Source organism: Falco cherrug, chromosome Z (assembly GCF_023634085.1).
Source record: "Falco cherrug isolate bFalChe1 chromosome Z, bFalChe1.pri, whole genome shotgun sequence".
Lineage (NCBI taxonomy): Eukaryota > Metazoa > Chordata > Aves > Falconiformes > Falconidae > Falco > Falco cherrug.
The window spans coordinates 44,888,456-44,959,423 of record NC_073720.1 but is presented as its reverse complement, the minus strand read 5'-3'; the positions used below and the strand labels follow the sequence as shown (position 1 = coordinate 44,959,423).

The 70,968-nt window shown below is 42.7% G+C and overlaps 3 protein-coding genes and 1 long non-coding RNA gene across 5 annotated transcripts; 2 read left to right on the top strand and 2 right to left on the bottom strand.

Annotated features, from left to right (window-relative positions):
* Positions 1-643: 643 nt before the first annotated feature.
* LOC102056498 (fructose-1,6-bisphosphatase 1) lies at positions 644-12,311 on the top strand. Its single transcript, XM_055699562.1, has 7 exons — positions 644-865; positions 3,388-3,550; positions 5,111-5,203; positions 6,183-6,326; positions 9,102-9,239; positions 10,231-10,350; positions 11,345-12,311. The coding sequence occupies exons 1-7, from the start codon at positions 696-698 to the stop codon at positions 11,534-11,536; spliced, it is 1,020 nt and encodes a 339-aa protein (XP_055555537.1). The 5' UTR covers positions 644-695; the 3' UTR covers positions 11,537-12,311.
* Positions 12,312-17,233: 4,922 nt separating this feature from the next.
* On the top strand, positions 17,234-37,556 carry LOC102053764 (fructose-1,6-bisphosphatase isozyme 2). The gene is made up of 7 exons (XM_005441377.3): positions 17,234-17,653; positions 20,315-20,477; positions 21,383-21,475; positions 27,106-27,246; positions 28,447-28,584; positions 34,705-34,824; positions 37,365-37,556. The coding sequence occupies exons 1-7, from the start codon at positions 17,481-17,483 to the stop codon at positions 37,554-37,556; spliced, it is 1,020 nt and encodes a 339-aa protein (XP_005441434.1). The 5' UTR covers positions 17,234-17,480.
* On the bottom strand, positions 36,377-40,215 carry LOC129734763 (uncharacterized). Of its 2 annotated transcripts, none has more exons than XR_008730368.1 (2): positions 38,824-40,215; positions 36,377-37,997 (listed from the first exon to the last, which is right to left on the bottom strand). It is a non-coding gene; the product is annotated as an uncharacterized LOC129734763 (long non-coding RNA). The 2 variants fall into 2 exon arrangements; XR_008730367.1 differs by having other exon boundaries at positions 36,377-37,662.
* An 8,267-nt stretch (positions 40,216-48,482) lies between these two features.
* CTSL (cathepsin L) lies at positions 48,483-53,602 on the bottom strand. The gene is made up of 7 exons (XM_005441376.4): positions 53,099-53,602; positions 52,643-52,765; positions 52,406-52,561; positions 51,845-52,069; positions 50,134-50,302; positions 49,677-49,794; positions 48,483-48,875 (listed from the first exon to the last, which is right to left on the bottom strand). Exons 1-7 carry the CDS (start codon positions 53,585-53,587, stop codon positions 48,776-48,778), a joined length of 1,380 nt encoding a protein of 459 aa, XP_005441433.3. The 5' UTR covers positions 53,588-53,602; the 3' UTR covers positions 48,483-48,775.
* Positions 53,603-70,968: the final 17,366 nt, after the last annotated feature.

Sequence of the window (70,968 nt, the reverse complement as noted above, 5' to 3'; positions counted from 1 at the left end):
GAGAGTTTGTTATAAAAGTCTTGTTAGGTCCAGCTGCCAGGGGCTGTTCCTTTGGTGATTTTTTGTGGTGTTGGGTACGTTGGTGCACGTGTGGTCAGCATGGTCTCTTTAAAGAGAAGTAGTTAATACTTCACAGAATCGGTTACTAAATGTCTGTTTTTCTTGTACTGCTGAGTCAGGATGAGAGAGCTCCTGCGAGGCAGAATATTCTAACCTTGCTCTGTAGGTTGTGTGCAGTTCACCACAACCCACACGCCACAGTCAGAGTTTTGCAATGTAGTGGTGAAACGAAGCTGACTTCTGAAGTTTTGGGTGCGCTATCAGCAGCAGGAGCACTGATGTGAGACACCAAGAGCTACCAGGGCCCGTGGCCCGGTTCACTTCCCGTGCCATTCACATGCCAGATGCCCCCAGCACTGGCTCCCCCCCAGGGCACGGGAATGAGCTGCGCTTTGCGCTTTGGTAAAAACACACCAAGGGTACTTGCGAGGCTTCCCCGCCGCGGATATTTCGGGGGGCCCGGGGGAACGTGGGTCGGGCTCCCCCCCTCCTCCTCACCCCATCCCCAACTTCCTCCAGCCCGGGCACAGGCGGGGCCAGCAGGGCGGAGGCCACGCCCCCGCCCCCCGGCACGCCCCCGGGGCTAGTGGCGGCGGCGGCGGCGGCGGCGGTCCCACTCTGCCGGAGCCGCCACCATGACGGACCGTTCCGCCTTCGACACCAATGTCATCACCATGACCCGCTTCGTGATGGAGGAAGGCAGGCGGGCGAAAGGCACCGGGGAGTTCACACAGCTCCTCAACTCTCTCTGCACAGCCATCAAAGCCATCTCCACCGCCGTCCGCAAAGCGGGCATCGCCAACCTGTGAGTGCCGGCGTGTCGGCGGGAGGTGGCGCGCCGGTAGCATCCCGCATCCCTCCCCGCATCCCCGCGAGTGCAGAGGATCCTGCCGCCTCCGGGGTGGTGGGGATGGGGATGGTGGGGGTCATCCGACAGGCGTGCGAAGGGGGTTGCATCCGCCCACCCACTTGCATTGAGCTGTAACTAACTCGTTTAGCATCTTGGACTCTTGATTTACTCAAGTGAAATGGGTCCTGTGACTTTTTAATAATATAAGGCATGCAGTCTTTGACAGATGTCTGCTGCTAACAGACCTTCATGCAAACCTTCGGCAGGTTTTGTCGTTGACCAAACGAACAGACTAAAAGACAAAGTCTGTCAGCGTGTGGGTGATTTTTTTGCTCATTGTAGTCAGTAGCTTAATATCAAAGCGACATTTTATGCTATGAGGCATTTACTCAAATTCAGTGGTGGTTTTTGTTTTTTTTTTCATATTGCATCATAGCAACTTGAGTTTCTCTATGAAGGTTTGGTTGTCTTAGGTATTTAGAAAAAGCATTGGTTAGGAACAGTAGTGTCTGTAGTCAGCCAGTCAGAGGGGAGTTGCTCTGGAGATGCATCAGAGGGAAATTAGAGCTCTTGAAATGTTAAGTGACTGCAACTGGTCTTAGGTAACTAACCCCCCCTATGTATTTCACATATGATAAGCCTAATTGTATGCTGATCAGGGCTTTAGACATGGGTTGTTTCATTATTGAATGGAAAATGTAGTACAGAAAAAATGAATTTGCCTCTACAAACCGTGTAGTGGAAAATGTAAGTGAAAGGTATCTGGCAACACAAAGTAATATTTATTACAAAATGTATCAAAAAGCTGAAAAAAATGATGACTGAAGTTAGTAATATGGAAGTAATTGTAAGAGAGAATAAAAATCCTCCCTTTATGTATGTTTGAACTATTTTTCACTGTTTTGACTTCAGACTTTATACAACGGTGGTATTTTTTTAATCATTATGTGCTAGCCTTTTCATGTCCCTCCTACGTCTCTCAGTAAAGACCAGGATTTCCCATCTGTGACCAGATTTGTAACAGTCCCAAGTTCCCATTCTTTATGCATCCTGCGTGTGTGTTTGTTGCCAGCTACCACAGGTTCGATACCTGTGCTGATAGCCTTGCCCTGTGATCCCACACACTGGATTTACCTCTCCACCAGTGCTGGGGTAGCCAGCTTCAGGCTTGCGAGGTTCCCTGAGCAGTACATCTCCCACTGTGAGGCTGTGTTTTATAGCTTGTGGTGGAATTTTGCATGGCTGTTAGGGAATGTGAACAAGCAGGGATTGATGGGGCCCGGTTCTTTGGATTGTCCTCAGTTTCAGCTGTATTCGCAGTGTTGCTCAGCAGTGGAGGTGCAGAAAGCTGGGGAAGCCACAGTCCCTTCCCAGCTTCAGGCTCCATGCAGGACACCCTGCTGATCCCTCCCAGAAGTCCCCAACAGATGATGTGTGAGAGCTGTAGCTGATGGCTGTGTGGAGTTTTTGCTCTGAGGATGAGGATCTGTGCCTCCATTCACAAGCATAGTGTTCAAAGTACATGTTTTCTAAAAGCATTTTCACACTTGCAGAAAAATGCTCAAGCCACTGTAGCAGAGAAGCAGAGAATCATGCCAGGCATTTTTCTTTGTCTCATGCCGTAAGCTGAAGAAATGCAGTACATTCCTAAAGTAGTGTTCAATGTTATTACAAAACCCCTGAAATACCAGTATTCAGCCTTGTAACTGAAGTATGTAAGACTCATCTGAATGTGTGCAAAGCTGGCTCTTGTTTTTCTCTTCTAAGAGCTAAAATTCTGTTTTGTATGCTTTTGAAATCACCTATCGCAAGTTCTCCTGGTACTTCCTGATGCCAGATGGTTTGATTCTGATTAGCTCGCAGGATTTGTATTTCACATTTGTATTTCACAGTTTTGTTCTCCAGGAAATGTTTCTATGTAAAATCAAAACTGAAAACATTGAACCATAAAAATCTTGATTTATCTGTGAGCAAAGTGTTTCTACTGCAATTTGTACATCATATGGCTAACTAGGAGCAAATTACACACAGAAGTTATAGCGTAACTGGTGTTGTCACATTCATTGTTACTTTTTAGGTGTAAGTTTTCTAATGAAGTTTTAGTGTTTAGCATATGCAGCTATATCAGAGCCTAGGATTCAGGGACAGTATTTAGGTCTTAAAGTCAAGAGACTGTTAAATAACACAATTATTTTAATTCACCCTTCACAGCCGGAGTTTGTCATAGTTTACAGACTGTTGAAAGATTATTCCCTGTTTTGTGTTCCTCACAGTGTCTTCTAGATTTGCCGCCACAGCTAAGGTTAGCAGGTCTCAGCAGGGATCCACCACACATTAAATAAAAAACAGGCTTAGAGAACTGAGATATTATCCAAAAGTGCTGTTTGTTTTACAAGCATAAAGTTGCCAGAAACAGGGCACTTTGGAAGACGTAGTGTCCTGTTCTCACAAAATGCTCTCTCTTGCCATTGCTCTAGCTATGGAATTGCTGGGTCTACCAACGTGACAGGAGATCAAGTAAAGAAGATGGACATCCTTTCCAATGACCTGGTGATTAACATGCTCAAGTCATCCTTCAGTACGTGTGTTATTGTGTCAGAAGAAAACAAAGATGCTGTGATAGTGGAAACTGAAAAACGGGTTAGTAGCTTTAAAGGTTTAAAGCTTTAAGGTTTCTGTTATTTCTGCTCTCAAGATTGATGTTTGTTGTTTTAAATGTTTTTCTCTGTTGTTCCTCCCCACCTTTTTTTTCCCCCCACTTTTTCCTAATTGTGGAGGAAACATTTCTTGTTTGTCCCATCTGATCTCTGGAACTATGCTCTGAGTCAGTGAAGCCCTTTTGTAAAGTAGCTTTGTCAGCAGGACACTGAGGAGCTGTTCTGTACAGGTCAAATCTCAAGTTCTTTAATTCATGTAAATTCTCTTTGAAGCCTGTGAAAGACTTAACATCAATGAAACAAAAATAATTTTTAATTACTTATTATTTATTATAATTTCTATTCACAAGTCTGCATGCACTTGTTGAGTGATAATTCCTTTTTCCTGCCTAGTACTTTCGTGTGATATTGTAAAAATCTGAGTAAAAATTTAGTGAAAGCAAACAGCTAAAATGTGATTTGGAAAGTATAATAATGTTTGCTTTGTCAAAGCAGTTTTCTCTCTCCATGTTGAGAAATCTTCAAAATTGATTTTATAGGCATTGGATGAACAAAGGTTGTTGTAGATCTGAATATGATTTTAGATCCTCAAAAGTCACTGAGGGAGGCTCAGCATTAATGCTTTTCTAAATTAAATGTGAGCTAATATGGTGTTTTTATCAGAATTCCTACCCAGAATTCCCACCTCCAGAGCAGAGCTTTGCTGGACTTAAATAAGATTCTGGCACGCAGGGTAAAATCAAAGAAAGAGCAGAGAAACACTTAGTATTGTTAACACATGATTATTAAAATGACTTTGGATAAAATAAGGGGAAAACAAGCTATTTGAAAGGTACAGTTGATTCAGCTGTTTTCCTTGTGTTGGCAATTTCCTGTACCTACAGGAATTTTTAATACAATAAGAGGCAGGAGCCATTCTTTGTTTGCAGGGGGAACCCCTAAAAAAGCAGGATAGGACCACAGACTGGTTAAGGTAATTTCTGCCTACCTATTCATTCAGAGCACAGATAAAGTGAAATGTATAGTTTATAAATGTCACGTGTTAAAGGCCTTTTTAATGTCCCTGATTATTGTTCTATGTGAAAAAGGCTGATCTTCATTTGTCTTCTTCCTTGTAATTCAGAAAGCCATTTTGTTAGAGACAAGAAATTGTAGCCTAAATGGTAGCTATTACCAGACCTCTGATCAAAATAGTTTGGCATTAATTAGATAGATGAAGCTAAACTGATCATTAAAAAAAATATTATTTTTTTAATATTAAAAATTGTGTAGGAATACTTCGCCTTCCCTGTGTCATCATCTGTTACTTGCTTTGAAGATTTTGCAGCTTCTGCTGTGGGACAAATCGCACAGTTGTAATCAAGAATGAAATCTGGGCCAAATGATTTTTAACATTTTAATTCAGTTCCTTCATAATATATAAAAGCCTTTCAGTTTATATTGCTTAGAAAGTCTCTAGAAAATTTACTTACTGATGTACTTTTATTTAGGGGAAGTGGGTAAATACTGTCACTAATGTAGTTCTCTCTTTTGTGTTTTCTAGGGTAAATACATAGTCTGCATAGACCCTCTAGATGGCTCATCGAACATTGACTGTCTTGTTTCCATTGGGACCATCTTTGCCATCTATAGAAAGGTAAAATGCTTTCATGTGGGATAGGAAATTGTGTACCTTTTGATGAAATATAATTGCATGTGAAAACTTGAAATCTAATTAAACTTGCTCGTGAAAGAGACTCTCAAGACCAGCTTTAAGTTACATCTGCTGTTTTACAGACACTTGTATAAAACATTTGTGAGGGATTTGCATTAGTCTCTTAAAAAATGAGGTATCTGTATGTACATAGAAGCCTGGCTGATATTTAATTCCTGCCAAAGGAATTACCACTTACAAACAAATCAGGTGTTAGTGTTGAGACAAATGTCATCTGGTTGTCATCCACTTAAGGAATGCACTTTCAGGTTTTCTTGTTCTCTGTACTAATAGTCCTGTTAGCCTGAGGACAGGCTTCAAACACAAACCAGAGCTGAAACATGGCATGTGCATTTGAAGTGTCTAATTCACTCTGAAAGGCAGAAACCTTGTCTGAAGGAGCTTGAAATGCTGGACTTGGATGTCACAAGAGGAGGGGAAAAGTCAGATAAACCACACCCAACTGTCCATTTTAATCATCTTTTGTATGATGTCATACATCCCAAAGCAACTATTTTCAACTTCATTTTTGTGTGAAACAAAAGAAAACAAAAAAATCCCAAGTACTTTGATCAGCTGTGAACTCCATGAGTCATGTTTCATTGCTTGCTTTGCAACTGTGCCTCGGGGTTTTCCTTCCAACTGTGTTCATCATCACCTACAAGTCTATATTATCTCCTTAATCCTTTCCTGTTTCCTGCATTCCAACTAGGTTTATACATGAGCATTTCCAGATCAATTTGTTTGTCTTCTCTGTATGATTTGTATTAGTGCATCCAGTAGGAATCTCAGTTGTGGATTGTGGAAGCATTTGTGTTACTTTATGCATGGACATGGAGAAGACCCTCCCTACCCTGGACAGTCCAGTTATGTACCAGCTATAAAAATGAAGTAAAGTTGACTATGCTCCTTCTTATTCTAGGTGTCCCCTGATGAACCATCTGGGAAGGATGCTTTACAACCTGGGCGTAATCTTGTGGCAGCTGGTTATGCTGTCTATGGGAGTGCCACAATGCTGGTACTGGCCACTTCTGCTGGAGGTGTCAACTGTTTCATGCTGGATCCGGTGAGAATATCTATCATTTTTTTTTCCTTATTAGGAATAACAAGGTATTGTATATAAAAACTGTTCCCCCCCACAAAAAAAAAAAAACCAAAAAACAAAAGGGAACAAGGAAGCATTTTTCAAGCTAATGTAGAGAAACCAAGTAGACAATAACAGACCAGCAGTCATGTCAAGAGATTTTTGCATTCTGCCTGCCCGCTGCAGCGGTGCTATGTGTGATTCAACAATGGAAGACAGCCAAGTCAGTGAAGCAAATATACCGCATGTGCCAGATCATGTGATATTTAAAATGATCTGTTTTCTGCAATGCAGAATGCCCTTTAAGACTTATTTCAAAGAGTCACAGAATGGTCAGGATTGGAAAGGACCTCTGGAGATCATCTAGTCTGACCCCCTGCTAAAGCAGGTTCACCTAGAGCAGACTGCACAGGATCACATCCAGGTGCATTTTGACTGTCTCCAGAGAAGAAGACTCCACAACCCCTCTGGACAGCCTGTCCCAGTGCTCTGTCACCCTCAAAGTGAAGATTCTTTCCTCATATTCGGATGGAGCTTCCTGTGTTTGTGCCCATTTCCCCTTGTCCTGTTGCTGGGCACGACTGGAAAGAGCCTGGCCCTGTCTTCTTGGCATTCACCCTGAAGATATTTCCATGCATTAACAAGATCCCCTCTCAGTCTTCCCCAGCTCTTTCCCAGGCTGCACAGGCCCAGCTCTCTCGGCCTTCCCTCGTGAGGGAGATGCTCCAGCCCCCTCACCCCCTTGGCAGCCCCCCGCTGGCCCCTCTCCAGTCGCTCCCTGTCTCTCCTGAACTGGGGAGCCCAGCGCTGGGCACAGCACTCCAGGTGCGGCCTCAGCAGGGCAGAGCAGAGGGGCAGGACACCCCCTGCACCCGCTGGCCACGCTCCTCCTGATGCAGCCCGCGCTGGCAGCGGCCTTCTTGCCCACCAGGGCACACTGCTGGCCCACGGGCCACTCGGTGTCCTCCAGGCCTCCCAGGCCCTTCCCCGCAGAGCTGCCTGCCAGCAGGTCAGCCCCAGCCTGTGCTGGTGCGTGGGGTCGCTCCCCCCCGGCGCAGGACCCTACCCCTGCCTTTGCTGAGCTTCATGACGCCCCCCCTGCCCCACTGCCCAGCCTGCCCGGGCCCCGCCGAACGGCAGCGCAGCCCCTGGGGTATCAGCCGCCCTCCCAGCGCTGTACCACCAGCAAACTCGCTGCGGGCACGCTCTGCCCCTTCACCCAGGGCGCTGGGGGGTGGGCTGAGCAGGACGGGACCCGGTGCTGAGCCCCGGGGCACAGCGCTGGCTGCGGGCCCCCAGCTGGGCTGCGCCGCTGGTCACAGCCCTCTGGGCTCTGCCATCAGCCAGGTCTCAGCCCACCTCCCTGCCCACGCGCCCAGCCCACCCGGCCTGCGCTCACCTGGGGCGGCTGTGGGAGACAGGGTTGAAAGCCTTGCTGAGTCAAGGTAGTCAACATCCACCACTGTCCTCTCATCTACCCAGCCAGTCATTCCATCATAGAAAGCTATCAGGTTGGTCAGGCATGATTTCCCCTTGGCAAATCCATGTTAACTACTCCTGATAACCTTCTTTTCCTCCACATGCTTAGAGATGAGCTCCAGGATGAGCTGTTCCCTCACCTTCCAAGGGTGGGGGTGAAGCTGACTGGCCTGTAGTTGCCTGGGTCCTCCTTCTTGCTCCTTTTGAAGACTGGAGTGACATTGGCTCTCCTCCAGTCCTCAGGCATCTCTCCTGGCCTCCATGACCTTTCAAAGATGATGGAGAGTGGCTTAGTGATAACATCTGCCAGCTCCCTCAGCAATTGGGGGACATCCCATCGGGGCCCATGGATTTGTGTTTTCCTTAATGCTAGAACCATAGTAAGCCAGAGAAGCAGAAATATTTAACCTTCTTCTGTATTTTCAGATCCCACCATGATGTGTAAAACAGTAAGTAATGTGTGTGCATGCATTTGACATTCTAGCACACATTGACTGTATGAGTTTTAAAGTAAAAGTCATATTGATCATAGCAGAAAGTTTGCTTTAATGACCCTTTTTTTGTAATAAGTTAGTCAGGTGCTGCCACGTGCCGGTATTAATTTTTTAGAACCTACCAGTGGTCAGGCAGCAGGAAATAAAACTTGGTGCTCCCTGTTAACTAACAGCTTAGGTAGCTCCATGTATTTTTGTCTATATTTGGATAGCAGATTTGACTTTGAGCATGCTTGCATGTTATTTTGGTTATTTTTAGCACTTGGAAATGTATTTTAGTGAAAACTAAACACAGCAGCCCTCAGCCCTCAGCTACTCAGATTGGCTCTCTTCACTCCATGCTTCCAGTTAGCTCCAGCTAAGATCAACTGGAATTTATTAATATCTACATTTATTTGAAGTGTTTGTGCATTGCTTCAATTGGCACTCTCAGTTTCCAAACTCCTCAGAGCTGTACTTTTGTTGTAAGTCTAGAAAAAGAATGAAGTGCTAAATAGATTTACAGGCAACAGCATCTTTTGGCACAGAAAAGTGAGAGAGCTGGGAATGGTAGTATGAAGAAGCTTGCCTGACCCCAGGATTCATGGTCTGTCTGTGTTTTATGGATCAATGGAACATTTCACATCTGGACTGCAAATATGACTTTTCATAGGTACTGAATTATTAAAGAAAGTGGCAGCAGTAGTTAATTTTTCATACATCATGTGTATGTTTGGGGTTTGCCTTAGTTTATAAATAAATGAGCAATTAATGTTAACAAATTGTTTTTCTTTCATACTGTTAGGCAATTGGAGAATTCATTTTGGTGGATAGGGATGTGAAAATCAAAAAGAAGGGAAATATCTACAGTCTCAATGAAGGCTATGCTAAATACTTTGATCCTGCAGTCACAGAGTATCTCAAGAAGAAGAAGTTCCCTGAGGTAAACGATCCTGTTTCAGGAAACTTTCTGATGACAAACAACATTCATAATTTCCAACTTCATGATCAATCACTGTCTCATGCACTGTTCAAAGCTTGTTTACTGGGCATTTGGTAGTCCAACTAGAGAGAAGGTCTCATCTGGTAATCAACCTGTATGTGTCTGAGTAGATGGAGACCTGAGTGCGGATGGCAGTGGATCCTTGCTAGGTGGTAACACAAGCTGGGTCCTGGAGGGGCCTCTCACTTGAAAATTTAGTGTAGTCTCGCTTTGTGGTCATGCAGCTTCCTGATGTCAGGAGGCCTAAAGCTGTAAGGAGTGCCTGTAAAAATGATGTCTGTTCTCATGCCTTGCACCTGTCGTCACTGGAGTTATTATGTTGACAATGAAGTGTAAACATTTACTATTGTTAAGTGTTCATGCCCTTTCTTGACTTCCTGCAAAGACTGGTATTTTCATCTGGCATCTTGCCAGGCTTAAGGTGTTGTATATTTAGATATTAAGATGCACTCTCTGCAGTATAATAAGGAAATCATATCAGTAGTCAGCTATTAACTTTTTCTTACCCAAAAAGTTGTAGAAGCTGGCAAAAATGGGTAGAAGTAGGAAAGACTGCTTCTTTCGCTCCTTGATAATTTTTTCTGCTACAAAGAAAGAAACCCAACATCAATTCCTAGCACGTGATCTTTTTGCTACTAGAAATGCAGTATTTTCCAAGGGTTAGAGCACTGATGGAGTGCTGGGATGCATTTCCTGTTGGCACCATCACTCATCTATTCTGAAATCTTCTGACAGTCCTTTTCCTTGGATTTTCCCGATTAGAAAATTCAGAGGAAACGGAAATTTTCTCCAAAACTACTTGGAATATTTTCAATGAAGCACCATATGGAGGAATTAGATGGTGAGACCACTAAGAGAGGGAAGGGGGGGGAAATACATATATTAACCTGATGTGGTGGAAAGTTACATGTATTTAAATGTCTTTTTGTAGGATGGCAGTTCACCATATGGTGGGAGGTACATAGGATCTATGGTGGCTGATGTGCATCGCACGCTGGTGTATGGAGGAATTTTTCTGTATCCTGCTAACTCAAAAAGTCCCAAAGGAAAGGTAAACCTGAATAAGGCAAATTATATAAAATACTACATTATCTAGATATTTCACTATCACAGATCAGTGTTCTGATTGCAGAACGTGTTTTATAACTTGGTAGCTTGCACTTCTGGTGTGTTGGTATGGTCACCTTTGCACGCTGTCACAAGTGACAGCAACCTGTTGTCAGACACCTATTTTAGTGCTGCTGCTAGCCTACTTCAACTTTACTGACTTCTTTTTATCCCCAAACATATTCAGATTCTGGAATGTACCGGGGGATATGCTGTTCAAACAGGCTTCTCTGTACCATCTGAGGCCAAACCATGCTGGCCCCAACCAAGTGAAACATTACAAAGCAAACAACTTACAATACCCTGAGATTCCTATTACAAGCCAGTATGTAAGAAGCCTAATTCTAGTGCACCCCTTCTGAGGAGCTCTGCCAAAAAGAAAACCATCTGCACCTTGTAGTTGATAACACTGCCTCATCTGAAGGAGCTATGCTTGGCTGCCTGTGCCACAACAACAGTCAGTCAGGGAAGATCACACACTTACAGGCTGACAAGGGGACTGTTTATTCAGCAAAGACCTTTCATCTGTTTTGTAATTGTCTGTAAATTATTGCTTCAGGTTGCAGATAAGATGCAGTTATTCATTAGAAAAACCTAATGGCACACTCAGGGCCAGTGTTTTTCTTTCTTTTCACACAGGTCTACATGGTCTGCTGCCTTGTTGAAGGTTGTGTCTTACATATGAGTTTATCTCTGTGTAAAGAGCACAATGCAAATATGAGCTATGGAGAAAGCACTCAAACTGGACAAATCCAGCATTCACTGTGCTTTGTTTAAAAGAAAAATGCAGACAATTTCGTTCTTGGGTCAAAGTTTATATAAGATACAGAGTACTTGGAGCGTTGACTGTTTTTAAATCAAACACCAAATGTATTTACATTTCATGATTCCCAGCATTGCCTGGGCTGACCATTGCCATTTTGATTTTTGTCTTCTAGCTGAGACTGCTTTACGAATGCAATCCTATGGCTTTTATTATTGAGAAGGCCGGGGGAATAGCAACAACTGGTCATCAAGCAATACTAGATATAGTGCCTGAGGATATCCACCAAAGAGTGCCTATTGTCTTGGGATCTCATGATGATGTGAAGGAATACCTTGAGATAGTCAAGAAGCATTCAGCTAAGTAAAGAAGGCTTGCTGGAGTCATTGTGCAGACGGGAAGAAATGCCTTAGAGCTGAACCAAAGACCATACTGCAGTAGCGCAAGAGTGAACTGTCTGACTTCTGTAGCAAGAGAGCAAATGAGCTATGTTTTCATAAATTTTTTAAAAAATGAAATATTGTGCAATGAAAGGCTTTAAAAGAAGCATTAAAAGTAAATGCAAGGGAAAAACATGTTTGCGTTTCTATTTCTCAGTTGCGATTACACAAAAGCCACTGTGCTACAAGGAAACACTGTGTTGCATTCAGTAATTAAGGGAAGACTCAACTTTCTCAGATAAGCTACAGACTATTGCCAGAATATCTGACTGTGCTCTTCTAAAAATTTCAGGGGGAAGACTCAGCAGCCTTTTAAAGTGAGTGAACCTTCCTAGACCAGTCTCTGGTTCTTTGGTAATGAATATAAATGCTCATGTGGACACCTTCACATGCTGTTTTTAGGTCACAGAAGTTAGTCACCATACTTCAGTCTGGTCTTATTCTGACTGAGAATTAGCATTTGTGAAACATGTACATTAGGGTATGTTAATTCTGACACATATTGTTAACATTGCCAGTTGGCACTCTATCAGATCCAGTTACACAAGGATGGAAAACAACATTTTGGAGGTGGATATTGAATTGGATAGGGAGCATGTGTAGTCAGCTTGGTACCATTCTGCTGTGATGACCTGGCTGTCTTTGCCAGAAATTAACCTGCTTGACTGATGAAAAAAATGAACCTGTGTGTTGCTAGCAATACCCACCAGGTGTTCTTTGTGTTATTCTGGGAGTGTGCATTACCGTGGAAAAGAACTCTGCTGTGCAAGCAAAATTAAGTTGTGAAGAATTCCCACAAAGCATGCTGACAATTAATATGCTGATTCAGAGTATGCTGCTAGGAACATGACTTTAGTGCTTGGGAGCTAGATGGGTTGTCCACCTCTCTGGGTACAGTTTATGGCCCTGGCTCACAAGCTCTTTGCTTCAGTCCAAGTCTGCAAAGCTTTGACATTTCTCACTGCCCACCTACCTTCGCCACACTCAACCCAAGGGGCACATTGATGTTGCTGTTGGGTAGGCTGCCACTGAACGTTCGCCCAAGCCATGGTCTGGGAGCCCCTGTCTATGGGAGTAAACCTACCTCCCTGAGCGTTTTGCATCCATCAGTGCAGATAGCCTGTCTGAGCTGGGTTCTTGTAAAAATGGAAGAAAAGAGTGTGGGGGAACGTAGAGGCCATGGTGTGAAGGTATGCTCTGTGAGAGCTCACACACAAAATACCTGGGGGCCTTTGTTCTGCTGCAGGTTGTGTCTGGGCCATTTGGAGGTGTATTGGCAAACCTTGGGTGGGTGTATGTATGCATCTGTTCTCCAGAGTGACAGGGGACAAGGCATTTTGGGCAGGGACTGAATGGCCTGGTTTCTGCTGAAAATGCTGTTTCTGGTAAGGCTTTGTTAGTGAAGAAAGCACTTTCAGGGACCTGAGCCCTTAAAGGATTTGGACAGTCCTGGAAATCTCCACTGAGCTCTCCTGCTTGTGGGCTTGCTTTTCACACTGTGAGGGTTTCAGCCTTGCCCTGCAGGGACCTGGCTCCTCTGTACGCCAAACTGTGCTCTGGGAAACAAGCAGACCATGGCTTAAGTATTTTGCCTGATACGCGCCTGCAGAATCAGGCAGCTCATGATCAGTGACCATGAGGTATGCTTGCTAATTTCTGATTAACTCCGCTCTGGGAGAAGGCTCAGACCCACATCTCCCAGCGAGGTGCCCTTGTTGCCTGTCTGGGGATTAGACTGGAAGGAGAGGGGCTACTTCCCTGGCCATGGCTCTGTGCCATGATGTGGAGAGGAATTCATGTGACTGGACAGCCAGTGGGACAGCCATGTGCTGGGGAACTCCTGTGGCCCAGGCTTTTCTTCACAGGCTGCTCTTTCTTGTGCTAGAATCAATGCTGCTTCCTCTGCTTCTTCACATGGGCAGCTGACCACTGGGATATGGCTGTGCTCTTGCTTTTGTAACAGAGAAAAATATGCAATCCTTGCACCTGTTTTTCCATTCATTGTGATTTGGAAAGAAACAGCAAGTCTCTCTCAATTTTGATGAGGAGTGACTGGAGGTTCCTACCTTGCACACTGAAACACTTCCCAAAGGCATTGCATATTCCTGTCCTGAGCATTTCCTTACTTGCTGGCTCTGGCACATACCCCACAGCCCTTTAAAGGGCTCCAAGCTCACTGAATCATCTAGAGCAGACAGCACGCTAAGAAGGACTCTAAACCTCTTTGAGGTTCTGAATGCTGCTTCTAGAGGAAAGAGCATAACTGTTGTCATGTACAACTTTTTTTAGATCCTTAAGCTTTTAATTCAACCTGTGCCCAGAGCCATAGCTGGACACAATTTTTTGTTTCCTACACTGAGTAGAAGGTAGAAGCCCTTACAGCTTTTTTCTGGCTTTCCATGTATCAGTTTGAACTACAGTGCCTCACTAGTCTGTTGGCACAACTTGACCATCAGTATCCACAGCAACGATTTTTGTCTAGTTACAGTAATTCCTTGGCTGTATTGTGCCCTCCACCTCTTCAGGAATCCCTGGGTTGCATAGATCTATTTTTAAGACACTATATTGGCAGCAGATAAAGGTTATAGAATGAAAGGCAATACTGTCCATGTTTGCTAGGTCATTTCCAGTGTTTTGGTTTTGCCTGGAGGCTGACATTTTATAGTCAGCATTTTTCACATTGTGAGCTGGGGTTTTTTTTCTATATCTTTAATGCTTAAGCCTACGTTTGAGCAGCATCCCTATGTAGCCACCACTGGCGTGAACTATTCAGCAATCTCCCTCCACAGCCCCATTTCCAGAGCTCACCCTGTGCATCAACATGGGGTGGGAGAGTTGGTTTGTCACAACATCCACCTTCAGCCCCCATTGCAGTATTACCCACTGCCTTCCTCAGAGGCTGAACTGTGGCATTTGGTGAAAGGTCGCTGGCTCCAATTTCAGCCGGCACCATCCAAGTGACTAACATTTCAAATCAGTTAGAAAAGGTGTCACCTTTAAGGCACAGGACTAGCCTATATGCCAGTGGAAGCATGAATCACCTCTGAGAGCTCTTCTATAATCTCTATATTAGAGGGCAAATCTCCCGTGGAATTGTCAAATTGAAGTTTTCATTTTTTACCTTTTCTATGCTGTTCTAACCCATCTGTACTAAGCAGTTCTCAGGCTTATAAAGAATCATCACACATTTTTGAAACAATCTGATTCCCATCACCACCACCCTTAAATGGTAGTTATTTATATAGCTTAATCATTTGGTTTAATCATTCAGGTTTTTATCATTCATTGGGATCACAGCATTTATCAAAATAGGGTAAAGTTTCCATGCAACCCATTCTTGTGCCTTTATCCCAGTTTTATTCTTTTATTTCTCTTCTTGCTCCCCTGTTGGCTGCAATATTTCTGGAAAGCTTAGTTGTAGAGTCCATGTTCTTTACATATTAGTGTAAGTTAAGTTCTTATTGAAGGAGCGTTACTTGAGCAGCAGCTCAAAGCATTGTACTTTTTACATACTAAAAAGTATTTGGTACCTATAAAAAGCATTTTGGGATTTTTCAGGTAAAAAAGAAAAAATGAAAGAGGCAAATAATGGATTTATCAGCTTTGAGAATACCCTTTGAACCACTAACTCCAAAACAAACGTTCTGTTAGAAGATGATCTGAACTTTGTCTTTTTGACCAGTGTAAAAGGTCACTTAGAATCAACAGCAAAGAAGATCTGCATGTGATGTTTTGACAAATGTTAGAAGCTGTAGGCCAACTCCCCACCCCATTTCTTATTTGCTAATTTGATTGTGTATCCTGATGGTATTCGAGCGACACAGCAGAGAGATTTTGCATTAAAAACATTATAGTACTGGTCAGGGTGACAACTGCCATGATGATTAAATCATGCACAGAATGTAATGGCTGTACTTTAAGCCAGCAGATCTGTTTGCATGTATAACATGAAACCTGTCCCCTTCTTTTATTAATAGCACTGTGTGCTACCCCAGAGCTCCCTAAATATGTTATATTTTGGTTTTGTACAATGTCTGTTCAAAGAAAGAAAGTCTTCTAAACTGGCAAAAGTGCTCTGAAATATTTCCCCCCTGATGTGAATGGTATTGTATACTTTTAACCAGATCACAGTGGCAGAAAAAAGAAATCGTCAATATCACTTTCTTCTTCCACCATTGCCTTAAACGATGTAGTGCAAAATCTGCCTGTTGCTCCACGTGGGGAGCTCTGCTCACCAGTCCTTCTTCCTCCTTAGAATAAGACTTGAAAAACATCCCCAAACCTAAGCACATGGGATGCAAGCAGCACTGAACTCTGTCTTTCTACTTGCTGCTAGTGTTCAGGGCTGCCAGTCCTTAAGACCTTTGCTTGAGGCTGGTTTCAAAGTAGAAAACTGAAGCATTCAAATCCCTGTACAGCTCTCCAGGTAATGTATGGTTCATGGGTAAAGAGACACTTTCAGGAAAATCCAAATAAATGCTAAAGATTAAAAAAGGAATGGAAAAAATCAAAACTCTTTGTCTACTGCTGCAGTAGGCAAAAAATTATTTAAAAAAAATAAAGCTAGGTATATGTTTTGTTACTGAATTTTGTTTCTGTCTTCCTTGCATGATTTTAGTGCAGTAATTTGGTTAAGCAAATTATAACAGTGAAAGTCAATCAAACTTTTCTTCTTTAACCCCAGATTTTCTTGTTTTGCTTGTGGGCTTTCCAGATCTTGTGCTGAAAAATAAGAGATTGCTGCTAATAAGTAAAATGAAGAGTACAAGATACAATTTTTCTTACTGCTTTATCTGAGTGGGAAGATAGTGCTGCAATTCAAGTTTGTAATTCCAATATTCCAGACAGTATGTACCTAGTTCACTGACAATTCTGTTTACCTTCACATTATCATCAATGTGATCCAAGCATATTGCTTATAAGGAGTTACTGACAGTATAATTGCAAACTTGGACATACCTGTATTTATATGGTGCACTACAATACCAATGCCGAAGTAAAATTTCATTTTGTGAGTTATGACACAGGTATGCTTAAATCAGATAAGCTTCATTTGTAAATTATTGAAGATACAATTACTTTGTAACCAGTTAAGCCACAGATCACCAGTACTTCACATTCATGCAAGCCGTATAATATTACAAGTAGCCCAGACTAGGAATGAAGTAATTAAAATGGAATTGCAGTAGACCAACTAGCAACATAAAACATCTTTAAGAAACGCATGCATAGATGCACGCTGCATCTCTTGTTGATTCCCCTGGGATGTCATACACCTTAAAAGCCCGCTTCTGTGGAGAAGGCTGAAAGGGTGAGCAAGCAGGCATTAGGGTGATTTGGGAAGGGAACGTCACCATCCAGATTCACAGTGCACTGGGTGCCCTGCCGTGGGGCACTATGGCACACGTGGTTACTGGTGCCCTATGCCTACATTTCTGGTGACTTGCAAATTTTGCAGCTTGCCTTGTCTATGCTGATGGTATTCTAAGCAGCTACAGGAAAGCAGTTTCCAGCTAAGCAGACAGCGAGAGTTTTACCTTATAAGCAGTCTAATGCACAATTAGAATATGTTACTAGGTCTAATTTCATGTCACTAATTTCAGTGTGTGGGGAGAGCAGCAGAGCAGTGGGTTGCTCAGCTGTAGTCCTGTCTCAGGCTCCTTTCCTGCATCCCAGAGGAGCCGTGGAGCCAGCCTGGGGAGCGGTTATTCTGAGCACTCAATCACATGGTCTTAGAAACACCTTAATAAACCCTGACCAGCAACGCAGCCAAGAGCTTCACCTCAAAATAAAACAGCTACCCAGGATCTCAACACTGCAAAAAAGGGTCTCATCCAGCTGAGAAGATAGGAACTCTGGTACCCAGCAGAAATGACAGACAAAAGCCCCTTCGAAACAGATATGCTGACGCTCACTCGATTCGTTATGGAGAAGGGACGCCGCATTAAAGGAGCGACAGGGGAGCTGACACAGCTGCTCAACTCCATGCTGACTGCCATAAAGGCCATTTCCTCTGCAGTCAGAAAGGCAGGCCTTGCCCACATGTGAGTCCTACCTAGCGATACGGGGAGGAGGTAGAGAGGCAGCTGCTTGCACAGCAAGGCTGGGGAGAGGGATTCAGAAATACATTGGAAGCGTCTCTTTTAAGCTGAGTGACTGTAGACATGAGGTCAGAGCCTGGATTACCATGAGTGGGAAGTGGGAGATCTGTCTTTTTGGATCATTTTTATATTGGGTGAGAAATAGACATTTAAACTAACTGCCATTCTGTAATATTTTAGTCTAAAAATGTAACTTCAATGCACTGCTCACCTTGTTATCCCTTGTAAATGTTGATACTGATCTAGTTTTAAATCTGCTTTGAATTTGCAGAATATCACACCATGATATTTTTAATGCAGAATATCACACCATGATATTTTCTGCTAACATCCAAACCTGGTGCTGAGCTGTGCAAATCAGGGCTTGGCTTATCTTGGGAAGTTGATGTTCTGCCTGACTGCAGTGTAAGTAATGGTCTAAAGCAACAGCCCTGTAAGAAATGCTGCACGCTGCCACGCATGAGTGCATGTCCCCTTCCTTCCTCAAGTAGTATCAGGATTACAGGTGGGGAATCTGAAAATGCCCTATATGAAAAACAAATATAGCGATGTGGCATCTAGTGATTTAGCAAATGGAATGAAGAATTGCCTTAGTAAAGCCTGAACTGAACTGTTCCTCACAGGGCTAGGTGAAGGAGACATCAGTGAGATTCTTTTAATGGTGATCTATCTGAAGCAGTTCAGTGAGCTGGAATGTCCCAATAAAATTATGCATTTAAATAAATATACAGGTTCTGTTATGTATTGAAAGATATGTTTCTGTACATGCCTGTGAATCTACATATGCATACATGCATAAAAACCACAGGGAATATATTTATGTAAGACAGTATCTGTAATTTTTTCTAACCCCTGCCCCCTCCCTTCCATAACACCAAAATGTATGACACTCAGGGGTCTCTGTGCTTCTGTTGACTAGTTTGGTCAAAGTCCTCCATGATCTTTGCAAATCATGAATTCAATTTCTCAGTACTATCACCCTCATTTCACAGGTACGGACCATAATATGTAGAGAGGACATTGAGACATACTCGAAGGTAATAGCAGCATCAGGCTCCTATGCCCTAACTGCTAAACTGTGCTTTATCTCTGCACCTGCTTGGGTGAAGCTCAGCTGTTTTTCCTCCCTGACCCAGAGGAACAGTTGCTTTTATCTCATTTTCATCTTCAATATGCAACCTCTGAGGTATTTAATAAGTGGGAAGAATCACTGTTTGATAGATGAGAGGTAGAATAGCCACCTAGCCTACAGGACACACTGTGCTGGATGAAGCTTCACTTCAGAAAGAAAGCATCCGTTATGGTGAGGAGCAAATGTCTCCCTGTGTAAACAAAAGTTTCAGGTGATGAACCAGAAATATCTGAAGTATCCAAACACACAAATTAGTAACTTCCACCAGTCAAAGTACTGCAACTAACCATGAAATTTCAGAAATTCCTATGGCAAACCATCAATCATGGTGACTGGCTTGCATCCGTTTGCATATGTGGTTTGAGCTCTGATTTTTCTAGCCCCTTCAAACAGGAGACTGTGAAGTGTCTTTAATGTTAAAGACTCAGCATTAATGTTTAACAAATTTGCCATTCAAAAGTAAAGGATGACTTTTCCCAAGCCATAGACTTGAGCTGGGAATGTGCCTGAAAACACACTAACTGGAGAATGGGTGCTTAGCACTCCCTGAAAATCATGGTCCTTTCCAGTATCTCAAATTTGGCACTCCAAAATAAAGAGCCCCAACAGTTCAATACTTCTGAAAAGCTCAGGCAGCTTTGAGCTTTGAGTAAGACAAAAGACCTGCCCTGCTCCCAGCTAAAGCCTGCTGCTGACCAACATCCTAGGGATTAATTACTTGCCCCTTTCCTCTTCCTTCCTTTTTTTTTTTTTTCATAATGAATAAAAATGCTGTATCTACACCCTGTACAATTTTTTATACTTCTAAGAGGCCCTGACCATGCACAGAAGGTCTAAACAGTGCTTCCTCAACAGGGAATTGCAAAAATACATGTACTGCTATACACTAGATCATTACTGTGTTGCTAAAATCAGGTTAGAGGACAGAAGCATCATCCTAACTCAGCCAAGGATCACTAAATAAAACAGACCTTGATCTTTAGATACAGTTCAGCATGGGGAATCGTCTGAGGGTGTCTTTAAAGCTTCTGCTTTTGGGGTGGCTGGGCACTGAGTGGACATGGATTACAGGACCATCACGGATCTCTGAGCAGCCAGTGGCAGAAAATCATGCAAGTGCCAACTGCCCATTCTCTTCCCTCAAAGCTACTGCCAGACACTTTGTGGGATGACTAGGGAAGTCCGGCACACAGTGGCCAGGCTGTGGGCTCTGCTTCTGGCTTGGAGAACATCCAAGCAGGAGCAAAAGGACCGAGGCACAGCCCCAAAATGATGCCATTGCCTTTTCTTTTTCTCATGCACACTTTTGATTTCTAGCAGCAGCAACCATCTCCTAATGCACCTTAGCAATTCGATCTAAAGGTTAGAGGTGTAGGAAGATGAGAGGAAGGAGCCACCTTGATTTCTTTTTTCTCTAAAAGCCCATAACGTTGGCCTCCCTCAGGTTTCTTAATATTTTTACTTTCCTGTAGGTTTGGTATAGCTGGCACTGTAAACGTGACCGGTGACGAGGTGAAGAAGCTGGATGTATTATCCAACTCCCTGGTGATTAATATGCTCCAATCCTCCTACACCACCTGCGTCCTGGTCACCGAGGAGAACAAAGATGCCATCGTCACACCGAAAGACAAGCAGGTCTGTGCGGCTCCTGCCGCCAGGGGTTACGGGCTCAGGCAGCAGCAGATGGCACTCTCGTTTCAAGTATGAAACCTGGGGCTGGCCCCACAGCCAACCCTTCCCGGGGGAATTCAGAAAATTTGCACCATTACTGCATTGTTTTGATTAATAACTGTGGTGGATGACATGGTTTCAACAGCTAAAGAAGCTGTGGAGGGTGAAATTGCTATTAAAGTTTTTTTGTGAAGGGGGGAGAATAATTATTTTTGAGCTTGTTAATACACCCCAGATCCCAGGTGTAAAGTGTACTATTACATTCCCTTACCACCAGTGTAACGGTTTTGGATTACATTAATATTTAGGCAAGATAAAATGAGATGAGGGGCCAGCAGAACCGGGTTTTATGTTACATGCCCAGAGGAAACACCTGACTGCTTCATCTGGATTCCCCCAGGAGAGGATCCTGTTGCTTACACTGATATAACTTATCCTTTCCCCAAGATGTTTTCCCTCTGCTGCCTTACCCTCAAACCTCAAATCACAGGCAAAGCCTTTTGTTCATAACAAAATGTAAAAAAACAGAACACATTTGCTGGAGGAAGATACTCACTTCCAAAATGAGTCCTTAGCTTTCAAGAGATTTCTTGCATTGCTTGGCAGCAGAGGAGTGCTCCTTTCTACCATCCCATTTTGTGCTGTTCAAGCAGAAATGTGCCCTCTCCTATTTCTCCAGCAGGCCCTGCAGGGAGTGGGTGTCACTGTGCTCCAGGGCCAGATGGGTCAACAGTGCCGCCTTCTCTGACAGGCTGTGTGCACTTGGGGCACTAAACACAGTCATAAAAACATGGGTTTTGTCAAATAAAAGGAAATAATAGTGCAAGACTACATATAATTTAATGCTTCCCTTGCAACTCCTGTTTTAGGGTAAATACGTTGTGTGCTTTGATCCCCTTGATGGCTCATCCAATATAGACTGCTTGGCACCAATAGGAACAATATTTGCTATCTACAAAAAGGTAAGAGAATGAATGAAGCATGCATAGCATGATTCACTTGGTAAAAGCAAAATGTCTTGGGCATATCAATTTGCTTAGTTTCTTTCCTAGGTCTTTTAAGTGTCTTTGGGATCAACAGAGCCTTAGAAAGGGTAGAAGAGGTAACACTTGAGATTCATGTGTGCTAAAATGCTGCCTGAATTCCCAGGAAGGGGACACTCAGTCCCATGAAATTGTTAGGAGGCAGCACTTCCCTCCTCCAGACTCACAAGCACTTAAATAAAACCCCGTCAGCACCAGGCAGGTGGGTAGCTGCTTCAGTGATGTCCTTACTCTCTGCAGGAGAGCTGAGGGGTGTCTCAGCGCCTACGACTCACTCACTGTGTTTGTCTACCCAGATGGTGGCTGGGGAGGGCTGATGGTCACTGCCCAGATCGTATCATGGTTAGCAGTGTGGTGGCCTCCCAGCACAAGTTGCTTGGCCTACAATGGATGGGAGTTTATAAGCAGACTATCAATGGGGGCCACCGGAGGCTTGAAGGAACCAGTCACCTACAGCTGCTGGTGCATTGCCTGCATGTCTGCTCCCATGGGGCTGCACAGAATAGCAACTGCACAGCCAATTAACAAACATTAATAGTTAAGAGTCATGCCAAGTCTTGTGATTTGATTGCTAATCTCCCAGCAGCTGGTGTTTTCCCTAAAGCCTGAGCTCACAGTCATATGACTATGGGAGACCCTCAGCCATTACTGTTGTGAAGTAACATTTACAGGACTTGTGACTGCAAAGAAGTCTTTGTAGACTCAGATGCTACACTTCAAACATGAAGATACATTTTTAAAGCTCTCTTTCATCTTCTAACTCTTAATTTTCCACTGGTTATTCCTCTTTTTTTTACATTTCTGGTAGGCAATGCACTAATCATCACTGTTGAGAAGATGCATCTACTAGTAAACCGAATAGTTCAAGCACATGGCACAAGCCAAATGCTGGTATATAGCTGTCCACGCTGTCAACAGTTAGTACAAACCCCCATCACAGGTGCAGCCCAGACCAACAACACTGAGATGATGCCTGGGTATGGCTTCTGGAAAGAGCAGCCCAGGGACTTCCTCCAGTACTGTCTACCACCTTGCTTTTTGCAGGGAAGAGGACTTAGCTGTATGGATGCAACCAATGCCATGTGCCCTTATGGTAAGCAAAGGGGCCCCCATTCTCTTCACTTACCTGTCTAAAGATAGTCTAGAAGACATTTGCAGCAGGCAATAGCTGAATTGTCCACTGTCGCTAAAGCTGGTAAGCACCATCCTACAAATACTAAACATTAGCTTTCTCTTTCTAAAAATATCAAATTACTCTGCATAACTACAAGGGCAAATGCTCAGTGTGATTAATATAACTTAGCAGGTTGAAATACAAATTAGATTTCTCTACCGTCTTTAACTCGCCTGTTAATATATGTAAAGACTACAGACTCACAGTCTTCTCTAGGGTTCTGTTTCAGAACAGAACAGAATTACCAAAGAACTCATGTCACTCCCAAATACTCGAGTTTTCAATTAATTTTCTGAACCTTCCATAGTTGTTGTTTTTGTTGTTAACATATTTGTTGTAAACATTGTTTCTAAGTTCTGGTTTTCATGTGGGTGGATACCCTTCAGCGCTTCACAAGAAGAAAATTACATTGCTTTGTACAAATGCTTCATATCGAAATGAAAACCCTGCTGCTAGGATGAAGCACAGTTCATAAATTACATAAACAACTTACCATTTTTCCCTGGAAAATTAGAAACAATGTTGAATTTACAGACTTTCACTTCCGTAATTCTTTCTATTAAAATGCTGATTCCAAAATACATGTTAATTAATGCACCTTCCTCTCAGACAAGACAATTTCATAGCCACGCTATTAACTTTAAACACTATTAACTTCAAAGTCTTTGAAATAATTAAATAATAATGTGCTTTATGGATTGTTACTGAAGGGTAGCGTAAAAGGAATAAAAGTGACATGTTTATCCCAGTGGATGAGAACCACTTAAGAAAGAAAACACAATTTAAGGTTCATGAACATCATTTTTTAAAAGCTAGAACTGTAATTTCAAAGGATGATCCTTAGCACCTGTCTGATATTCAGTGTCTTCCAATTCTCAGATGATTGCATGGCTGATTTTCTCACTGTGTTACCACCTTAGCTTCATTTCCAAAGGCATACCCTCCACTACTGAAATATTTGCCTCACTTTAGCAGAAAAATGTAATCAGCACTTTTCTACAAAGGCTAGACTTGGCCAATACATCTCAAACTTGAAAATGGTTCTCTGGCTGCTCCCAGTCCAGAGCCATTGCCATGGTGGCAAGTAACATTGCCTCTTGCCAGAAATGCACTGCATCAGTTTCTTGGAGAAAACCACCAGGAAGTTAAGTGCCGTCTTAGGGTTTTATGTAATTTTCCACCTGGCTTTTACTGTCTGAAGCATGGGTGGTATTGTTAAAAAGACCAAAAACATTCAGAAAAGTGGGGCTGAAAGAGAAGCCTCGCTGAATCAGCTGAAGCCAGAGCAAGGGATATGGCCCTGGCAGTCACTGCTGCTGAGGGGCTCTCAGCTCATGGAGTATCGGGATGTGGTCACAGTAAGTATTTTTTGCTTGGATTCTTCCCAATTTTTCATCCCACTGAGCTGAATCTACAACTTTCAGTTCATGCTGCACATATATGGTATGAAACTGCTGCTTTGTTTCATTCTGGTTTTAATTTGTAACTTTGCCCCGTGCTTCAGATGTATTTTATTCCTCCCTCTTCACTGTCATGAGGACAATGTCCTTCCCTCCATGTGGTTTCTCACAGAGAAGGTGTAAGAATTCAGGGCAAATGCAAAGGGTACTCACCAAACACATGATGCAAACGGAGACCTGGAAGCCAAGTCCTTCCAGAGCTACTCCCACTACTAGAAATCCCTCATGTGATGTTAGGCAAATCATGCATGCAAAAATTTTCAGACTCAGGTATCACCTGATGGTACCCCTGTAGCCACACTCGCAGGCCTTGTTTCATCTGCTTCATACCAACAACAAGCCAAAGTGACGGTGTCAACACTTGGCAGAGCTTCTCTGCAGTCCCCTTGACTGTTTCAGTGCTTTGCATAAAGAGCTCTAAAAAAATTTCACCATCACCATCTCACAGTCAAAATATAATAGAAAAGAAATCCATCTATGCACCAGAAAGAAGTGAAAACATTCAGCAGCTACCAGACTCTACTGACCAGCTTAATTCCCTGGTTTGTTTCACAATACATGGTACTTGGCAGGACAAAGCTCCTGCAGTCCCAACAATGAAGTATCAGCTGATCTGTAGCTTTTTTACATTCTGTCTGACAAGCTCTGCAAAATGTTTGTCTGAGACAGCTTTCTTCCTTCCTTTTGGAAGCTGGCTCTTGGAAACACAGTGTGAATGAAGAATGAAAACCAAGGGTATTCTGCCCGGCTGTCCATCTCCTGAGGAAGAAGTTCCTCTGGTTTTTTTCAGAATAATCAATAAATGTGTGATTTCTCAACCATATAAACATAGAAAATGTATTCAAGAGAGAGGACTGAAAAGCTCATCTCAGAAAAATGTATTTTGAATCAATATCATATGTAAACAGCAACTATGTATGCTGTTTATACACCATGTTCTATAAAACAAACCTCTTTACTGTATTTATACAAAATTAATTTTTATTCAATGAGGAAAGCATACAAAGAGCTAGGAGAACCATAATATGCTTGCAACTAGTTGTGTAAATGTATGTTTAATTCTGCATTTAATGTTGCAAACAGTCTACTGTAGACAACCATTGTTTTTGATGTTGAGATATATGTGCCATGGGCATATATTTTTGAAAGAGAAGATGCTGTGTAGGGTGTAATAGTTGGTTCTGTAAAAGATTGTTTAGCAAAGCACTAGCCACTACTAGTCAGTATTCAAAAATATACAAACAAGTGTTTTAACTAGTTTTCCTTCATTATGTGCATTATAACCTCTCTGAATAAGCAGCTTGGCACAGAATAATTCCAAGGGACTGCATACAAGATGTATTTGCACATGGTATATTTCAGGTCCCATGAAGAGCTGGCTGGCAAGTGGAATTTTTTTCTACAAAAGAAATAAAAAAAAGAAATGGCAAAATAATGATAAAAAAAAACTTGATCAAAATACAGCTAAGAACCGTAAGCTAAAGTAACAAAGTAAGAAAATCTTTCAGCTGAAAATGAAAATACTTTACTGTAGAGCTACTGTCTTCATATGCCAAGAAATACGTAGTTTTGGTGTCCTACATCTCACTTTTCCTCTAGAAGCTGGCATACAATAATTAACAGGACCCCCAGGTTACCCTTAGCTTTCTGCCCTGCTAGGACCCTGATGGGCACCCTGAGACCTCCTTGCCATGGGGCACACCAGAGAACTTCTCTGTTAAGGAGAGATGTTTTCCTTTGGAAAATATCTTTGGAATCCATTCATGAATTTTTAAGGAATTAAGTGGATAGTCACCAAATATTTCATTTCCTACACAAAACAGTATCCACTGATCTTTCCTTTTTTATCCAGGTATTTAGGGCTAGACCTGCTGTTTCTATTTAGCTGCTACTCAATCTAATCAAACCCATGCAATCACTGAGAAATTGTCTGAGTCTGGAACAATAAAATGCTAAACCAGGGCCTGAAGTAAGGATCTAAGGGGGTTCTCTTTTAATTCCTCATGAACCACCATCAAAATATCCACAGAAGACCTACCACAACAGACCAGCTTTTAAAGAAACATTAAAATCAAGCATTCCCTGACCATGTTGTAGTCCCAGGAGGTGAAGACTCAAGCCAGCCTTCCCAAGTGCTCTTGGCTGTTCTCCTTTCTTACTCTACCAAACTCTTGTATGCCATGGCTGAGGCACACCCCTAAAGCTGGCTGGAAATACTTGCACCAGGTCTGCTTGGGGTCTTGTTGTTCAGTGGTAACCAAAGTGCTAAATCAAAGTATAAGTGTTGGAAATTGATTAAAAGCCTGAAGTACGTTGCCAGGTGAATGTTCTAGGGAGAGTTATACCTGCACACACATACACATTACATATGCAAATGCAGTTGTTATTTTATGTATAGTATGAACATTTACATCACCTCAGCTGCCCATTGCTTCACCAGCAGAGGCCAATGCACAATCCTGGTTCTATCATGTTGCACAATCTACCTTTTTATTCTGCATTACTGGAAGCAATTTTTCTGTAATGTTAATTACTGCATTCGCCTCACAGTTATTCCCTCTGAAAGGTGTCAGTGTGATAGCTTATGTTTACATTTACAGAAAATTAGTATCTCTGTTCTGTCTCAGATTTCTGATGTTCTTGAATAGACTGGCCTGTAACGCTAAGGTATCAGCTTTGTTGCAGGTATTGATTGCATGACATAGATAAAATAACGAATGCTCAACATTCTGTTCCAGCCTGTGCATGTACTTGTACCAGACTTGCTGTGACCCAGTGGGGAAAATCTCTCTTTCGGTTGTTTCAAAGGCCTGCATAGACTCAAAAAGGAAATCTGCCCCATGTTATTATTGAAGTGTTGTTTTATTGTTTCTCGTAAGCATTTAACCTTCAGTCCAGTGGTAATTTTTCCTCAGGAAACAGATGATGAGCCCTCTGAAAAAGATGCTTTGCAGCCTGGACGCAAGATTGTTGCTGCAGGCTATGCCCTGTATGGCAGTGCTACGCTGGTCGCCCTCTCGACAGGGCAAGGAGTGGACTGCTTCATGCTCGATCCGGTACAGTCATGGTGTTAATCACATTGCCACTATCTTTTAGAGCTTTCCATGCTTGGGTTTACTAATTTTTGTTACTCCCTGACTGTAACCTAGGCAATCTATGCAATTCTTTTTTTCACCCATGTCCTGGAGCATCCCACTTCCACCTTACAAATATTTAATAACACATGGTTATGTTCGATGCCATACCTCTGTTTGTTTGTTTCTTCTACTCAGTGAAAGAGAGTTTAAGTCAAACAGCATTCGAAACCCTGTTCATTCAAACCAAACTGCTGGTTTGCAGAAACACTTAAGAAAATTTACTCTGAACAGTGTCTTTGCCTCCACTTACAGGACTCCTTTTTCTGTCTGTAGAAGAACCTCAGCATGTTCAGTGTTATATAGTCTGGGACAAGGACCATTTTTTGATACAGTTCATGCAAAGCGAGTGATGTCAGGTTTCCTGAGTGCAATTTAGTTTTATAGCTAAGTCCTTTAAGCTGCGTACCCAACAATTTGCAAAAGCACAACCATACCCATAGAATTGGAGGACATGTGCCCCCCCCCCCCCAGTGCCCAGCCCAGGAGCCCATCAGGTGTTACTGGAGGCATGCAGAAAGGAAACTGCTCATTAGAGAAACCAGCACTAGATGTGGGCAATAACATGGGGCGGGGGTGGGGTTGGATAAAAAGGTGTAATATTATCAGAATTCCTTTTAACCTTTATAAATGGGCCCATTCTAAGTGGGAAAAACTGGGAGAGTAACTGCTCTGGTTAAAGACAGCAGAAAAGAAGGTGATAATTGCACTCAAACTGCAGACAGCAACACCTGGGAGCAGCTGACCACATTCACTTAAGATATCTAGACAAGGCAGGCAAAAAGAGTTCAAAAATCAGAAGGCAGTGTAATTTCTTAATTTGTAACCTTATGATACGTGGACAGAGATTCACAATCCATCTGCTTTCAGGGCTGACTGATGTTCTTTTGATACAGTTGAATTGCTTTTTATAGTACCAATGTGACAAGTTCTTATTAACTTAACACAGGTTCTGTGCATTCTGCTCTTTTTGAAATACTGTGAAGCTATACACAAGTCTAGCACTGAAAGGACCAAGCTGTGCTAGCGTTTCTGCCATCTCTAGTGTGACAACAGTAACAGAAAGTCAACAAAATTTTTCTACTGCTTGTTAATATGCTGCTCTATCCTGTTCTTCCATAGGGTCTTGGTGAATTTATTTTGGTGGACAGAGATGTTAAAATCAAGAAGAAAGGGAAGACATACAGTCTCAATGAAGGTTATGCGAAGTATTTTGATGCTGCAATGACAGATTATTTACAAAAGAAGAAATTCCCTGAGGTAAGAAAATATTAGCACTGTATTCTTGCACTGTGCACTGGCAAGCACTGCATTCCATGCAGTCCTGGCTGATGGGAAAGGATTTGAAGTCCTGGATGAGTTCAGCCCACCATAACCCTTTTGTGCCATCAGATCCATTTTGGGTATGTATCTGCTGTGTTTTTTTCTGGTGCCCCAACATCTTTTATAACTTAGACTTAGGTAAGTAAATTCATAGCTTGTTCGTCACTGTGTGGAGGAAAATGTGCTGTACATGAAGAACCATTTTTTTAAAAAGCCTCTGAAACCATGCCAGCGAAGTGTGGATGTACCCTTGTTTTCTAGCTTATCTGAATATGCAGTTCAGTCATATGCACAGACGGGCATTTGGGGCTAAATTCCACAACACTGCCCAGAAGGTGCTTACAGGGATCTGGGTGACACCTTCTCCTTCCTGTACGTGCTTGGATCTGAGAAATGCATTTATCACTCTTGCACTGTCTGCTTGCATCATGTGGAGCATGAACCTATCCACAGATTGAAAATAAAAAAAGGTGTGAGGCACAATTTCACTGTATTCTGTTGTTAAGAGGATTATATTGTGTCCCTCAAAGGGGTAAAGCTGAGAACATCCCATGTCTGATGAACTTCCTTGTGGGGACATACAGCTCTGTATGGCCTCTAGTCAGTGCTAGGAGGATGCAACACAAACTCTCCATGTGGAAAGCTGGAAGGTCTCTAGAAAGTGTGGCTATATGACCAGTAAGTCACTACAAAATATGGTGATGTGGAACAGCTCAGGACTGAATTTTGCCAGGAAGCTGGTTTTAATGCTCTTTTTTTAAAAAAAACAAAACAAAACAAAACCAAAACCCATAGGATTATTTTTTACGCTATTATTTGCCAAGAATACTTATACAGGGCTCATGTAAAAATTGATGTATCCAGCAGAATACTTCAGGGTGCTGTACAAGGGAAAAGTAATGAATAAGAATTTAAACCATAGTCCTGTGAGAAGCTCCTTCTCAGCTGAAAATCTGAATTTACTACATTCGATATAGCTGCAATGCAACCTCATCTTAAAACCTCTTTTCCATATTACCCAGATTGTAGCTACAGAGGGTGTCACATCACAGCATTTAAAATATATTCATTTTGAATATTTGAGGCTATTTCGAAACTTCAAAGCCTGCTTTCAGTCCAGCTGTGAGAGAAGCAGGAGCCCCAACACAACTTTCATACTTCCTTAAAACTAAGCCAGCTGGGAAAGAGGAGATCTGTGCTTTTCATGATGTTCACGTTATGCTGAGCTATGTATTCTGTATAATGCACTAACACTGGATTTATTAATTTGTGTTTTTGCAAACCACCCAAGTGTTGTTTAAAGTGAAACTCTTCAATAAATCATCAACCCCAGACAACCATAAAAAGACTGAAAAGATTTCAAATTCAGTGGAAAGACCGGACAGAGATATTTCACCATGGGCTTAGTGAGGACAGCTCCTTCAGGTGATTCACTGAATCCTTATGTTAGGACATACAGGAAAAACCTCATTTGCAAACACTATTTTATCTCAAATCTGTGCTTCATTTGAGGAAAATCTATTGAAAATGTGCTGCTGTGCTAATGCAACAGAAGTTGGCAGAAGGTGTTTCTGTTATTTTAAAGCAAGCAGCACAGTAGTGCATGGATTATTTGGGGCAGGGGAAGCCTCCTCAGGGGTGCTCAACAAGCACATTGCTCTGCTTCTCTGAGACATAGGGTTGTCTGCGTGAGAAGGGTCAAGGCGCCAGTGTCATGGCTACAAAGCAGAGGGAACGGCCCTGCCCACCTGAAAGCTTGTTATGAACCTGAGTTTTGGAAACAGCATAACTCAGTTCCTTGATTTAAAAAGGACATTATATTTGCATTGTGGGAGGACAAGAGAGAGAAGGTGTTGCTACCTTTCTGTAGCATGAAACCTGCTTCCTGGCATCATCTGTAAGCCTTACCAAATACAGCTACATTGGTGGATGCTCCTGCCTTCTGTGCAGCACCCAGGTGGAGCATTACACCGCTTTGGTCTTTGTCTTCCTTTCTTCAGCATGTACAAGGGCAGTGGGGGGTATCTGCTGGATACCCCCTGCCTCTGACTTGAGGAGGAACTGATGTGTAGGTCATGGGGGATCCCTTCTTACTCAGGCAGATCATTCTCACTCTATGGCCTTCTGGCCGCTAGAAGCCAAGAGACTAGGCATTAATTTCAGGTACTCATCACGTTCTTATCCCTTTTGTTCCTTTGATCCTACTTCTGTTTCCTCCTTCCTGTGGTTCTTGGTCAACATGTTGTTCAGATGACTCTAATATTGCCACAAAAAACCTGGGAAGTTAAAAATACAACAGGCAAACGAAGTAGGAAGTTGTCCACAACATGTCCTGTGTTCTGTATTACTGTCATTGGTGACCAAACATTACAATCAATGTTTATGTGGAGAGGAGAGACTTTCCCTTACTATCTAACAACAGCATCCCTGATCAGGCAGTTTGAACTACAAAGCCATGTTGACTGTCAAAGTTTCTTGTGGACCACCATTCACCTAAGGTATCAATACTGAATTAAAAGCACTGGAAAAGTGCTGCTGTTGTGCAGGCCAGCTGTAAATCTCCTACCATTGTCATGTAGATCTTAGTAGGAAATATTTGTCTAGACACATCTCTTCTGGAATGAGAGTCCAGAGTAAAGATAATTTTTTGTTAAGCATCACAAAATCTCCTGCTGCTTAGCCAGCTTGAAGAGCAAGCTGCTGTTTGTAAGGCTGCCTGTAACACATGTTTGTGCCAGCCTGCACCGTATAATGGGCACTTGATAGGCCAGAAACTGTTTCTGCACAAGTATCACTCTTAACTCCTTCCCAAAGTGTATTCTTCCACCAGTAATGCTTGCAGGGCCCTTGCCTCAAGCTGGCACTGATTCACTGATGGTAGAACTCAGATGCTGTGGGCATCGTTGTCCTTTGCTATTTCACCCATTTTTATCTTTGCTTCCTATAGCCACAATAGAAGTTGAGAGTCTTGTCACAGCTTGTTGGTTGAGAGCCATGCAATGGAGACTCCCTGGTTAAGGATTTGTCTTCGCAATGCCATCAAAAACTTGCCATCAACAGCACATTTCAGCATGAAGCATTCTTCTGGAGCCAGCCCAGGTGTGCCCCAGTGATATAAAAAAGCTAATAAAAACACCGTGATTTTGTCACCATAACTGTATGTGGAGCAAGGGATGCAGGGTGCTGCTGTAGTCTGTAGGAAAGAGTTTTTTCCCCCTGCTCTCCTGGTCGCTGTAGTTATGCCAGAAATACACAGTCTTAACTCTGCTGTGGAGGAACATAGCCTTTAGAAATCAGTACAATACGGAAGTGAGAAAGTGACTTACATCACATTGTGAAGAAAAAAATCACAGGACCTACCTGTTATGAGCTATTTTTGTTCCTCTGGGTTAAGCGAAAAATAAGCAGGCAGAAGGGTGGAAGTAAGAGCAATCACAAGTTTACTAAAACACCATGGATGCTGACCAAGGAAACATCAAGGTTCTCCAATTCTTTCATTAGTATCAGCTGAAGCAGTATGGAGTGCTCACTGGGCAAACACACAGTTTGGCATTACTCAGAACCCAGGATGAATCTCCCTAACATTCATGTTCTGTTATTTTGTTTGAGAAGAAAGCCTTGGCAATATGCCAGCATGCGTGCAACACCTATTAACTTTCTCACCTGTAATAAAAACGTCTGGGTGACTGAACTGGAGAAACAAGAAGTAACATTTCTAGTAACTAGAAGGATTATTAATTCCTCCCATGCAGGTAGCTGTAAGCTAAGGCAAGTGAAAATTTTGTTTCACTCTGTCCTTCAAGTGATAACTGTACCAGAATGGAGGAAATCCTCTTCTGTATTTTTCTTAGCACAGCCTCAGCAGGTTTCTAGCAGGTGAATTTCTGTCAGGGTAAGAAGCAACTAAAATTGTCAGTGGCATCTCATCAGCTTCACCTAACACTGTCCATGCACACATATATTGTGTAAATGACCTGCACACGAATAGGAAATCCAGCATACCCTAAATGTATCTGGTTATTTGTACAAAGGTGGCTCAGCTGTGTGGATCACCACCAGTAAATTTCATACATGTGGGTTGCAGACTTTTTATTTGATAATGTCATGGAAGCAGTCCTTAGCAGTCTGCTTCAGGGCCTGTTTATCATCAATACACTATGACTTTTCTTAATGTTTAACAAACTTCCCTTAAGACTTGCTTCATCACCTTCTGAAACCTTAAAAAAAGAGCTCTTCCTTTGACTGGATTTTTAAATGTAATTTTAAACCATAACCATATAATCATGCAATTTCCATAATTGCAGGCTTGCATTGGTGTCTCTCCAACACCTCTTAAGGTGTTTTTTTCTGACCTCAGATTTTTACAGTTGCAAAGTCACAAGTACAAACAGTTGTGGGATGGAGAAGCTACCATATGAAGTCTAAACATGTAATTATTTGAGGGTAAGCCATGGGAAATAAGGGGTCAAATACTTAAAACATATTTTCGGTTGTGCCTGGAAGTAACAGGGCCATGTTTAAACAAACTAAATATAAAAACTCCAGGCTGTGCCTTACCCATCATGTCTACCATACTTTACATTGTTTTCCTCTGAATTTTCAGTTCTAATGTGTACAAGAAGAAAGAACAATGGAAAACAGCATAAGTGCAGTTGAACAAGGGTTATCACCTAGGATGGAACAGTTCTCTGTTCCAGTTTTACTACCAGCTGTATCAAATATCCAAGTCTTATATTTAGTGGATTAGGAGTCAACTTCTTAGTGTTGTGTGGCATGATATTGTGCAATTTTATGAGAATCTCTTCCCATAAAAGAGAATCAATATCAAGACTTCACAGTTGCATTGAACAGTTTGAAAAAATTATTTCAAAATAGAATTATGTTTTTCTCTATCTGTTTTTTCCTCCCACTTGTGGATTCTTTTTTTCCCAAATAACATCATAATTTTGCTGGGAAGGGTGACTAACTTGTGATGTCTGGAGGTCTTGGGGGTGGCATTGCTGAACAAGTTATTTATGTATTTCTCTGGATCTACTATCAGCACAAGGTGAGCTTTGTAGAAAGCACTAAGATCATTTATTAGAAAACTGACCCAGACAGAAAAATCTGCAGAGGTCTTTTCAACTTTTAACATTGCAATACACAAATATATGTATGTGTATTAAATGTGCATGAAGTCCCAGTCTCTAGTAATTTTCTGGGGAGGCGCAAATTCTTCCTCTGCTTCATTGAAGACAGAGTGAGAGGTATCAAAAGACCAACAGACTTCTTGGCATAGTAGCTTTTGAAAAGCTTTCCTTCAGTTTACATTTGTATTGTGTATCTGCCCTTCATAAAAGTATGGTGATGCATCACTTTTCTCAGGTGGAGCTTATTTGGTGTACATAACTTCTATTTGTGCAAGATACCTTTGCTTGTCTTCTACCTTTCCTACCTTACCATTTTTATGACCAGTAAATCTGAGACTGGTATGAATACTTCCCTGTCTGCTCTCGCTAAAATGACCTGCCCTTCAGCAACATCAGTTTCTAAGATGAAAGCAAGGAAAACAATATTCATGAATAAATTCCCATCTCCCAAACTAAGCTGCAGAATGAATGCTAAGACCAATCTCACACCTTGACAAATAAGCTAGAAGGAAAAAGCTGAAGTCCTCTGGGAACCATCTGGACGTGTATTGAAAAGTAACATCCCTCCTCATGCTTAGGAACCAGTGAAGGATCAGCAATCAAATGGGTACCTTGTTCTGATAATGCCAAGAAATTTTCAGCCACTGTTAGCAGCCATTGCTTTTCCACACTCTAGGGGTTGATACCAAATTGTGCACTCAAATTATGGGCACCCTGGTTTCCATACTGTGAATGCAGCTCTTGAAAGTGCTTATTTTAGAATTAAATATACAATCACTACATCTTACAAAATGCTTCAGGCTGGTTTAGTGTCCATAAGCAAGCATTGATTTAAGCAGCTTTGATTCCTGTTTCATAACAAAACTACACTGTGCCATGCTACTAGCTGTCTAGCCTGGTAGATATAATGCTTCACTCTGTTTTCCAGGATGGCAGTTCCCCATACGGCGCCAGGTACGTGGGCTCTATGGTAGCTGATGTTCACCGTACGTTGATGTATGGGGGGATCTTCATGTATCCTGCTAATCAGAAGAGTCCTAAAGGAAAGGTAAATCACTTGACTTACTCTCTGGTGAACTTAGTCAACCTGATACCTCTGGTTTTCCCAGAGCGTAAAGGAACAGTTTAGATACATAAACAGATAATAATTTTCCACCCCTGGAGAAAATTATTAATGGATATGATGGTCAGCAATCAAATTTAGGCAATTGCCAATTCAGGCCAGAAGTCTTCCAGTGTACTTTTATATTACAGACTACTCAAATGCTTTTCACTGCAACCAAAGGGCTTTATTCATTTTCCTGAAGAGAAACATTTCAGTACCATAGAAACCTGTTGAGACACCTATGCACCGCTGGCAGTTAGCAGTTACATCACAGGCCTAAGGAAGACCTGTGCACTTCATACTGGCAGCTAGAGTCCAGGTGGGATATGCTGAACTCGAGACAGGGTTTTGGCCAATGTTAGACAGCTGAGTTTGCCTACCTAGTATTTCCAAAGGATGTTAAACCTACTATCACCAGACCTGCAAATACGAGCTTCTACTAACTGATCTGAAAACTTCACCAGTGGAAGGTGCTTCACGTGTGCTAAGATGAGTATTCTTGGAAAAGATGATTATTCTTGGAAAAGATGATTTCCCATTTGGACATCTGTACAAAACACACTGACTGACTGAAGTGCAATGCAATCCAGTGACTCCCTGAATCTGCTGGGTCATGGATGATAGTCAACCTCAACTTTTCTCCTGCAGCATCAAATATCCTTTTGTTCTGAAATCTGAGTTAAATTATTGTTGAAAGATGAGAAACAGGACAAAAGAACAAATGTATGAAGTACCTGTAACATTTTACAAAAGTCAAGATTTTCAAATGACTTAGCCTACATTGACTATTGGATTGATCTGGCTTGGACTCCCGTAGTAGAGAAAGTAATGAAAGAAGCAAAACTGTACTATCATTGTAAACAAAAATTTTCTTCTTGCCTTCTCAGACTTCAGGTGTGTACAGCTCTTTTTATATAAACCTCTTCTTGCTGGAGAGGTAATGCCTTTGTGGTAGGTGCTGTGACCATCATCCTCCTGAAAGACAGTCCATGCACTTAGAGAGCTGATAGAAACCAAATGTCACTGGAATTGATCCAAAGGCTTTAGAGTAAATGCAAATGACATGCATGTAGGCCCTATCATCTAGAGCTCCTTCTTTCAGTTAAAAGAAGAGTGAGAACAAAATGCTCAATAAGCAGTGCAGAACCAGCCAATAAATAGATCTTTTCAAATCAGGTATGTTAAATAATATTTTTTATGAATGTAAGATTTATAGTTCTCTGTTAGGTGAAAAAAGTTAAACCTATCTGAAGACAGAGCCCATTTGAAGACCCCTAAGTGTGACTGCACTACACCCTGAAGGAAAACTGCTTTTCTTAAGCCACGTAGTCACAGTTAAGCAACACAAACTCCACAGTGGTACAACAAAGGTTGGGCATGCACCAACGAGAGCAAAAAAGGCTATTGGTCTTGTGTTGCCTGTCACATGGAGTCCTTGTACCAGAAGTAGCACTTCAGTGGCGTTTAAAGATAAGAATGAAGGTAATATGCACTATTTAAATTTGTGATATAACATGGTTTTATTACAAACAGCTTGACAAAGGAATGATGGCTAGTAAAATCCTGAGTCCAACCCATTTCTTTGTCTCTACATACGGTTGCACTCTGTCACACTTCCTTTTCCCCAGAAAATATTCCCTCTTTTGCATATACGAAAAGCCCTTCAAACATAATAGCTACTAATGTTGTTGTGCACGATCATTTCATAGACCATCAAAGATTCAACTAAACCTACAGAAATCATGTCTGTTAAAAAAATAACCATCTATACCCTTTTAAACACAGAAACTTTTGGCTGATGTCCCAAATTGTTTGCATTCCACCAGAACACAGGCACACCAGACGTAACATTTTTAAACATGTGAACAGATACCAGGGTCTAAACCAAAAGTGCCTCTGTACCAAAAGGGAAACATTGCTTTTAATAATTACTGCAGTTACTTCTGAAAACATAGCCACTATCTAGATGAGTTCAGGCCGCTAGTATCTATTCACATTTTGAAGAGCAGCAATCAAATCCTGAAATTTGAAACTGGGCGCATCAAGTTTCAAACTCCAAAATACCCTGACCAAACACAATGTGATTACCCCAAGCTTTCAGGTAACATGTAAAGCCTGTACATGAGCAGAGATTTTGGCTTTTCTTTCCCAGTACTGTTAACTTAGCTGGCTTAGATGTTTTCCTGGTATCTGTGGGCCTAGCAGCTGCTTTTGACTTTTTTGACAAAATACAGCTTCACTGGTGCTGCACATCAGTATGTCAGCTTGGAAACAATGGTGGTGACGCTTGGATGCAGGGTCAGTACACTTTTCCTTGAAATAGAAGGTGTTAAGGGAGGTGAGAACAGGAAAGAGAAGAAGGAGGAGCTGCTGAGAGACATCACTTGGTGTTGGTACAGAATTTTCCAAAATCACAAAAAGTTCTGGCAAGTCCTTTGGTGTAATTTCCCCCAAAGGCAGTCATGTGTTCTCTTTCTTTCTAGCTCCGACTCCTCTACGAGTGCAACCCAATGGCCTTCATCATTGAGCAGGCAGGTGGGATGGCAACTACAGGGACTGAGGCAGTGCTGGATGTGAAACCTGAGAGTATTCACCAAAGAGTCCCTCTGATCCTCGGTTCTCCAGATGACGTGCAAGAATACCTCGCTTGTGTACAGAAACACAAGAGCAGCTAAAGTCCTCATCAGACTTTGCTCATCCGTCTTCAGTCTACAGGAAAAGCCATACGTATCAAGATGGTGGATTCCAGCACTTAGCACCCATCTCTCAGTGAAAATGCCACTTTGTGAGAACAGGAAAAATAGTGAGAATGGCTGATGAGAAAAACCAAAAATTTCATTTCTCTTTGCAGACAAACGTAAAAATCCTCTAACTCTGATTTATGCAGTGCAAATGTAGAGACAGACACCTGATTATTAAACAGAAGTGACTTACTTTATATAATATTAACAAAAGGAAGTGGGCTGTATCAGTACACCCATTTGATCTGAAGCTTTACACCTGACATTAGATGATTGGCATTGTTTGGGGCAGGATTTTCACATCAACATTCGCAATGCCATTACCTGGATTTTCTGTCAGAGTTTTTGTTGCAGGTGCTTTTTATCTTGACAGCCCTGAGAAGAACAAAAGTCTCGAGCTGTCTGAAACAGTTCTAAGCTCCAAATTATATATGTCTTGGGTAACTAATAAAGATGAAAAGGCTACAAAATTTCCAGTTATTTCAGTTCTCTTCAGAAGAGGAAAATGCCCCGTGTTATTTACAGACAGGTAACCTTCAACGGCACAAATTACAATAAACCATTGCTATGGGTGTGACACTCAAATCGTGCCTGTCCCCTGTTTTTCCATTGTCCTCTGCAACAGAAGATGAGCTATTGCCACCAAGCCACCGTCACACCTCCATTTGCTTTTATTTTGAAAGGTTCTCATTTCAGATTGAAGTTTGCCATTTTATGCACATCATACTGGCGTTCCTAATCACCTCCAGCACATCTGTCCTGTTGATGCCCTAGTGCCATGTCTCAGGCTTGACACCATCTAAGGAGATCAGGAATCGCAAAAATTATTAATGAAACTAAATGTGTGATTATGTTAGGTGATAGAGGTGTGAAAATTGGGCTTTAGGTTACTTTAAGTATTAGACATCCTGATGCCTCTATAGCCCTCCTGCCTTATTTCACAGATGTCCCTTTTGGTGACCATCTTGTTGTAAGCAACTTGTGCCCCATCTGCTCGTTTTCACCCCCACTCTACACCCCCAGCCAAGGCTATATTAAGAACACTCTTAAGAATTATATTAGGACATAGATAGGAGTTCAACATACTGCTGCCAAGAAACTCCAGTGGTTATTTTTGAACTTAAAGCTACGTTCTGTTCTTCATAAAGAAGAAGCAGGCTAAATAAAGGCAGACAGAAAAGTATACAGGACAGGTATTTACCCTCAGGTGTTGTTATCCCAGGGGGTCAGGATGTGATTTCAGTACTACTTCAGGTATCAAAGCACTCCTTCTGCAGGTCTTTGTCTGGCACTCTTTAAAACTTAACAGTGGCAACTGTCTAGAATCAGCAAGTACAGTGTGTACTTGTTTATTCCGTTCCTCCTCATGTGCTTCCTCAGTCTCTGCTATCAACAGCAAAACACAAGCAACACTTAAATCCTGGAGAATGAGGAAGAAGCAGAAAAAACTACAAGGGCTTAGGCAGTAGACAACTTTATACTGCAGAACGCAATTGTGCGCTCTGACTATGAAAGCTAATAAATCAAGTTTTCCTGCAAACAAAATATGCACATTGTGTATATGTACGCATCTATATGTGTTTATACATATATTTTATACATATATAGTCATTCTCTCTATCTCCCCAGCAAACTCCATGTAAAAACACAAATAGTTGTTGATGTCACCAATTTATTAAGAAACTCTATTGCATTTTTTAAATCTGAAACCTGAAACCAAGCACAGTTCAAGGCTAGTCTAGCTAACAATACCGGTACTGCTTTAGAAGAAAGATAACCTGATCCTGTTTCCAAGGGGCCGAAAGAGATGACAAAGGACAGAGCAAGAACATGGATTTGGTACTCTCCTATATAAACGCAGGGCCTCTAAAAATTACTACTTTTGGGGGAAATGCTGAAACAAGTTTGTATTGCAGTGGGTATGCACACTCTAGTGACCAGGATCTGTGTTCCTGTGTTGGCAGTCTGCACACTGCAACGTGTCAGTCATTCAGTGCCCTAGTGCCAGCAGAACAGTGCCTAAGTTGCCTTCATTTAAGTATGATTTCGCAGCAAAAACTGCATATAATCCCAGGTGCTACCCTTCCCATATATATATGTGGGGTTTTTTTCCCTGAGTTTGCACCTGAAGCACCTGTTAGTGGAGGAGCTAGTGCTGGGTCACTGATCTGAGAAACAACTGCTGTTTGGGTGGCTGCTGATACCTAAATAGTAACATCCACATTCTGTGGGCTGCCGGGTGGCTGGTATCTACAAAGAGATCAATATCTCCACTGTATAAACAGCCCATGCAAACCCCAAAGGGAGATTAGGAAACCAGCAACTTTCTCCAGTGTGAACTCTGGATTTTCTTCACCAGAGTCCCCTTTTGACCTACTACACCTACACTGCTGTCTAAGCACTTGCTTATATGTTCTTTGCTATATCTAGCACAACCCTGCAATCCGACTGCTCTACAGAGTCCTTCTTAAACCTCAGGATAAGTTTGCAGTTTCCCTTTCCAGTGCAATACCAGTTCAAACTGTTTCTCCAGAGCTCTCTGACACAAACCGCAGGGTGTCTGTGGTGGTGGCTCACCACCCACACAGCCCTGGCGATACTGGGCCACAACTTCCCTTCATGGTCAGGGTGCCTGAAGGCATGCAGACAGCGGAGAAAACAAGATGTAGCATTTTTTATTTTTATTTGAAAATCCAGATCTTGTATTTAGTGGTTGGAATGGTGAGAAAGGGGACACACCTTGAGCTGCCATCAACACTACTGGGAGGAGCAGGAAAGCTGGCATGGGCCAGTGCTCATGACGAAGGCACTCTGACTCCGCTTCTGCATTCAGAAGGTGGTGACACCTGGTGTTATTCCTCGGACAGATACTCACATGATACAAAATGGAAAATACATGGAAACATCGAGTACATGAAGCAACAGACCCGCATTTAAGTATTAGTTCACAGATGTGCCTTTCTATCAGTATTTAATGGTTTCCTGGCATAAACAAATGCCAGCTTGACTTCCTATTACTTTTGGAAGAGGATGCGGAAAGGAAAATATACTAGTTGTACTGTGCCCAGTATGTAACAAACACGACTGTTCTGAAGGCACTGGTTTCTGATTTGTTGCCAAATCTAATTCCTATTTCCAGTTTCAGGACACCTTTGCACCTATTTCATAAGTAAAATAAAAGCAAACTACCTAAACCTAGCGGTATCCAGTAACACAAGCAAACAGAGAAATTCCACCAGTCTCTAATAAATAAGCAGTTGTTCACAAATTACTTTGACTGGAAATTTAGTCTTGAACAGCCAGGCGTAGAGAGTTGGCCTTGTGACTGCAATCATGAGACAGGGATCAGAGAACAGGTCGGGGCTGGCAGGCATCCCACCAGCCTCATGGCACCCAGCCTGCCTGCGCTGCTGCCCTGCCCACCCTCTGCAGCTGGAGCTCGCCTTGCCCTGAGACAGCAAGACAACCAGAGCAGAGATGCTGTGTGAAATGTTGGATCAATTGTGACTTTAAGCATTTGTATCAGGAGCCCATACTTCATTCAGCTTTCCACAAAACATACACACAGGGATTTTAGTTGGTTTTTTAATAGAGCCAACTGATATTTCTGGAAAAACCAGGTAAGACTTTTCTTCATTTATAAAATGGAAGCTAATTACAGACAGAGAACAAGAAAGAGCTCTTAGTTTACCCAGATTATACTACCCAGTTAGGCTCACTGTGAGAAAAGGGTGGTTGGTACCTATGGAACAGAAGAGAGGGATTAACAGGAGCAAAGGTGATAAATTCATTAACTCCTGCAAGACTGCAAAGATGAAATTACCTATTTTCCAGAGATATCCAAGGCCCAAACATGGTTAAAGCACAGAACAGAATGAACACAGAGACACAGGATCTCCACACAGTTACCCAGAGGAACAGAACCCCAGAAGTTTTGAGAAGAGAGTCACCATCATTCAGACTTCATGCTATCGTGGACAATACTCACAAACTCCATGCACTGCTACTGAAAACACTTTCAAGTTTTGTTCCTAGCTTTCTGCAAATACAGATGTGGTTTCAGGAAACAGAAAAATAAAAACCTTAAGCCATGCATGTGATGTAATTCCACTGAACTGATTTTAATACTTCCTGGAGATAGGCGACAGATATGCTTTCCCACTGAGCTCTGCCCTGGGGGAGTTGCTCTCACCTGATGCAATGATTTACATCAAGGTTTTTTCCAGGACACCGTTCACCAGGAGTCAAGCAGGTTTCTGGTAGCAGCTTTTGCTGCTACGACCGATGAAGGGAATTTGTGAGCCAGCTTGCAGCGGGTGTTGGCTAGGTCAGCTATGTACTCACACACCAATAAACAGAGATTGGCCTAAGCATTCTTGTCAGCTGCTAGGCAGGTGACCCAGTGAGTATTTTATCACTTTTGAAGAGACACCTCCACGGACATCTCAACACAGCTGCTCAGTCACCCCATCAGCTGGGCTAGGGCTGAATGTGTGAGGCCAACCTAATCCCAGCCCGGGGCAGGACTGTTCCAGATGTCTCATCAATTCAGCATTATGCTCAAATGCACTGTCAGCACATGCCCGGGAAAGCAAGAAGTCAACTTCTCCCCTCACCCTGCCGCTGCAGCACTGGCCTCACGATCACGTGCTGTGAGAAACCTAACTGCGAGACACCAGTGCGCCGGGTGCGTACTTACCGAGTGACACGCTATCTGTGTTCCACCCTTTTGATTGCCTGGTTTCCTGTTTTGTTCCCGCACGGACAATTTTCTCCCTCTTTTAACAACTCAGCATGATTTCTTATTCCAGCACAGGAAGATAAAAAGGAGACTGCTCAAATGAAAAGCAAGCAGGGAGGATACATGGAAGGGTCATGCAGCAAATGTAGACCTGAAATTTAAACTCAGTAAAAGAGCAGAACAGCGGTGTTTACCTTTTTAGCTCTGCCGAAGCTACAACGAGAGAAAACAAAGCCAGAGGAGGAGGCTAGCCTTCTCTCAGAGGCACACACACAGCTGCTAATCAGCTGCACAGCCTCTGGCAGGCAGCCTCACCGCTTTCGCCCTTTTTCCTCTTCCACTCCTCAGTTCTGTGTCAGTTTAGATTAAAAACTTGGTGAGGAGGGAGGTTCCCCGGCTTTTGGATTTACAGAGTGCCAAACAAAATGGGACGATAAAGTTCGTTGAAATGTCTGGAAATACTGCAACTGAAATAACACTTCATAACAATTCCTGATGGGTTTCCTGTGACCACAAGTTTGCTTCTGAAATGCTCTATTATAACATGAGAGGAACGTGATCAAAACTTGTAACAGCACTGTATCAGAAAACAGGTCCCTTCCAATTCTTCCTGTGACTAGCAAGCAACTAATATCAAAACAGCAGCAGTATTTATCCTTAACCTTTGCATAAAGCCTTGTAAATTATATATAAACACCAGCAGAAGTTTATTTCAACTACAGGAGAGTATTATCATAAATCTTCAAGAGTGAATGCAATTTCACATCAGCGCTGATGTTTTCAGTATATATTACCTATTTCAAAAATACCCTGCCGACAGCCAGTGTTTCATATGCTTGAATAAGGAAAGCAAACTGCAATACCAGCAAACGTAGCTAAGCAGAAGGAATGTTAAGAGGGCTATTGAGATGAACTTGCATTCACAATTCTCGCATTGCTGTGGTGTTATGGTAAAAAGACTGTGGTATGTGCTTGGCCATACACATATCTAGCAAAACTGGGCATTTGCAGACACAGCAATGAACTGTTCAGCATTTTGTTGGCAGCCCTATATAATTTTTTTCTGTGACTTGTTAACCAGCCTCATAAAATGGTATATTACAGAGATGCATTTAGAGATGTACTTCCTTTGCAAGTGGGGAAAAACCACCTGTGACTTGGCAGCTCTAAAGCCACCTTTATTTCATTTCACTTTTGGCTTTTAAACAAAAGCAAGGGTGTTCCAAGACATGTGCTACAGCCTCAAGGAGTTCTCAACATCTCGCTTCAGCATCAGCTTCCCAGACACCCTAAACCAGTTTGAGTGTCTAACAGCCCAGCATTTATTTTAAACAGTTTTATGTCACTGCATGCATGCTGTGCAGGAAACCATTGCTAGTAATTAAAAAAAACCAACCACCTAATCATTAAAACCAGAACTCTGAGTATTTCCATGCCAGTTCCAGAGACTGATTTTCCCTAGCAGACACATAAAATAATAGCTGTAACAGCTTCAGAAGGCCCTTGGTGGCACCCCAGGAGAGCACACCTAAACCAGGCTTGGCCTGGGGGAAGGATTAACATAGACAAAGAACTGTGAAACAAAGTTAATTCCAGATGAATGTCCAAAGCGATCATTTGTCACTAAGTATGGATAACCCTTACCAGGCTGGAAAATCATCTTTCCCTTGTTCAGCTCTCAGCCCAACCACAATCTTTCCCTGTAAGCACTCAAAAAGCCAGCCTTACCAGGAACCCTCCTCTGAAGGGGGCTGAGAAAACGAATAGCTCGCTCTCTGACTCTGCTCTGACCACTTCTTCCCAAACCAGGACTGCAGAAGGTAAGGTAATAGGCATCAGAACTGCGGCACCACACCTGACAACACATGCTACTTCTAAAACACATGTTTCCCAGCATTACTTTATTCGGAAAGGCTGTCAGGTTTCATGTAGAAGTAGGTTTTGAATCTCCTGGAAGTGGTGAGAAATGTAAGTGAACAAAACAAGGAAAAAGCATTTTAAAAAGAACACAGTATGTCTTTTATAAATGCCTGTCTTCATGATTTCTTTGCCCCTTTACTCACAAAGGTTGGTGGTAGCTCTTCAACAGATGCTAGCATGATGGAAACAAAAACTGCTGCAGAAATCAAATTTTTACACCACTGGAAAATCAATCTTCAAGCAACTTAGCACAAAAAAAGAAATAAAGCAGTCAAGTCCTCTGAGCACAAGCAAAGGTGGCTTCTTCTGAGGCCCCTAATATATCTAAACTATCAACCCATGGATCAGGTGTCCACCATGTAGCTAACCCTCCTCCTTCCCAAAGTGAAGTTTCAGGTGGGGTTCCTTGTATGTTTTCAGATGAGCCTTACTGAATGTCATCTAGGTTTGGTTTTGTGAATTAAACCTTTGCAAATGAAATTTTGTGTCTTAATTATACCACTTCCTCCAATTGCTTTAGGTGCCCCTGCACTTACCTGGAATTTCACTAATGATTTGATAAAGCCCTGATTACAGAATGAGAGAAAGTCCCCATTAGTGACTTAATCTTAAACAATTCTATTCTTTCTTCAGAACAGTATAACTAAGTCTTAGCATTTCCTGCTATGACTTCCCAACAAAAAGAATGAAGGGTATTGGCACAGGCTGCAATTAAAAAGAGGCTCTCACTTAAGTGCAAAGAGAGCTAGAGATCAGAAGCACCAGCTCACATTATCACAGCCATCAGGGTATGCTCAATTCCTTGGTTCATAGCCAGCAACTGCAGTTAATTTCCAATATGTAAAACCTGATTGATTGGTATTGAGAGATACATGGCAGGATTTTTTTGTTTCATTAAGGAGATTAATTAAAGAACAAATACTGCATAACTGATGTTCAGAAACTAGAGTGCCCTTATGTAGATCACCAGTTAATCAATTCACTATAGTAAAACTTCATTGATACAACTTACCGTGTTTGGCTTGCCTGTTAGGTTTCAACAGTGAGATGACAAACATTTTGTCAATATAGTCCTTAAAAATATTTTGAAAATTACTTTCCTGCATGGATTGTGTAGGGAGGTAGTAAGCTTATTTATCCCACTGTTAAGGTCTGGAAATTCATTTCACGTTAACGAAGATGAAAAACAACGTACATTAAACCAAAACCAAAATTTCATTCCACTTAGCAGTCAGGTAAGATAACGACTGGTTTTAAAGGGAAAATAAATAGTTACCTACATGACAGCTAAATTCATTTCTGACTTGAGTTTAAAGAATAAGCACTTCATGTGTAAGTGGAATAATTTCTTTTCATGGTTTTCCTTGCCTCAAGAGTACTTGTCTTCAGAAACTTATGACAAACTACTGATAAATAGTCATTCACCAGGCAGATCAGAGAAACTGTTATTCTTATGAGACCTTTAGGACAAGCTGAGAAGCACCAGCACATGGAAACCAAATTCAAAACCTTTTTTCTTCCCAGATTTAAATAAAACAGTTCATTTTCACAAGGAAGCTGAAAGCAAGCAATGACCGGCAGAGCTTTATCACTTTACAGAACTGCCACCTACCATGTGTGTAACATAGTGCCCAAATCACATGTTTAGACACTCACTAAGTCCCCATTAACAACAGTAGCTGTAACTAAAGACAGGGCCTAAACAGGACAGCCTAGATAGGATGTTTTACTGGTAATACATGTGCCCTAGTATCTTAAGAAAGAACACATCTTGTAATAAATGCAACTTCAGCTATCAGCAGGAGCACAAAACCAAAGAAAGCCTATTAAAAAAAAAAAAAATTTGAACACAGTCATCAAAAGCTTTAATTACCCATAGCTTTTCTGGGAACAACTTGGGAGCTTTCTATGTACATACATAATGTGCACTCACTGTATCTTCAGAAAAGAGTGACTTTGAAGAGAGAGAACACTTTCCCTAACAGGACATTTACCATTATGGATTAATTTGCTACTTCATAATAGTGCTTCTAAAGTAAATGAAACAGCTCTACAGAAGATAGGGCCGCTGCAGTGGAATCACAAAACCAGATTTAATGTAATTCTTGACAGGGAACAGGTTTTAAATTTCTAGCAGAGTGCCTAACTGCAACTTATACAAAATTTTAATGTTTACACTGTCATGTAAAGCAACTATGGGTGAAGCTGTCACTTAAGAAGGCTATGTAAATATTGATTTATCTACATGACCTGACTTACCCTGTCCCTTTCTTGATTATTTCATTCAGAAGGGAGGATGTTCAGCCAGAACAGTCAGCAAGTTTTGATGCATACAAGTAGCTATATTATCACTTTTTATTTCTAAAAAAGTCAAAAGGCTGATACCTCTTCTGTGAGCTACGTTCCCATTCACATGCGTATGCTTTGGAAAGTTATTTCCTTTTCATTTCCCATCTGTTCATAAAAACTATCTTATTTTCCCAGCAACTTGTGTTAACCTTGGCCTTTGTAACCAAACACGTTTCCCTGTGTTCAAATCCTAGCAGGCTTTGTACTGGTCTCAGTGTGCGCTGGACATTCTCACTGTCTTGTGGTTTTAATCAATATAGAAAAAAGCACCACTTCAAGTGCTATTAAGCTCACAGTAATGTTAGCTTCCAAGATTAAAAAGTATTCATAGAGACAGGTCTCCTTCCACCCCCAGTTCTGGGGCAGCAAGAACGAAAAGCAGCTACTGCCTAAGAAGCCTACACGCTTCATTTACAGCATTTTGATCTTGCTTCCCATTTTGAATGTACAGACCACTGCAGTTTCCTTCTGAAAATAACTCTTTAGAGGACCACCAACTCAGCTCCGTATTAATTTCCTCCATAGCTTCCACCAAGTAGTATGGATGCCCTCCATAACAGGCCCAGCAAGTCAACAGCTAAATTCTAACCGGTATTTCTGCTCTGTGGCTTGTTAAATAGCCACTGGGCTGAGGGAGGCTCTTCCTGTTAAAAAAAAAAAAAAAACAAAACAACAAACTTGTAGGGAGACTCAGGTTGAAAGAATTCATATATAGGCAGCACACTGACACACTCACAGCTGAAGAGTAAAGTTTTGATTATTCTAGGTACCTCAATCTTGTTTTTCTTTCAAGAAGTGTTTATGAAATGCAAGCTTAAGATTTATTTTATCTACAATAAGGACAATCAGCTTTCGTAATTTGTAGTCCAAGTGTTCCCTTGTGGCATAGCTATCAGATTCAGGAAAGACACTATGCATAAAAACCTATGGGTCCATAAAATCTGAACCGGTGCTGGTCAAACTGCAGAACTAGCCTCCTTCCCCTCCAGCCCAAATGCAAGAAGGTATGAGTCACCACCCAAAAACCAAAGCCAAATCCTCTCCCCCAGCTGTTTTTGGCATTATCAATTGATAATCCTCTGCAGAAACTACTGGCACCTGAAAAAAACAACAGTACATAACAGCTAGTAATTGTGTTTCAGCAGCACAAATACCTGCAGTCCTCCCAGAAGAGGAGCTACAGTGCAAGTCACCACAGTTCAGTCAGCCACAGAGTATCCAGGGATTAAGAGTCACCCAGCTTCACTTCCTGTAGGAACAGCATTCCTCCCTGCCCACCCCTTCCTTCCCCAGCCAAAGGTGGTGCAGGGGCAAGATACTAAGTGTCCTACAGACCAAGAAGTAAGATTTCTCTCTGAACAGCCCAGGTGCTTTTGGGTGTTGCCACTGTACACATAATATTCAAAAGGAGACAGTTACTCTAACTACAGAAGTGTGGTACTTTGAGGTGCCATAAAACACTGATGCTATTAAAACTAAGTGAAGATCAGATGATGCTGCATGTAGGACATGCAAAGACTGAAGATGTTATGAAGTACTAAGAACCAGAGATTGTATCACCTCTGGGTCACAGGACTAAGCCAAAATTCACTCAGGCACATTCTAGGGAACACAGTTTCAAAGAATGAGGGTCAGATTTTTATCACTTTGTTGGTTGATAAAGAGATTTTTCTACTTCCCATTTTAAGTAAGTCCATTCCATAACAGCTGTTAGCCATTCCCAGCTAGGGTTGCATTTTAGTAACTGATGAAGAGAGGTATGCATACAAGCTTCAGTTACTAGCATAATTTAGGATGCCTGTTTGGTAAGTCTCAAGTGGCAAACATAAAAAGCCAAGTCAACCATACACTGGCATTAAAAGGGTTTATTTAGAAAGTAAAACTTTATTCACATTAAAATTTATAAAAGGAAAATAATCTATTAGATTCAGCAGTAAAAAGCCAGCAATATTACAAGCTGTATACATACCAACATTTACATTAAATTAAGACAAATGGCATGTCACCAACATGTAATAACATACTTTGAAAGTTTTACAATTAAATTGATTTTGTAAGGATACAAGTCTAACTCCATGTGTGAACATGGGTTTGGTCATTCAGTTTAGAATCCCCTCTTGTACTGAAATGTTTGGTCTTCAAATTAAACAAGCGGATAGCTAGCAGCTGTTGCTATTCCACAGTGGTTCTTCCTGTCCTTGGCCATGTAGATATATCCTTTGTCACCCCACTTCTCACCCCAGCTGAAACAGAAGTAAAGGGTTTGTTTTCATATTCAGAAGATATTTACACATACCCCCATTAAGTGTTTAAATTGAAAACTGCTGCCTTCCACATCTGGAGAAAAATCAAGATAGCTGCAGCCAAATTAGAGTGCTTCCCTGCGATTAAATGCATGTTACAAAAGAGGCACCCCAAGCTCACAGAAAATAAAGGCTGCAGCCATCCTTTCACTAGGTGCAGACCTTAATGTGCAATCCTTGATTACAAGTGCATGAAGCTCAGACACTGCTCCCAGCCAACTTTAAGGGAAGACCAAGACTGCAAGCAGCATTTGAGGGTGGTGTCCCTGTAAGTGCTGAGAACATGGGACAAGTTCATGTGACATGCCCTTTGGCATTAATTTATTTTCCCTCCAACCTAGAAGGTAACTCCACCTTTGAAATTCAAGTGTTACCCTATTTAACATAAATGAGCAATGCTCTGCTTCCAAAAAAAAAATCCATTACACCTTCACAACCCCATTTTCTCCTGCTCCCCCTGCTCAACCACTTTTAACTCCTACTAGCTTCACAGGCTGTTCCAGTACTGAGCTCCCTTGAATTAACTAAAAAGGCAGAAGAATGAGTTTGCTGCTTCAGGCCTATTTTATTAGGCTGCCATCAGCCCGAGTCAGGTTTAACTTTTGTCATACAATACAGTCTGAGAACAGTTTCCAGATTTTTCACACAGATTTTAATTACTGTTGCCTTCCCACCCCCCCACTACAAGTAACAACCTACCTTCCCTTCTCCCCTACCCCTAAAGGCTCAGAGAGATCTTACCTGTTCTTAACAATCCAGTATTTCTTTCCATCTACATCTTCTCCCTCAAAGCCATAGCCTACAACCAGAACACCATGGTCCAGGTCTTCACTGCTGCAGTCTGGTTCATAGTAGATACCTGCAGAGGCATAAGTTCACACATGAACAAGGTCTACTCAAGATGCAGAGATGCTCAAGGTGCAGGAAACCTCACCAGAAGCTATGTGTATTTCAAATAAATATTGCATAGCCTCTTGAAAGTCAGAGAAAGAAGTCGTAAGTGAAGTGTATCATGGCAGAAACTGAGGGACAAGTACAATGCATGGAGAACCTGACTAGAATTAAAAGGAATCCCGATTATGACTACATCACAAGATCATAGGGTTTGGGTTTTTTTTACATATTAAACTGAAAGGTAATGAATACAGAGTATTCAAAAAAAAAGTTCTCTGCATGCAAGCTGCTAACAAATACCCACCCGACTGATAGAACTGGAATGAAGAGTGGCCTGCATCAATAGCAACAGACACAGGACCCACAGCTGCTACTGCTTTCATGAGAGCTCTTTCATGTCCTTGAGGGATGTCAACAAAGCCAGTGTCATTAGCAGCATTGTACTCTGCCTTGTAGCGACATTCTTCATCATCCTAAATAAAGCAAGCCCTAGTTATTACATAGTTCTTCATTTAACACACAGGTCAGCACAGGAACTACCAGACATTGTGACTCTTCTGCCTTGGATCCTCTTCCATCCCTTGTTTTCAAGTGCTTTGAAAGGAGGAAAGGAGAGAGACAACACAGAAGCTGCTTTTGAGTTTCTGAAAGGTACAGGAAAAAAAAACAGATGACAGTGAGGCCTAAAAGGAAAGCTTTACTGGGATGCAAAGGACCATCATACATCCTGGAACCCTGCCTTCTTTGGTGGGCAGGACAAGTCTCTCATCAGGGAGGAAAGAAGCCCAGAATGCATTAATAGACAATGGAAAAGAGCCAAGTATTTTTTAATTACAAAGCAATCCAGAAACTGCTCACTGAGCAAATACTTAAAATCCACAATTTTAGTCTGTCATAGTTTGAAAACCTCTACAAAATGATTTGGAAGTTAATCATTCATACTGTATGACCTTACACACAGCATTTGTTAATTTGTGCTTCATTATGTTATTTTTTTACAGTGACACCTGAACTGTTGGTGCCACAGGCATTTACTTCAGGGGAGGGGGCTGTTTTGGAAGTCAGGCCATGTAAAGTCAAAATAGACTGAAGCAAGCACATCCCTCCCTTACCTGTGTGGTAAATCAGTACTGAAGTTCCCTCCCCCCAACTGAAGCAGCACAGAGTACACCCTCAGTTGCTCACTTCTTGTACTCAGCAAATTAGCACTTCCTATAATCACCCAGGATCTCCGGAAGAGCCAAGATAAGCAAGAAACTCAAGATTACTGGGATGCAGGTGATTAGGAACCCAAATCCAAAGGCTTCTATGTTATAATGAACAGCATTACTAGTGCCCATTCAGTCAACACACAAAATAAGCCACAAGGGAAGATACTCTATAGCGAGTAGAGCTCCAAACAGTGAAAATCCCAAACCATGGGCTCTTCAAATGATACCCAATTTACTACTGCTCTTTTGTCCTCATGCCTGTTGAGCTTTTGGTAGATTATTGGTATATTTCAGAAGTCTGCCCATAATCTATGTTTATGCACATTTAGCCCAGAAGTAGAACTTAAGACACTGCCAACAACTATGTTAAAAACCAGATCACACTAGCTGCAAAAATTACCTGGCCTATGGGTAGTAACTCTGTAACAGCTCAGTTATGGCAAGGTGAACAGCACCCCTTCAAGTAACTAGCACTGTTGACAAGGGCTGGGTTCTGGTTTGGTGTATCAACCAAGATAACACATGACATCTGATAAGAAGGCAGCAATGAGGGGGAGGAATAAAAAAAAATTGCTCTAGTTTTTCCAACAGGTCTGGTAAGATTTTGACCTCAAAGACCATTACAGCATGTGATTCCTACTGGGGCTAGCAGTCATTCTAGTTTTATTAGGAAAGATGCAACCAGAAGAACAGATGTACTGATTACTACTTCGTCATCTTCCTTTCTAGGTAAGTGTTTCCCAACACAGTTTGTCCACACAGAAGACATGACACTCGCAGTGTAAGTTCAGCTATTACACTCACCTTTGCAGTGTATGGGTACGACTCCTCTGAATCAATTCCACCATTATCCTGCACATACTGGAAAGCCTGGTCCATGAGACCACCATTGCAGCCTTGATTCCCTTCAGGCCGAGAGCAGTCCACCAGATTCTGTTCACTCAGTGAAACAAGCTTGCCAGTTTTTCTGAAGTGCTGCCCTTCAAGAGCACCTGTTGTGCTGAAAGCCCAGCAAGAGCCACACTGACCCTGAAGTAATGAAATCACAAGTTATAAATCTGTCCAGATTAGGCAATTACTTTCCTTACCACCAAGGCAAAAAAAAAGCTAAAGCCACAAGACCAACTTTTGTGTTTCTGGCATGTACAAATGAGGATACTACAGCCTTTTCAGTCACTAGACATTCTGTCCAGAACTCCTAAAAAATCCTAAAGGGGTACAGCAATTTTATCAAAATGACACTGAATTTAGTAAGCTTGTGCTTGGCTTCGTTCAACAAGATCACAGTGCTTTTCCCCTATGGAAGAGGAGGTAGCATTCAGGAAATGACCTGTAACTGGTTAAAAGTCCACCATCAGAGAATACCTGGTCTTTAACTGGAGTTACATATCCCTTCTCTCTCCAGTCTACTGATCGTGGCACTTCCAGGAAATTGGGCTCAAGAAACTGGGACCCTCTGTACTTCCTTTCAGACTTCTTGTGTGTGTAGCCATTCATCAGCTGTCTGAACTCCTCAGTTGTCTGAAGAAAATTCAAGACATGCAGTCACCATCCATTACACAACACTGTTTAGAACCACAGGTTTCATTCCTCTATACGTACCATGTCACTAAACTGATTCATTCCCAACCTGTAGCTGTGTTTTCCCAATGTGTGATCCAGATTATGGAGTTCAATCCTTTTCAGATTCTTCTCCCACACCGCTCTCCTCCAACTTTCCTCTCTCTGAGGGGTCAGAAAACATACTTCAAGGAGGCAGTTCAAACAAATTTCACTTGCAAGATTGCGTGCTTTGTAATGGCTTGTATCCTTGAGCAAGTGGGAGACTACTCAAATGGTAAGTCGGAATGGCTGCTTAAGATACGGTCTTTTTGTCACCCTCATATAATAAAAGCACGGTACTGCTGAATCCATGCAGAAACACAGCAAAGGGGCCCAGAAAGAGAGGGATTATCCCTCCCAAGCGCAGACCAAACGCTGAAACAAAGCAGGCATGACTCAGCGGGCAGGGCCCCGCTGCGAGCGCTCAGCCTAACCGAGCCGTAGCCCGGCGCTCACCTCATGGTAGCTCTTGCCGTGCCACGACTTCCACAGCTGCCAGTGAGTGTCCAGATCGGGGTCTGCCCTCGGAGCACCGAAGGCCAGCCCCAAGCCGAGACAGAGCGCGATCAGACACAGATTCATGCTGGCAGACCTGCCGGGAAGGGAGGGACAGCGGTCAGACACGGCAACTGGCAGACGAGCCGCCCTTCGCTCCACAGCCCCGAGCACGGAGGCAGCCGCCAGCGCCGAAAGAGGCCTGCCGGCCCGCACCCCGCCTGTGCCCCGCTCCTTCCTCTGCCCACCACGGGGGGGACTGCCAACCGCGCACCCCAAATACCCCGGGGCGGACCCGCAGGCAGGCCGACCGCCCCCGCCGAGCCCTTCCCGGAGGCCCCACGCACTGACCCGGCCTCCGCCCGTCCCCCTCTGGGGCGCGGGGCCTGGGCCGCGATTGTAAACAAGCCCGGGCGGCGGGGCCCGGAGCGGCTGGGCGGCAGCCCCCATGGAAGCGGCCAGAATGGCGGCTCCTGCCCGGCGGGAGCCGCCCGGCCGCAGGGCAGGGACCGAACCGATGCACACGGGACGCCCGCCCCTCGCCCTCCCGCCTTGCTGGACCGTCTTTCCCCCCCCCGCCCCGCCGCATGTCGGCCCAGCCCCACTCACCGACCGCTAGCCCCCCCCCGCCAGTGCTCCCGCCTACCCGACCTGCCACTGTGCTGCCCCCGCGGCCCTTCTTATACGCGCCGCGGCCGTGCCCGCCCCGCCGTGACGATTGGCGGCCGAGCCGGGCCTCGCCCCGCCGGGCCGCACCTCCCGCCGGGGCCGGGGCCGGGGCCGGGGCCGCCCGGGGCCGCCGGCGCTGCCTGCCGCCACCCGGGCGCGGGTGGGGCGGTCCCGGTCTGACGGGCCGGCTGCGGGGCCGCCGCGATGGCCGGAGCCCTTGGAGGCGATGTGGGGCTGCGCCGCAGAGGCCGCTAACGTTGAGCAATTCGTGTCTTAATATTTATTACGAGTGCCGGCAGGCTGGAGATAGCGGCAGCGCACTGAGCCGGCTGGAGTTTAACCTGGGGAGGACTTCAGGCTGGGGGCTGGCAGGCTAAAGATAAACAGAATCTGGAGGACAGAAAAAAAGGCCAAAAACGTCGAGGTGTTTGCAGCCCAGGCCCGTGTTGCCGTGATGCTCTTGCTGAAGGTGCCCGGCCCTGGTGGCCAGCAGCCACCGGGGCTGGCGCGGGTGCCGGGGCGGCCGGTACCCCGCCGCAGTCTCCCCCGGGACAGCCCCCCCCGGGAACAGCCCCCTTCGGGACAGCATCCCCCGGGACAGCCCCCCCCCCCCCCTCGGGACAGCATCCCCCGGGATAGCATCCCCTGGGACAGCCGCCGTCGCTGCAGCCCCGGCGGGCGCGGGTCAGCGCCGCGGGACGGGCAGCCCCGGGGCTGAGGGGCATCTCCCACAGGCAGCGTCCCAGCCGTGGGGTCGGTGGTACAAGAAACGTTTCCAGGAAAGGCCTTTTTATTGCCTCGTAATTTAACAGCTGAAAACGGCTTTTTCCTGCCGCTGGACCCGAGCCTGGTAAGGTCGGGTATTTTACCACCGGTGTGGCCGGTATTTATGTGAGTAGCATCCAATAATCTCTACTGGAAAACACCGGGTTGTGACACCAAGAGAGTTGCAGCACAGGTGAGATACTAATAGGTTTACACATGGACTTGGTCTGCATCTAACCAGGAGTAGACAGACCTTGATTTTTAACAGGGAAATTGCTTCTAGGAGTAGAATAACTGCAAGAGCTATGCAAGGTTTCCACTTAAACTCTTGCAAAGCCTGCATTACTGGTACCTTTAACTTGCAAACTTGAAAGCATGCATTTAGAATAAAAAACAGGGTTTGTAGGCTGTTGCACAACAGCAAAAAGGAAAAAAAATCATATGATATGTGCTTCTCCCTTTTTTGGTGTCTTAAGACACACAGTGTCTCATTAAAATAAACAATACAAGTTTCCTTATCCAGATTATCCCAGGAGCAGTCTTTGGCCCAAGGAAGTCCTACAGGGCCGAATACATAAAGAGAAGCTGGAGGGGTTGTCTTGTCTTTTCAAAGTACCTGTGCAAGTCTCCTACCACTGAACTACTGTACTGATTCCACGAAAAAAATGTGCAAGTACACCCAACAGTGATACTCCCTCATTAGTAAGTAATCATAAGCAGGCCTTGTAAAACCTCTGGGAAAATTAGGTATTTTAAAGCTAAACTAATTTAAGTGAAAACTTGTGTATGAACACTCAGGACTGATGTGTGCATCCATGTGTGTGCATATGTGTGCAGCCATGCCATGCCACTTTGAGCAGAAATATAAAACATGGAAAGGACTTCTTCAAAATAGGAATGCAGAAAATGCACACTGGATACAAGTTTTAGGAATTACTTGCTCATCATTTTAATGTTTACTTGCTTTGCAAAGCTGTGTTATCAAATTTCTAGTGGTCTTTGTGGCTGAAATTTCTGGAAGTTCTTGCTTTGCCTTAAGTTTTTATATGGCTAGTGGCTGACTGGCCATGCAGACATCATGGAACCATCTTCTGAAAGGAAGAAAAGTGTGGTTATGCACTGCAACAATCAACATTGCACACTTGCACAAATTCGAGTAAATTAGTAGTGTGCATAGGTTTGAAATATTAAGCTAGATATCCTTGTGCTTTCTGTTCAATCATTTGTGTTTCCAGTTGTCAGTTTTGAGACCAGCCTTTTCTAGGGAAAATTACCCTTTTCCTTATTTGTAAATGAAAATGAAAATTGTATGCACTGAGTAAGACTATGCATTTGTATCTTTCCAGCATGAAACTTCTCACTACCTAAACAAACATGTAAATACCTCAGGAGAGTTAGATGAGCTTCATATAGTTTGACTAACTCATAGTTAGGGGGGGGGGGGTTGTGGGTTTTTTATTTGAGTTGCATGGGATTTGAAAAGTTCTTACTTAGCAGCTTTTTGCTGATATTTTCAGTGCAATGGGACTTCTTAGTCCTATCTAGGTTAGCTTAGTTTCTGCAATTGTGTCTGGTATCAACTGAGCATTGAAAAGGTACAACTGAGTTCTCAATGAACTAAGGACAAGGACTTATTTTCTAAAAGGGCAAGACGTTTAGCTGGCATGACAGGAGGTAAGGTCAAAATTACAGAAGGTCTTACACCATAAATCACATGTCTGCTGCTCTGTAATGTGCCCTGAGATACACCAATACAAACTGATGCTTTCCTAGATGATATGAGGTCCTGTCTCTTTGGGGAAGTTACCATGTACTCAGGTAGCATGTGATACCACTGTGTGACCTTCCTCATGAATACTCTTAGTGCATATACACACACACAAATGCCAGATACCATTTTGACTGGGAAGGTAAGTTCACCCTACAAGTTTATTTAACTACTATACATAGTGAAACCTTAACTGAGAATTTGTTGAAATTCTTGAAGGAATCAGGAATACTTTCACCTTCAGCACATGGACTGTGGCTTGCACTGAGTCATAACTGTTATGTGGATATATATCAGTTCCCTGGGTATTTTGGGAAGGCAGCCTGGGAGCCCAGGTGCAGAAACATAAGCATATGCAAGGGAAATCAGCATGGCAACAGCTATGGTCAGACCCTGGTCATCACAAGAATGCTATTTAGAAACCTTGGGATAAGAAGCTGGCCCAGGACTACACCCAACTCCTGGATGAATGTTTCCTCTCTGAGATTTGTATTATATTGTCATCAATGTAAAGACTGCCAGCCGTGCTGCATACACTGTTCACAACTTCAGCCAAGGTAAAAATGCCATGCTGCACCGCTACTAGATATTCCTCTGTCCCAGAACCTGCTCCTGTCTGTGCACCATGATGTGTTGATACACCAAACTCCAAGTCCAGCATGGTGGTGGTCTGCTGGGATGAACAGAGGGTCGGGGGCAGCAGTTAGAGGTAGTAACGGGGCAGATACCGCTAGAAGTAATTTTCTGTCAAACTGCAAAATCATGACACCGTACTGCAGTCAAACCAACCACAGCAGTCTTTGCTGTATTGAAAACATCTCTGTGGGGACTAGCAACTGTGTGGGGGTCTTGCATGCAAAGCAGTCCTTCCAGGTTAGCAGAGAGAAGGGGTGAATTCAAGAGCTCTTTCAGTTCTTCTGCTTAAAAGCTCAACTGAAGCCCTGCTATCCAGTCCAGAGGAGACCTAGATAGCCATGCTAATCACGGTAGTCATAGTCCTTTCTGCAATAACCTAAAGATCAAAACATTGAAGGAAGAAGACCCTTGCCCATTATTTTAATCTCTCCTTTTTGGAGGATAACTTTCCAAATTGCTTTGAGAAAAACAGCTTTTGAGGAACTCTACACATACAAAACGCCAACTAATTTCCAAAGGCTTACCACTCTCCTAACACTCGGGAAAAACACCTTTTAATAACTGGTCATGTTTCCTTTGGGACAGCCAACTTTTCTGTAGTTGTCTGGCCCTAAAAGTTACAATACAACAAAGGCCATGCATTTCTCAGTAGTCTCAAGAACTTGCATAGCAGTGTGTTGTCTCTGCAGTCAAAGGGGTAAACTCGGCATTGATCTCCAGGGAAGCATCTCATCAACATGAAATTCAGCTGCCACTGCACATCGCAGATGCGCAGCACAATCCTCCCTCTCTGGAACCACTCTATTTATTTAAGTGCAAGATTTCTGAAATTTGTTTTGTACTTTTAAATCCTTTTTCTTGTTTGTTCTCCTGCTACAAACTTGTAGAAGAAAGGGCCAACCTGTGTCTGCCAGAAAAAGACCCAGAAATCCTAACAGCAAAGTTCCTTTGTAATGGTAGTTGACTTGCAAAGCTACAGCAGGCTGGCAATGTATCAAAAACATCTGTGCAATGTAAACAGAATAAGCTATGTCACACTAAGCTATGACAAAGAGTGTGTGCACAAGCAGCTCCTACAGACCAGCTCTCTCAAGGTAACTTGTGTGCCCTGTTCCTTACTGAAGTAGAAACAATTGGTTTATTTGGATGTCATTTATCCAAACAGCAAAGGAAGGACATTTTATTTAGGCAAACATCAATTTTTGCATTACTGTGAAGGCTGAAGTCAGGATATTTATTCCTGGGATAAAAATAGCTGAACTGACTTGCTTAAAAAGCTATGACTGTGGACATGTTTATTTATACCAGCTTAAAGGCCTCGGGTTTAAGTCTGATCTCTATGATTTTACCTTACTACACCAGGACTTAAGAATGGACTTCTACAGCTGCATGGTCCTAGTCAAGATGTATCTTAAAGTGTTATCTACCTTCAAATTGAAATTACTGTAGTTCATAGCGAGTTTTCAATGACTAACTTCTATCAGATGCTACCAAAAAAAAAAAAAAAGTTCCAGTTGCATGTGTTCTGTTCAGCCAAACATTGATCTAGTTTACAAAAGCACAGGTGTATTGGAGAGAACACTGTACTGATTCTACATGCCAGAGTCTGGTTTATGTGTAAGAAATGCCAGTCATATTTGTGTTTAGGAAACCAAAACTTTAAAAAAACAGATCAACTTTCTTTACAGAAAAATAATCTTGTTTTTCTTCTATTTTATGGTAAAGATTCTTCTCACAGAAAAAAAGCAAATTTCCAGCATGAGAGTGACTGTTTCAGAAAGCTAGGAGGATGTGAGAAGACAATTATAGAATGGATATCCCTATGCCATCTTAAGAAATGCTACTCACTTTAATACTTACTTTTAGTGGCAGTTTCAGAAAAGTTTTAGGAATCGCAGATATTTTTTTTTAGCCAACTTGATTTGCAGGTAAAAAGGCTACCAGAAAAAGCATGAACGGTTTTCTTCCTTGCAGCTACATGGAAAGTAACCAGTTTTCCTCCCCAACCTGGGTATTCCTCACGGAAGACCTGAGGTGGCTCTGGAGTTTATAAGGTTACTCTGGCATCAATGACATTCATAAATACCCTCTTAAGAATCTTTGTTTTGGATTCTCCCAACTGAAAAGTCAGATTCAAACTGTGCTTCAGCTGGAGTACCCATAATGAAGTTAGTTGCATCATTATTAGGTTAGAAAAGGAAGCAGCATCTGCTTCAAAGGGACATAGATAGCATTCTGTGAGTTTTCTGAAGACCTGAGAGATGGCTGGGGAGCAGTGACACAGCCCCTCTGAGACATCTCTTTGTTTTCAGCAGTCTTGTGATCTCCGAGAACCATCATTTCCTCACCCAAGTGCCAGATAAGAAACTGCATTCCAGCTTCTCTGCTGGCCCACGAGGCAGACGACTTCGCTTGCATCTCAATGTCTTACCTGATCACAGGAGTTGGGGAATGATGCAAGGGATTGCTTGCCTTGCAGGAAAGACTGGGTGGGGGTCCTAGTATTGCCACTACTTCAGGGTTATGGTTTCCCAAAAGCATTATTATTTTCCTGTGAGGTTTTCTGATGAAATTATTTTTGTACGCGTGGAAAAAATGAGTTGTTCTGGTTTCTTTTTTCTTTTATCTTAACTTGTATTTTTTTTTAAAGAGGCTAAATACCGAGTCATACTTGAAGTCAGCTTTGAAACTTTGACCATGGTGTAACTCACTCACTTAAAATTTAAAACCTCAATTTGATTGATTCTTCATTCTTTACTCAGTGTCTCCTCCTGATTTCTGACGGAGAGTGATTTCTGCGTTTTGGGAGATTTGTGATTTTAAAAGCTAAACTGGGGAAACAATGGGAGTGTATGGGGAAGTATGTTAAATCGCTGATGTAGAAATTCACAAATATAGAATAATTTTCACATCATTGATTGATGATTCTCTAAAATTTGAAGGACATTTTTGTTTTTTCCCCTCTTACTATCAAGGTTATTAATTTCAAATTTTACACAAAAGTAGTTACTATTTCCTTACTTTCTTAATTTAAAATGTTATTGTAATAAGTTGGAAGTTGCAGCAAATTCTGTCTGTATTGTAAAGTTCTGCTGACCAAGACCAATTTTTTACTGCCCATCTCTACCCTAGAGATCACATGAAGGCATTTTAACAGAATTCAGAGAAGTCTTTGTGGACTACTTAAATTACTATTTAATGTTTGAAATCACATTCTGATGTAAACAATGATCCAATATTTCTGTTTTGAACCAGAAGCAGTAAAAAGTTCAGAGACATATAAATCTTTCAGTGCTGGAGCGCAATGTTTGTGCTTCTGCAAGAGTTGCAGAGCATGAAAGAAAAATCTGTTTGTCTGTCTCCTGTTGTTCTTGGAGCAGTGGTGTCTAAAGGGCAAGCTGACATGCTGGAAAGCATTTCCCATGATAAGCTTAGAGGCTGCGAGTGATGTGAGGAATTATTTTTAAACTGAAAAGTTACAGGCTGGGCTTCATTAACAGATCATGTGAGGAAAGGTTAAACAAAAGCTGCTTGCAGAAGAGGAGAGAGGCAATTGAAATAATCAAATACTGGTTTAAAGTTTGTTTTCCTGAAAATCAGGTAAGAGGAAAAAGAGACCAGTGCACGTGCTTTTTGAGTAAGAGCAGTGGTGACTCACAACTGCTGTTACTCCTGCTTTACAAACGGGAAGACTGAGGCAAAAAAGAAGCATTAAGTACCACGTCACATCATTGTGGCCACTGAAATCAAATGTATGACCTGTGGATAGATCAATCTAGGCTCTTCAATACAGGAGTTAGACGTGGTAAATCATAATGTGCCTTTTTTCCCTCTTCAGCTAATCAAAATTAGTGCAAGGGTTAGCTCGTTTCAGGAATGTGAACAGATGTGATATAAATCAGTGCAATGTGCATTGCCTTGCCTGTCTCTGAGAGCCAGCTGAAACATACTCAACCCACTGAACACTAGGATGTTGGTAATTACTATTAGTTTTACATAATAATTTAAAGTATTTTAATAGTTGTTCAATCACTGTGACAGACACACACTACCCCAGGTCTTTTATAGGACCTTTCTGGGCACCAAGGATCCGCTTGATTGGAATCTTCTCACCACCGTAGACTGGAGTTTCTTTTGATCTCTCCCTCTTTGGTCACCCTCAACCAGTGGAGCATCCTGAATGTACACCCCGAAGCACCACAGAAGGAAAAGGACTTCTGTGCTGGTTTGTCACACGGGACACTAAAGGTGAGTGTGCCCAAGGGGACATTCATCTGGATGCGAGATGAATTTGGTTTAGTTAGTGGCCAGCATGAAACAAGATATTTTAGGAAACTGCTTCACATCGCAGCGGTATCTTGGTGACTCCATGACAAGGCCATACATAGTGCAGCAGCTGCAGAGCTGAGTGCTGAATGCTGCCTCTCTGACTTGTCTCATGAGCAGCTACGAGCTTATGCAATTTCCTCTTGCTCCATACAGGAACATTCACAGGGATTTCACTAGACCTTACCCTTAGGCTTGCAGAAGAGCACAGTGAATGTCTGACACAACATTCGTATGATCATTTCTCATCCCCATCACTGGAGTCTTCCTCTGCTCTTACAGTAGATGATCTCTTGGTGTGCAATCACACACTGCTAGAAGAGTGCCTATGGTAGCACATAGCTGTATTGCACTGTGGCCCACCTGTCTAATATTTGGGGCTGCTCAAGTCCAAGCTTCACCGCTCACATGTCAGCGTCCTTTGCTCGCACGTTGCTCCCCCCTTGAGCAGTATTACTGGCAGTCAAGAGACTCAGGTATACGCCAAGTAAGCTGGTTTACACAGTGGCTTGCAACAAACTTATTACCTATAATATTTAATGCAAAAATTTGACCGTTGCCCATCACTGGTAAGGTGATGATGAAACCCCTTTGCCTAGGGATTGTCTTGATGCTGCATGCCTGGGTTGCTTTCTGCACCCCTGCACCCTGATAGCAGTCCCAGATGCCTCCCATTAGCATGAAAGGCAGACAGCTGAGCACACACTGCAATCCAAACACAGCACTGGCTGTTTCCTCTCCCCCAGTTAACTTTCTTTTTAGACTTTTGTGTTTGACTAAACAAATAACCGTTTAAAACACAGGCTGCATTTAAGGGAGAACAGTTTGGGCTCCCTTCAGCTTTAGTTAGCAAAGGCTGGGGCAGCCACACGGTGTGGGCGCAGGAGCCATGGCTGATGTCTCCCCCCTCTGCACCGTGGGAATTACTTTGCCTGGGCGAATGCAGGCTGCCTCAACGACCACCTCTGCTGACAGAGGGCTTTCCTTGCTGCAGACTTTGATGCAAATTTACACAGGCCCTCAGTCCTGACATTTGGATCTAGAACTAGGTACATTCACAGTCTGGCTGCAAAAGGTTAATCCCCAAATAAACTGATGCAGACAGACAGAAAGGAAGGAAGGAAGAAAAAAAGGAAGAAACATACAAAAGATTCAACACACTAGTAGTCTAGGGTTTACCTAGAAAACCTTATTTTGTGACTATTTTGACTATATGTAGAGTGTCAAACATCAATAAAATGTTAAAATATTTTTCTAACTTTTCTTTTTTCGTAGCAAGGAGAGTATTTTTGGAATTGATTGTTTCATGAAATAAAATATCTCTAAATCAAATATAACATCACACACATTGTTTTGTCTATTTCTCAGCTGGCTGAATTTGTACTGTCCTAAACCACCCGTGGAATGTACATGAAAATGCTTAGAAAGCAGGGTAAGCTATTAATGGAGAAGCATGCTTTAGTGATGTTCTGCATTTAGCATACTACGATCATTTAAACAAAAATGCTTCTTTGTTTATGGTATTAAAAATTTCTCTCCTTGAAGCAGTAGCTGAAAGTAAAACTACAGAATTCTCTAATCAAATGCCAGATAAGTCTTGGTTGATCTGGCTAGAAAGATTCCTAATTCTACATATAAAGCTGTTTTCCCCTCCTTTTCTTTACTTCTCACTCAAAGGCAAGCTAAGCACAAGTGGCAAAAGCCAGCTGAGACTAGCTCATACTTCTTTCTGTATTTGGCTACATTTAAAACCTACTTATAGAACACTGCCCGCTGCCTGGTATGCAAGTCTTCAGTTGCCTGGTTTGTCTGAAGGGGACTTGAAAACATTAAATCAGCTTTTAAAGACCTATCAAAAAAAGGCTGGTAGCTACAGATTTTCTTTAAAAAATAGTTTAGAAAATTCAGACTTGGATAACTGGCTGGCTTTCCATGTTTGCTTTTAAACACAAACCCTACAGGCTTGGGGAAGAGTGGCTGGAAAGCTGCCTGGCAGAAAAGGGCCTGGGTGTGTTGGTTGACAGGTGCTTGAACATGAGCCAGCAGTGTGCCCAGGTGGCCAAGGCGACCAGCAGCACCCTGGCTGGTACCAGACACAGTGTGGCCAGCAGGACCAGGGCAGCGATGATCCCCCTGTCCTGGGCACTGGTGAGGCCGCACCTCAAATCCTGGGTTTGGTTTTGGACCCCTCATTGCAGGAGGGACATTGAAGTGCTGGAGCATGGCCAGAGAAGGTCACCAAAGCTGGTGCAGGGTGTGGAGCAGAAGTCTTATGAGGAGCAGCTGAGGAAACTGGGGCTGTTTAGCCCAGAGAAAAGGAGTCTCAGGAGAGACCTTGTCACTCTCTGCAGCTATCTGAAAGGAGGCTGTAGTGTGGTGGGTGTTGTTCTCTTCTCCCAGGTAACAAGTGGTAAGACAAGAGGAAACAACCTCAAGTTGTGCCAAGAAAGGTTTAGATTGGATATTAGGAAAAAATTTCTTCATGGAAAGGGTTGCTAAGCATTGGAACAGGCCACCCAGGCAAGTGGCTGAGTCACCATCCCTGGAGGCAGATGTGATACTTAGGGGTATGATTTAGTGGTGGACTTGGCAGTCTCAGTTGAACTTGACGTTCTTAAAGATCTTTTCCAGCCTAAATGATTCTATCATTCTGTCATTAATAGAAATTGATAGTACGTCTCCACTGTAGGCACTATGTCTTAAAATTTCCATTCTTTGGACATAATACCCTGGAGGTATTTAAAAGATGTGTAGACATGGTGCTTAGGGATGTGGCTTAGTGGTGGACCTGGCAGTATTAGGTTTATGTTTGGACTTAATGATCTTAAAGGTCTTTTCCAACCTAAATAATTCTATGACTCTCTGTTTTTAAATGATACCAGAATGGCTAGCATGGATATGTCTGCATGTTTTAGCTGTGGCCGTAACATGCCCTTTTCACCTGGACTTTGGGAGAATTTTGTGTCTTACAGATGATCCCGTACAAACCCAGTGCCACCGAGGCTGTTTGCTCCTCCTGCGGTAACCTCGGTGAGGTAGAAGTTCACTTCCTCAGCTGTGCGCCTCTCTGCTGCCGATGGTCTTTCTCTTAACCTTTCCTCATGTGACAAAGGTTGTGTGCTGACGGCTCCTCAAGCAGAGTGAAAATGAAGACAAACAAAGGACAAGGTTGCCAGAAGTGACTGATACTTGAGTTAAATAGAACACATGGGATTTCTTAACATTCTCCCTGGCTTTTTCTCTTCCGCCCATCAGGTCAGTTCATAGTCCTTTATAGTGCTCTTTTATGCCTCAGCTTCTTCAAAACAAAAAGGGACAAAATAAGATCTTCCTCCCTCCTGCCCCCAACCTTTATCAGCAAGACCATTCACTCTGTAAAATTCAGTTTCATTAAGTGTCAGCCTTACCTTATCACTGTCCTTTGAGAGAAGCAGAGAACAGAGAACCTAGATACTGCCTAATACATATTGTATGTTTTGGGCTAGGTCTTGACCAAAGATAATTAGAACAAAATTAAAAGGAGATAATAAAATACCTCACTGTGATGGTATCACTACTAAATGTAGTGCTTCACATTGATTGAATGCCTTCCTCTATCATGAATATTAACTACTTATGCTTTGTTAATTAAGTCCTGTGAGGGAGTGAGGGGTCAGTTCTGAAAATAATTTGGGACTGGTGTCTCTATGAAGTCTCCGCAGAGCTGTCAGGTCTCTTTTTTTTTCCTTAAATATAAAATGTTAGAATATTCTTTGAAAAAGGCCCAGAACCATTTGTTTTGTGCAAAACACTGGAAAGACTACAAGAATACATCAGCTAGGTTTGTAATTCATCAGCTCAGATGTAATTCTGCATCCTGAATTCACTGCAGGCCTGGGGGAGAAAACAGACTGGAAATACCACAGTCCAGTGAGCCTTTGTCTGTTGTTGCTGCTGTTCTCCTTGAGCAGGGCTATTCAGGAGGGTGCTGGTTACCTGTTCTCATGTACTACAGCAAAGGTACATTCATAGAAAACCAGCTGCAGTGTGCAGTGGTTTTCTTTTTTTCTGATAAGACTGCAGATAGTGGTGCTGTGGGTGGTTCTTTATGAATGCTAGGTATGTGAGATACAAGAGCACAGTTTTATCCTCGAGTCCCTGGAGAACCTTCTCCTCACCTTTGGTTATGTACTTGCAATTGTGTACCTGCGTAATTCATTTGCCTGTTGTTTTCCCTGTGTTTCCATTTTGTTCTTCCCTCACACTGGTTCTGGGAACAGCCGGGGTTACCGCACATTCCTCAAACAGCTTTTTGAAGCTAGGGTTTACTAACCCCAGTGTTTTTCTCACTAAATTGCTGAGTGTGCCACAAAGCAGGGAGGGCAAGCAGAAATTCGGCACAAGTCTTCTTCTGTTTTCCTGTTTTGGAAAGACAAGAAAATACTAAGTTTCATGTTAATCACAGTGAAGTGCACAGCACCTTATTCTGCACCTTAGGTAGGCTGAACGCAAAGAGCGGCAGTAAGACTTTCACTCAGTAGGCAATGCAGAATAAATGGTGAGATTCACACTTGCTGTGCTCCAGCTGCCTCAGTCAGACCATTAAGTACCTTCTGGTTTTTTTTTTCCCTAAGAATCTGGGACCTACGGCATCACATCATCCATGTATCCATTTCCCTTGACCTGCATCTTTTGAGCACATTGGCTGTTGCAAGTCAGGTGTGAAAAGGAAGAGAAGTCTCCACCTTTTCTGGATGCCAGCAGTTTTATAGGAGAGAAGAAAACCAAACTGGGGACTCTGGGCAGCAAAAGCCAGGTAGACCACAGCTGCCACAAAATGGTGCTTGGCAGCTGCTGATGCTCCCCCATCTGTGCATGTACAGCTCCAGACTATATGTGGCACAGCTGTCTCTTGCTCAGTGAGGATGGGAAGAGATGCAGAGAGGAAACAGGGAACAGAAGAAGAAAGAGAGGTCCCATGCTAACGAGAATTCATCGGTGCTGCCCTCTCACCACTTTTTTTCTGCTATCCATGCTGTTCAGCTGTCCCCACAGCTGGTTCTCTCACTTCTGTCGCTACTGAAGACATTCTTGAAACAATGAATCATAGCCATGAAGAGCAAGAGGGAGCACATTCCCACCTGTGCTTCTTTTGTAAAGAGACTGAAGTGTGTTGAAGCAAAAGGACAGTGCAGTATTCTTGGTGAAGAAGATCAAGACTTTGTGCTGCAAGCAGGCGGGTGCTGCAGACAAAGGAGCAGGCAAAGGCAGGGTGAATTTTGCTTTTCCATTTGACTGGTTTTGATTATGTGCAGTCTTCAGGGGTAAATGAAATCACTGTGAGGACTGAACACCCTGCAGCTGCCAAGTATGATGTGACAATGTACTTGCCATCTGGAACAGAAGCCAACAATGATAATAAACACCAATAATTTTTCTAACTAAACACCTTAGAAAAGCAGTCAAACTGAAAGGATCAGCCCTAAAGCTCAACATACTAGGTGAAGAATCCAATATTTAATACAAATTTTAAGAATAGATCACTTTTCCATTTCTGTAGATGCTGCTTCTAAAAACACTTGGCAGGAACCTCCAGCCGTTCCACTTCTGAAGGCAATGAAAAAACACACCCTGTAATACTATCCACAGAAGTGATTTCTTATAATTCTGTGAATTTATTCACATGAATAAACTACACACACACACTTTTAAATGTTTGCAGGGACAGGCCCTAAAGCTGTCTTCTTCAGTGGAATGGCATAATAATTATTTTTTTTTTGCTCAGGGAATAGCTGATAGCTACCTCTTTTATCGACTTGTAATGTGGTGCCTGAATTTTTTTCAGCATTGTAGCACTAAATTTCATGAAGACTGTAAAATAAAAAATAGTTATAAGTCACACATACGTAGTCTTACTGAAGAAAGTGTGTTTTGAAGAGTATATCATTTAAGGTGATATTTCTCAGAGGACTAAATGGAGAGTAACCTGACATTTTTGACACCTAACTTGAGAAATTAGCAACTTTCTAAGAGTTGTGTAATCAGATTGCATTCTGTAGAGACCAGGTGGAACTGGTGAGAATAATTTTTCTTCTTGCCCCAAAGGTGCTGTGAAGCTAATGCAGCAGATGTTGCGTAGGTTGCAGATGTCTACGATGTGGAGTATAAGGATCATCAGTGTTTTGTTCCAACCTGTACAAATGTTACAGTAATATTTCATAGTTATATACATCCAGTGTCCAGCGAGTCCAAACTGAGGGCTTGAATATGCTGAACTGATGGTGGTGATGGTGCTGTTTGTGCACAATTTTTGTTTTTTTTCTAGGATGTGTTTCATCCTAGAGGGATGCTTCTCATTCTCTTCCAAACCCTCCTGGTTTTCTTCCCTCGGATTTTATTTGCACTCAGATGTGGGAAGTAAAAGGCTCCGAGCATCATGAGCTGAGCATTTTCTTTAGGCAGAGTTGATGAAGCAATGCCACTCTCAGATGAGATCAGCAGCCACTCACTCATGTTACTTGTACATGGAACCCAGCAGGGTGACGGCAGAAAATCAGAGCTCCTGCAGAGCTGTCATTTGTCACTTGAAGAAGTTGATTTCTTCTAAGATTCCTCAGGCTGGCATAGGTGTATTTTGTGGTGTGTTTTTTGTTTGTTTTCGTTTCGGTTTTCTCACTCTTTGACTAAAAAAGCCATCCCCTGTGCTGTAAACATCCCTGCAATCTCTTGGTTTCCTTCCTCTCAAGTTGTTTCCCCTGACAGAAAAGCTGAGCTATCTACCTACATGGAGAGGGTAACTGAAAGGACAGCATGAGGCAGAAAATGGCATGGAGGACAATCTCCTTTACAGGGCCTTCCTCAGTATGAAGCCTGAGCAGAACAGGGTAAATTCACACCTACTAAAGTGGGTGGACACGGCAGCCAGCACACTGGGCAAAGAAAAGCTTTATGCTTTCCCTTTGAAAGACAGAACAACTCCCAGACTCTTTTTGCTGCTGCAGAAGTAAAACATGCCTAGATATGTTCCTGTCCAGCCAAGCATTTACAGAGACATTGAAGTGCGTTGAGCAGGGGTGATGCCAGCATGGTGACTTGAAATTCATGGGTCCACACATGACTTCCTTGGCTAGCAGCTATAGCAATTAAACAGGTTTTGCCAGTAGCTTGGGTCAACATAGTCTTTTCCCCATTAAACAGGTTACAACATGGTTTTTTGATTTGTGCTCTTGTTTACTGGATTCTTAGTCAGGCTGACAGAAAGCCTGAAGGTACAATGTTGCAAAGGGGGATGGCTATAGGTCCTCTGATGAGATATACGTCCCTCCTGTTCAGGCACAGAGCTACCACCGCAATGCGCTCTGTACATCTACAGGAGCCCCTGCACAGACGGATGGGAAGTGAGTGAGGGGAAGAGATGGGATCAGGGCATGTTGTGCTCTGCGGTTTGGTGATTGTGCAGTGCAGTGTCCCCAGGCAGAGACTTCAGCCAGTGCAGTGGTGCATTTGAGTGTTTCCCTGCACCAGACACCTCCTTTTATTTTACTAGAATGCACCATATACAAGCTGTGCAGGAAATCAGATGTAATAGATATGTGGTTATGCTAAGAAAAAAACTGGCTGTGTGAAATCACCACATTTGTTTATCTCACAGAATGGTCAGATGAGAGACCACTCACCTCCTTTCACAGGTGAATTGAGCAGATTCTGACTCCAAGGGTGGTGGGGTCAAAACAAGACTGTCTCTCTCACCTCCCAATAGCAAGTGTGCTAACAGGAGTCGAGGAAGGGTTGTAAAACAGCCAAACAAAGGAGGAATGTTGCAATGGTCATTTTGAAATAAACCTGTTTGTGATGAGCAGTGACTGATATTTATGCTATGATTCATACCAAAGTGCAGAACCTGCAGTTTTACTCTGGCTGACCTTTAGGACAGAAGCAGCAGCAGATACTGTTCTAACATCTGTGAATGAGAAAGCAAGCATCGAAGCTGCTCTCGGCTCTGAGACTGCATTAACTCAGAGCCGGGCTTGTTAAAAAGGTGGCTGGAGCATCTCTCCACTGTAAGGCACTGCTTGGGTATAACTGACTGGAGCTTGCACAGCTGCACCTCTCTCTGTATTCACTTGCAGTCGCTCTTCCCTTTTATGTGGTAATTGCAATTACAAGTAACTCTTACCTGGCATGTTACATCCCACATTAAAGCTCTTCGAGGATGCCCTCAGAAAGTCCTTTACACCACCTCCTCCTCCTCCTTGATGACAAGTCTGAAGTTTCTTATCTGTGTCTATGCTAAATTGCCGGCGACAGCGTCTTGCCTGTGTCTGTAAGCTCCAGGCACCTATTGGCGGTCTCCTTACAGGACCCCCCACAGACAGACATGCACGTTATCCTCTCAGCTCTACTGATAAGCAAACACCTACAAGGCAGGAGGAGGTCAGAGATGGTCGCTGCTTTCTATGTCTGGTTTTTGATGCTGTCAGAAGGCAGCTCGGCTATCTGCTTCTAGAAACTCATCAAATTCCAGTGGGCACATGCGGGAGTTGCGTGTGATAACACTGGAAAATCAACTCTTCTGGGGGAATCAAAAACTCAGGCTCTGTTTCTTTACAGAAGCACAGCAGAGAAGCTTCAGAATACAGGACTGCACTTCCACTCCTGCCCTAAGACTATTGCTAAATATCTAGTTAGTAAAAATGCCTGGCTTACTGCCTATCTTACCAGGGGAAAATGTGATCAGGAAAGGAAGTTTCCATAATCTTGAAGGATTATTTCCTCCAAGAAGACCTTTGATTCCAGCAAAATCTTAAACATATGGACTTCTCAGTTCAGTCGTCAAGTGTATTTAGTGTTTTTTTCTACAAGTGCTTAAAATACTTGAAAGTGCAGTGAAGGATCTTCATACAGGCTGGCTGAATGACTCCTCTGCTTAGCACTACACATGTTCTTTTTTTGGTTTTTCTGTGTACTCAACCACTGGAGCTAGTTCTGAACAGTTTAAACAAAACACCCTTAAACACTTCAGGGAGAAAAAAACCCAAACGGAGAAAAGCAGTTTGTGCAAATAGAGACGAATGCCTACACAAAAGCCGGGAAGAACTGCTTCCTGTAGGAAACCTCCTCGATGACATTTTGCCCTTCTCATCTGTCTTCAATTTTTCTCTTGAAGGAATTTTTGTTTCTCTTCATTTTTGTTTCAGACAGGGAAGATAACTTTCTATCTTCTAAATCAGTGCAAATGTATCTCAGATCTCAGCCAGTGCGTTTTGTGTACCAGTGGAAGGGTAAGAGCTGTACCTCTGCACTTTGGAAGCGGGTGTATGACAGTTACACACACCTGAAGCAATGACAGATCCCTGACCTGTCCTAAACTTCACAGCTTTTCTCCACAGCACAGCTCAGTCCTTCCTACTTACTCATTTTGATGGGTCCTTACATTTGCTTTATAGGAAAATAATTCACAAATAGAGATTCCCGAAGTCCTGCTAATTTGATGCGTTTTTCCATACATATAGTAAATAAAAGGCAAAGCCTACGAGTAAATACAATTACAAGTAGCTTTCTCTACTCCCTTTTATTACATATACAGACTACTTAGAGACACAGAGACTCTGAAAGTTGTACAAAGGGACATCCTTGTCCATTCACATGCAGCGTGACCTTCCCAATCTGCACATCTTCCTCACCAGCT

What these genes read in the sequence shown, in the direction of transcription:
- LOC102056498 (XM_055699562.1), top strand. Translation starts at nt 696, where the DNA reads ATGACGGACCGTTCCGCCTTCGACACCAATGTCATCACCATGACCCGC. An exon ending in TAGTGGAAACTGAAAAACGG is followed by an intron (nt 3,551 to 5,110) that starts GTTAGTAGCTTT and finishes TGTGTTTTCTAG; the next exon opens with GGTAAATACATAGTCTGCAT. An exon ending in TCTTTGCCATCTATAGAAAG is followed by an intron (nt 5,204 to 6,182) that starts GTAAAATGCTTT and finishes TTCTTATTCTAG; the next exon opens with GTGTCCCCTGATGAACCATC.
- CTSL (XM_005441376.4), bottom strand. Translation starts at nt 53,587, where the DNA reads ATGGGGGCTGCCGCCCAGCCGCTCCGGGCCCCGCCGCCCGGGCTTGTT. An exon ending in ACGGCAAGAGCTACCATGAG is followed by an intron (nt 52,766 to 53,098) that starts GTGAGCGCCGGG and finishes CTGACCCCTCAG; the next exon opens with AGAGAGGAAAGTTGGAGGAG. An exon ending in TAACTCCAGTTAAAGACCAG is followed by an intron (nt 52,070 to 52,405) that starts GTATTCTCTGAT and finishes TCATTACTTCAG; the next exon opens with GGTCAGTGTGGCTCTTGCTG.
- LOC102053764 (XM_005441377.3), top strand. Translation starts at nt 17,481, where the DNA reads ATGACAGACAAAAGCCCCTTCGAAACAGATATGCTGACGCTCACTCGA. An exon ending in AAGGCAGGCCTTGCCCACAT is followed by an intron (nt 17,654 to 20,314) that starts GTGAGTCCTACC and finishes ACTTTCCTGTAG; the next exon opens with GTTTGGTATAGCTGGCACTG. An exon ending in AAAAGAAGAAATTCCCTGAG is followed by an intron (nt 28,585 to 34,704) that starts GTAAGAAAATAT and finishes TCTGTTTTCCAG; the next exon opens with GATGGCAGTTCCCCATACGG.